This window comes from Pogoniulus pusillus, chromosome 2, assembly GCF_015220805.1.
Source record: "Pogoniulus pusillus isolate bPogPus1 chromosome 2, bPogPus1.pri, whole genome shotgun sequence".
NCBI lineage: Eukaryota > Metazoa > Chordata > Aves > Piciformes > Lybiidae > Pogoniulus > Pogoniulus pusillus.
The window spans coordinates 19,872,087-19,933,034 of NC_087265.1; the positions used below are offsets into that span (position 1 = coordinate 19,872,087).

The 60,948-nt window shown below is 46.8% G+C and overlaps 1 protein-coding gene across 3 annotated transcripts; it reads right to left on the reverse strand.

Moving 5' to 3' along the window:
• Positions 1-29,674: 29,674 nt before the first annotated feature.
• NAB1 (NGFI-A binding protein 1) lies at positions 29,675-59,799 on the reverse strand. 3 transcript variants are annotated; one of them, XM_064157720.1, is made up of 8 exons: positions 59,720-59,799; positions 53,671-54,504; positions 47,547-47,680; positions 46,743-46,794; positions 40,303-40,413; positions 36,400-36,541; positions 34,038-34,187; positions 29,675-32,431 (listed from the first exon to the last, which is right to left on the reverse strand). In XM_064157720.1, exons 2-8 carry the CDS (start codon positions 54,487-54,489, stop codon positions 32,337-32,339), a joined length of 1,503 nt encoding a protein of 500 aa, XP_064013790.1. In that variant the 5' UTR covers positions 54,490-54,504; positions 59,720-59,799; the 3' UTR covers positions 29,675-32,336. The 3 variants fall into 3 exon arrangements, with proteins under 3 accessions (XP_064013790.1, XP_064013784.1, XP_064013799.1); XM_064157714.1 differs by lacking the exon at positions 59,720-59,799 and adding an exon at positions 59,082-59,236; XM_064157729.1 differs by lacking the exons at positions 46,743-46,794; positions 47,547-47,680; positions 59,720-59,799 and adding an exon at positions 59,082-59,236.
• Positions 59,800-60,948: the final 1,149 nt, after the last annotated feature.

Sequence of the window (60,948 nt, forward strand, 5' to 3'; positions counted from 1 at the left end):
TGAAGACTGAAGCAAAGAAGGCACTCAGCAACTCTGCCTTCTCTGCACCCTCAGTTCTCAGGGCTGCCTCCTCGTTCAGCAGTGGCCCCACACCTTCCCTGTGCTGCCTTTTCCTACTGATAGATTTGAAGATTCGAAGATTTGAAGATTCTTGCTCTGTTTTACTTCCTTTGCCAGCTTCGGTTCCATGTGGGCTTTAGCCTTCCTTGTTGCCTTCTTACAAGCCCTGACAACTTCTCTATATTTCTCCCAAGTGGCAAATCCCTTCTTCCATGAACCGTAAGTTTCTTTCTTCCCTGAGTTCTCCTTCAAGATGAGATGCAGTCCACAGATGCAGGGTTGTAGGTTATGGTTTTCCCTCCACCACCAACTCTTAAATCAGTTCAGATCTATGGTTGAATATTTAGTTATGCTGAGAACTGTGAATTCTAATTTGAGTGTGATCCTAGTCAGTACAATCCTAATGTGGATCAATCTCTTTTCTAAACAAAGGAAGGCAGCTAGGAAGGCTTTGTGCCAACAACAGTAAACCTCATTAAACACTCCTACATTAAACACCTCCCTTGGTCTGCCCAGAGCCAGCCCTTCAGATTAAAGCCTGGTGGTAGCATAGACCTTATTGGGTGTTAGCCCACCTCATTAATATCTTAATTCTTGTTTATCTTACATTCATGGAGTTATTTAGATTGGAAAAGACCCTTGAGTCCTAATGCCTCCAGCTCCACTACTAAACCATGTCCCTCTGTGCCACATACTTTACAATCAGAGCACCACAGAACTGTTTAGGTTGGAAAAGACTTTTAAGACCAAGTGTGACTGTTAACCACTGCCAGGTAACTACTAAACCATATCCTCAGCACCACATCTACAAGTTTTTAAATCTCTCCAGGAATGATGATTCAACCACTTCTCTGGGCAGCCTCTTCCAGGACAACACTTTCAGGGTCTAATATCCAACCTAAACCTGGTACAAGTTGAGTCTTCTTTCTCTTTTCCTGTCTTATGTTGGAGAAGAAACAGACTCCCACCTTCCTCCCTCATTTCAATGAGTTGCAGACCCCTCAGCCTTCTTTTCTCCAGGCTGAACAATGCCAGTTCCCACATCCACTCCTCACCAGACCTGTTCTCCAGACATCAGCTTTGTTTCCTTTTTTCTGGACACAGTCTGGCACTTTAATGTTTTTCCTTGCAGTGAGAAGCCTGAAACTGAACCCAGCATTCAAAGTGCAGCCTCAGCAGCATCAAGTACAAGGGACCAATCTTACTTGCCATCTAGTTACAACAGTGAGGAAAGCCATAACATCTCCAATAGCTGTGATCCATGATCAGATGTACCCACAATAAATTATGTGACTTTTTAGTTTGGCCAGCAGAATGACTGCCCCTTACTGGGTACCCACGTCCACAAACAGAGACAGAACTGCTGATGCTCTGCTGCCACAAAGATCAATCTCATATAGGACAAGCTGACAGTGCTGCTCACGTGAGCAGCAAAACAAAAGCCAGTCTCACCCACCTTTACCTTCTGAAGACTTGCAGTGATCACAAGGAAGACTTTAATCTGACCTTGGCAGAATCCATCCTCTCGAATCCTCGTGTCTCCATCTTTCCCAAGAAAAATCTTCAACATAGCAGAGAAGAAAACAGGTCAAAATGTAGTGATGGCTTAAATATGCTTTTTGTCTCCTGTTTTGTAAGAGAAATTGTAGCTAAGACCCTGAAGTTGGAGCTCAAGGACAGACAACTACTTCTCACTCTACCCAGAGGAAATGTAATTGTCGTGGAGGGCCTGTGGGCCCGAGGACAGGCTTGCTCGTGACTTGCCTTGCCTTGCCTGGACATGTTTTTCTGCCAGGACCCCTGGTTGTAAACAAGTTGTGTGAGCCCCTACACACCCAGCTCATGTCTCCCTGGGGTAAGCCCATGTGATCCCCATATTTGGGAAAGTCCAGGCAAGAGTCTTCTGCCTGTTATGGTGAGGTTTGGCTGACTGCTGTGGTGAAGGGTTGCACTGGCCTCAAAATGACTGCGTTGGCCTGTTGCTAAGCCCTCATTTGAACAGAATTGTGGCTCAAAGACCATCAATCGAGGAGTCAAAACATTGCTCCCATCTGCCTGCATGACTACAGCCGCTGTCCCAATCACTGTTCCTAGCTGTGGGGTGGGATCACAGGTTGTTTTTTATAAGTAATAACCTATCTGTGCCTTACACATAACTTTAAGACAATCAGCATTGTCCACTTGTGTCAGCGTCAGTCTGGCTAGATATATCTCTTCTGGACACTATAAAAGACACTACATTACCTTAATAAAGTACTTGCTTGCTTGCACTGCTCTCTCGCTCGCACGCACTCACACACACGCACCGACCGTACTGCAGCATCGAAGCTACAGCTGACTCGTCAGCGCTCCGATCTGCGCCAGCCTCCAGCAACCAGCTTGACCGGACCCGCAGAGGCTCAGACAGCGCGCCTCAATAACCTCGAATATCCACAATATCTGGGACTTTCAGAACTGACTCCAGCCAGTGAGTAACTGAGAAACTTGATCTAAGCCAGAATAATATCTCAGTAAGCCTACCAGCGGCACTTTCAAGCCACAGACTCTCTTCCTAAATTCTTCCAAACTGTTGCTAAATTCCTAATTTGTTGTACATAGACATTCTGTAATTTATTTCGCAACCGCATATAAAGAACTTACTTGGGGTAGTTGTAAATAAGTTTGGGGAAGGGGATTCCTAGTGTATATAATATTAAATATTTTAAACTCTTTAAAATTCGGCCTCGTATTTCATTCCCCCAAAACCCAGACAAACTCCTCCGCGACAACTGCCAACCTAATTGGTCACTCTAGTGGCCAAAGAGGCCATTAATATCAGCCCACATTCAATAAATAGGCATACACAGGTAAACAAATTGCTCAGCTCAGACACAGCTCTCACCCTCACTTGCATTGCTCAGCTCAGACCCTCAGGCACAGACCCTGCATAGCTCAGCCACTCAGATGCTCAGAGGCCCAGGCCTCATGCTCTGACTCATTCGCACCTTACCTGTCTGCGTACCTTAGATGCAGAGCTCATTTAAGCCTGCCTATAATATATATATATGAGTAGCATAGGCTCCTCCAGCCAGTTGTGCACATCTGCACACCATTGCATCATCAGGACCAGATCCTGTATTGCCTTTACCTACAGAGCTCAGACTCCCAGCAGCCGCGCACACTTTGCATGCCCACTGCCTATCATTGCCTGGTAAGCGTCATTGCTGCTGAGATAACCAGGAAGCAGATTCTGAATTGTCTGCACACACACATGGCCTGCTAGCCGTGAACAACCATGCCAGAGACAGCACAATATTCTCCTTCTGCTGTACATGAGATCCTACCAGCTCAGAATCCCTGGACATCGCATCCAGAAGAAGCCAGCAGCACCAAAGGCAGAGATCGCCTCTTCACCAGGAGAAAAAGTTCAGGAACCTATTTCCCCAGAAGCTGGGAAGATTCATCCTTTCCCCTCAAGCCAGGAGGATTACAGCCTCAAAGTCCACGAGCAGAGATCCCCTGAAGTTTGGACATTAGACACAGGCTGTGACGCAGCCCCAAAGGGTGATTAATAATTAATAAGAGTTGTGAGTAAAAGCTTCAATATCTCTGTAAATGTCTGTTGCCTCTGCCGTAGAGCAGAAGGAGCTTCAGCCTGCTCTGCTGGGCAAATAGCATAAGGCCCCAAGCGGCATTGAGCCGTGGGGGAAACTCCTCTCTCTGTTTATAGTTTGAATGTTTGCTAGTTGATTAACAAATTCCTGTACATATTTTATCCTAAATTGTTTTCATAACCATGTGTCGAATTTTAATATTAATATACAGTGGTTGGGGGTGGCGAGAGTTCAGAATATTGAGATTAATCAATATATATTTTTATACAAAATGATATCGCCCTGTGGTGGAGGGTTGCAAAGCCCTCTTGCACAGCTCTCATTTGGACAGAATTGTGGCTCACAGGACCATCAATCGCGGGGTTGAAACCTTGCTCTCCCCCCCCCCCCCGATCACCCATCTGCCTGGGAACTGACTAAACTGCTGTTCCTAGCTGTGGGAAGATTTCTCTCCCAAAGGGGCATAAGCTGTAAACATGAGCTGTTGTTTTGGGAAAAAAACCTTGGGTCGGAGACACTGTGAGCACCCTATGCACACCTGCTGGGGGATGACCCTTGACAGTCCCTGGGGTGGTACCACAGGTTGTCTTGGTAAAAAATGACCTGTCTGTGCCTTACACATAACTTTGAACCAATCGGTATTGTCCACTTGTACTAGCATCAGTTTGGCTGGATACACCTCCTTTGAATGTTATAAAAGAGGCTGCATTATCCTAATAAAATAGCTTGCTCTCTGCACTGATCACACACACACACATGCACGCACTTGCATTGTACTGATCACATGGCACAGCACAGCTCAGCACAGCACAGCTACAGAGATAACTCGTCAGCACTCCAATCTGCACCTCACCAGGCTCCGGACCGCCAACGCTCAGTTTGGCTCGTTCCCACGGAAGCTCGGACCCCTGAACTGTTCCAATCCATGGTATTTAGGACCTTTCAAATTGACTTCGGACAGTGAGTAACTGAGAAACTCTAATAATCTCTCAAATAAGCCTACCTGTGGCACTTTCAGGCCACAAACTCTCTTCCTGAATCATTTCAAAGACTTTGCTAAATTCCTGATTTATTAGACATAGTGTCCTGGAGTCCTGTACTCCTAAATTCCTCTCCTGCCTGGACTTCGGGGGGAAAGGGGAAAAGCCGCCTGGTTTCCCTCCCCCCTCGCCTGCCCTGCAGCCATGAAGGGGGGGAGGACTGCCCCGTGAGTTCCCGCACTGGATCCAGGCTGGGATTGGCCGTGCACTTTCGCGCCTAAGGTGTGGTAACTCTGCCCTTTGTCTAGCAAAGGTTATAAATATTGGGGGTCTTCCTGCCTTTGGGGTTCCCGCTTTGGAGTTTGCCTGTGCCTGGACATATGTGTCTGCCTGAGCTCACACACTCCCCTCTCCTGGACTGCAGAGAGACCTGCAAAGGATTCGCTTTCCTATTGACACCTTTGTGTGCCTAACGACCCTTAACGACCTCTTAACGATTCACCTGCAGCCGCTGAAAGGAAGAGGAAGACAGACCGCACGAGTCAGCCTAAGTGAGTTATTTGGCTTAGCTTAATTTAGTAAGAAACCGCTATTAATTAATAGCTGAGGCCTTTTCCACCTTCTGACTTCCAAAATAGTCAGATTATTGATAGTATCCCTGTAGTTTAATTCTCATGCAACTGAATCTGCTTATTAAACTAAATTAATCTTTGTATATATAGTTGTGGGGGCGGGTTTTGGAAAAATAAAAATAACTATTTTTGATAAATTCCCGACTCGGCCACATATTAATTCCTGCTCTCCGCAACACATAGACATTCTGTAATAATAATCTCTCAACCGCAAACAAAGAACTTGTGTAGGGTAGTTATAAATAAGTTTGGGGAGGGGAAATTCCTAGTATATAATATTAAATCTTTTTAAACTCTTTCGAAATTGGCCTCATATTTCATTCCCCCAAAACCCAGACAAACTACTCCGTGACACGCCCCAATTAATTTCTCTCCTCCGCCATTTAGGTGTAGGTACTGAGAATCCCCCTCTGCAACAGTAATCAGATGAGCCCCTGGAGAATGGAGATCATCTCCTGTCCCTATCCCAGCTGGGCACCACTTTGATTTCAGCTGGGCAGTGAAATGAGTGTATTTAGTTCCATTCACAAAAGGGTGGTGAGAATGCAGCCAGTGGGAATCCAAAGTGATCTGCAAAGCAAAAAAAGGTCTTTCTTCTTTCAAATACTTATAAAGAATAGTTTTAAAGGATGATTTGTGTGCAACCAGCAGGATGAGAGAGGTTCTCCTCCTCCTCTGCCCTAGTGAAACCACATCTTGAGGTCTGTGTCCAGTTTTGGGTTCTTCAGTTCACCAGGTAACTACTGCAGAGAGTCCAATGGAGGGCCAACAGAGTGCTGAAGAGCCTGGAGCATCTCTGTGAGGAGATGCTGAGAGACCTGGGACTGTTTAGCCTGGAAAAGAGCAGTCTGAGATGGGATCTTCTCAATGCAAATCAATAGATAAAGGCCAGGTGTTGGGGTCCGGAGGCTGGCGAGAGGTGAGATCGGGGTACTGACGAGTCGACTCTGTAGCTGCTATGCATCAGTGCACTTTATTAAGGCAATACAGCGGTTTATATAGCCCTCAGAGGAGGTGTGCACAACCAGCCTGGAGCTAGTACAAGTGGACAGTACTGATTGGCCCCAAGCCACATGCAGGGTGCAGATAGGTTACCCTTATCAAAACAGCCCGTGGTCCCACCTCAGGGGGCTGGTAGCATCAGCCCCCTGGAGCTGTGTACGCCCCAGGGGCTGGCAGATTCCATCCCCTATCAGGTGTGCGTGGGTTGCTCAGCCTAACAGCCTAGCTTCCTTGGGGCCGGCTGGGCTCCAAGGACATCTCCCATCACAAGTTCTCATGTTTACAGCTTGTGCCCCGCTGTGGGAGAAATTCTCCCACAGCCAGGGGTCAAGAGGATGGGACCAGGCTCTTTCCAGTGGTGCCCAGTGACAGGTGCCTGGGGGGCAATGGGCACAAACTGGAACACCAGAAGCTCCACCTGAACATGAGGAAAAACTTTGCTGTGAGGGTGCCAAAGCTCTGGCGCAGGCTGACCGGAGAGGTTGTGGAGTCTCCTTCTCTGGAGAGATTCCAAACCTGGCCATTGTGATCCTGGGTAATCTACTGTGGGTGACCCTGTTTTAGCAGGCAGGTTGGGCTGGATAATGCCCAGAGATGCCTTCCCGCCCTCACCATGCTGGGATTCTGTGACTGTTTTTCTAGTTAACAATTGAAAGAAAATCACAAACCTTCAGCCACAATGACTGCACATTTATTTTGGGAGGAAGCAAAATGGCATCTCAGAGCCTAACACATTCAAGACTCCAAGCAGTCCCAAAATAAACCTGAGTATCACAAGGCAGGCAACTCTGGGAGCAGGCTCTGTACAAGGACTGCCTGCCCCTGTCAGAGCAGCTTTCATGAGGCATTACAGCAAAGTCATCTGGTGAGGACCTCATTGCCTGGTCCACAAAGCCTACCTGATGTTATAAGAAACCTTGGATGTGCTCAGTATTCACATTGACAGGTTGGGCTCCAAATAGCATTGGGAGCCCTCTCTAAAGAGCTGAGGTGAGTAACTGGGGAAGAGAGGAGGAAAAAAAAGGGAATAAAACACAGGATGACACTTACATAGCTGTAACAGCTGACAAATGGCTTGTTACCTGAAGCAACATGCTCTTGAAAAATACTGGGTCATTGGTCTCCCACTTTTGAAGGATCTACTGGATGCTGCCTTCTTATAGAGGGAAAATACATCCCCTATGGTGGAAAATTGGTGAGTTTTTTCTTCCAACAACAGAAATGGATCAGTCTTGAAACTTCAAGTCAGTATGATGCTGCATGAGGCTATAAAGTACATGTTGGAGTTCCTGAGCAAATCAGTGTTTACACAAAGTGAGCAGAGGGGGGAAGCTCTCTAAACAACACCAAGGGATCGGCTAATTGGAAAAACTCCATTTTCACAAAGTTAATTCACCATTATTGAGTCAGTCTTGATCAAAGCATCACAGAATGGTAGCAGTTAGAAGCAACCTCAGGAGATCATCTAGTCCACTAAAACAGGCTCACCCACAGCAGGTTCCAGAGGGTCACAATGTCCAGGCAGGTTTGGAATCTCTCCAGAGAAGGAGATTCCACAGTCTCTCTGTGCAGTCTGCTCCAGAGCTTTGGCACCCTCACAGCAAAGAAAATGTCTTCCTCATATTCAGATGGAACTTTCTGTGCTCCAGTTTCTGCCTGTTGCCCCTCGTCCTGTAACTGTGCACCACTGAAAGGAGTCTGAACCCAGCCTCTTGACTTCCACTGTTATATAGACTAATCAGCATTGATCAGATCCCCTTTCAGTCTGCTCTTCTCCAGGCTAAATAGCTCCAGATGGTCACACTCTTCTTAATGCACCCAAGGATCTCCAGCCTGTCCAGAACGGTAGCAGTGATTCTGCCACTCCTCCCAGTTTGGTACTGTCAAAAACCCCAAACCAACAATAAGTCTTGACATTCAGTGGCACGGCTCAGGGTGGGGGTGCATTATCCAGCATCTGCTGGCCCTGAGCACAGCCTCTGCTCCCAGTCCCTCTCTTTTGATGCTGCACACTCAATACTCACTGTCCTGAGCAGTGTGATGGATTGAGATGGGTTGGGCTGTGGGTGTGGGAGGGGAGGACAGCAGTGATCTAGCTTTTTGCATTGTCTGCATCTCCTCCCCACCATCTCTGGTGGAAACCAACATCCGTGACAAGCGGGGGTGCAACGTCACCCACTACCTGCTCCCACTCAGCTTCAGGAAAAAAACAATCTGCTCTTGGTTCCTCCTCACTTGTGTTGGATTCCAGCAGCATCCCAGACTTCTAGCCAGATAGGGAAGTCATGGAAGTCATGGTAGCCAAAAAGGGACACCTCCATAGTTGTGAAGAGGCCACAGATTAAACATCTCATTAATCCATTTCCAAGGGCAGGCATTGTAGGAGTGCTTGGAAGTCTTGCAAATTGCCATTGTTACAGCAGGAAGCTCACCTAGAAGGAGTAACCAGCTATGAGTAGAGAAGGCACATCAGAGATGCTACTTTGATATTTTTTTCCCTAGATTTCTACAATGCTAAGGTGGAGCCCATCCAAAACAAGCTGGGCTCAGCACACACATCCAAAGTTATCCACCCCAAGGTAACACCCAGCTGTGGGCTTCAAGAGAATAAACCAAGAGAAGACAATAAAATGGAGAAAACCAAGAAACAATCTCAGTGCCTGGTGTAACCCTTAGCCATCACACCCTTCTCTGGGTGGAGAAGAATCTGCTTATAACTCCCAGCTCCTCATATTTGTGGCCAGCAGGACCAGAGCAGTAATGAGAGAGAATGGCTTGAAGCTTGAGGAAGGCAGATTGAGAGTGGAGATTAGGAAGTAATTCTTTACAGTGAGGGTGGTAAGACACTGGAACAGGTTGCCCAAGGAGGTTGTGGATGAGGTCAAGTTGGATGAGGCCTTGGGCAACCTGGTCCAGCGGGAGGTGTCCCTGCCCATGGCTCCATCTGGTTAGAACTAAATGATCCTTAAGGCCCCTTCCAACCCAAATCATTCTATGATTGTCTCCCTGTGCTTGACACTGCTGAGGCCACACTTTGAATACTAGGCTCAGCTTTGAGCCCCTCACTACAAGGACACTGAGGTGCTGGAGCAGGTCCTGAGAAGGGCAACAAAGCTGGTGAAGGGCCTGGAGAACCAACAGGGCTGGTGGGGGCAGCTGAGTGAACTATGTTTTGTCTGGGGAACAGGAAGGGTGAAGGGAGACCTCATTGCTCTCTTCAGGTACCTGAAAGGAAGCTGAATTGAGGTATGGGTCAGACTCTCCTCCCAAGTAACAAGTGATAGAACAAGAGTAAATGGCCTCAAGTTGTACCAGGGGAGGTTTACGTTGGATACTAGGAACAATTTCTTCACTAAAAGAGTAGTCAGGCATTGGAACAGGCTGCCCAGGGAGGTGGAGGAGTCACCAATCCCAAGGGGATTGTTGCAGATGTGGTACTTTGGGACATGGTTTATTGGGCATGGTGATATTGGGTTGACAGTTGGACTTGATGATCTTAGAGGTCTTTTCCAACCTTAATGATACTATGATTCTACAATTCTGTGATTCTCTTCATCTATGACTGGCCATAGAGCCAGGTCTAGCAGCAGATCTCAAGCCCCAGCATTAGCTGATGGCACCATCAGGGCCTCGCTCTGCAGCTGGAGTTTGGCTAAGACTTCCTCAAATCCCTATGGATCAGAGAGATGCAGGTGGCAATGCCAAGAAAGAGGATTTCTAAATCCTGGTTTCTGAACAGCTGAACCAGGATGAAAGACAGGAAGTCAAGGGAGAGCTTTTTCTCCAGCCAGGAAAGGGAATGATGCCTCCTAATATAGCAAGGGGAGTAATTCAAAAAAGAGTTTTCCCTATCTCCTACCTCCCATCCCTCCTACTGACTGACTTATTTTTGTGCCTGGCTACACCCCAGCAAGCACAAAACCATCAGGTTTGCCAAAAGCCTGTTCCAGGAGACAATTTACATGCAAAAAAATAATGAAGGTTTTATTTACTGCTCCACTCCAGAGCACCCAAGGCTAAGGCTGGCCAGAAAGCCTACTGCCAGCTCCTGATGTCTCAGCTAATTTCAACGGCTCATTGGGAGCGCTCTATGAATTTTGGCTCCCTCCCCAAATTCCAAGAAGCTGTGAACATGCCGGCAGCTAAGCTGCAGAGACAGGGTCCTGTGGAGCACAAGGAAGGACCCTGTTGGGTCCCTGCCTGTCCTGGCAGCCTGCAAGGTGACAAGGAGGCACATTCAGTGGGTGTGGCTACATGATGGAGGGGCAACCTGAAACCTTTGAGTTTGGAGGGAAGAAAGTGAAGCCCTGGCTCCAGTGAGCAGAGGAAACCTCCCCTCCTTGACCAGCTTTCTGCAGCATGGAGAGACATTAGTCAAATCCACAAAGGAAGACAACAAACCCATAAACGAAGCCCACAAAGGCTGTTTGCACGCAGTTTGGGAAACAAACAAACAACAGAGCAAGTAAATCCCTCTTGTGAAGAAATCCTACTTTTTCCCCACTTTTTAATGCCCATCAAAATCCCCCTCCCAGTTCCAGCAAAGCTAAGCTACTCAGCTGTCCTCTGACTGTCACATCTGCAAGAGCATCTCTACATCCCAGCCTACTGCACATCAAGGACTCAAAAAAAACAAACTCCACAGCAACCCAAAACTCTTCTTAATTTATATCCAAACTGAGGGTTTTACATCCCCAAAGCACTTGCAACAGAATTCAGTTGTTGCTAAAATGTGCATTGATGAAAATTGCCACTTTGTAAATGAAGGATTCTCCACTGACAAAACCCCAACCCACTAGAATCTTATTCACACTGTTTTTTGCTGGGGTAGAGTTGATTTTCTTCATGGCAGCTGGTACAGGGCCATGTTGTGGATTTGTGCTGGAACCAGTGCTGATAATTGGGGTTTTAGAAATGTGAGGGTTGGAGAACCTCCCCTGTGGAGAAAGACTACAAGAGTTGGGGCAGTTCAGCCTGGAAAAGAGAAGGTTCCAAGCAGAGCTTAGGGCTTAGGGTTTGGGAGATCTTAGGTTGTGCAACAGCAAAAAGAAGGATGTTTTTGTTATTGCTGGGTGGAGCTTAGAGTCAAGGCCTTTTCTGCTCAAGAAGTTGGGAGTGGACACAGTTGGGACAGCTGATCCAAACTGACCAAAGTGACACTCCAGAGGCTGCGATGGCATGCTTAGCAATAAAAGCTGGGGAAGAAGGAGGAGAGGATGTTCAAAGGAATGCTGTTTTGTATTTCCCAGTCTCTGCCAGGTGTGATGGAGCCTGGCTCTCATGGAGATGGCTGGACACCTGCCTGCTGATGGAAATGGGGAGTAAATTCCCTGGTCTGCTTTTGTTTTTCCTCTTGAACTGTGTTTATCTAAGCCTATGAGTTTTCTCACTTTTAGCCTTCCCATTTTCTCCCCCCTCCCTGGTGGGGAGTGAGTGATTTGCTGTTGGGGCTGAGCTGCTGGCTGGGCTTAAACCACAACAGCTTCCTTCTACTATTTCTACCTATTAAGTTATGTGTCAGGAGTAGTTACTGTGTCATGTCATATTATGACAAGAATAATAGTTGAAATATTCCTATTTTACTTCTGATTACAATCACACAGAGCAGCTGTTAACTGGTACTGTTGGAGACATCCTCCTCCTCCATCTAAAGTGGCTCCTGTCTGTGCCCCAGTGAAGTTGTTTCATTACAACATGAATGAGAGCTGCTTTGATCTAGAAACAAAAGGAGGTAGTTTCATGAGCATCAAGCCCAAACCACTCCTAATTTATATATATACATATATATATATGTAAAGTCATTGAAGTTCTGATGCTATATTACCATGTGTCCATAGTTGTAAGGCAGGTAAAGTACTGCCTTCAAAAGTATGACATGAAGAGTTGGCAAGACAAAACATCCCTCATGCACTAAGCAAGCTTGCTTGGAGATATCCAAACAAATCATAGATTGATAGCATGGTTTGGGCTGGAAGGTACCTTAAAGATCATCTCGTTCCAATCCCCCTGCCATGGACAGGGACACCTTCCACTACACCAGGGTGCTCAAGGCTTCATCCAGAACACTTCCAGGGTTACACCAGCTCCCTGGGCAACCTGTTTCAGTGTCTCCCCATCCTAATCTCCAGTCTAAATCTCCCCTCTTCCATCTTCTAATCCATTCCTTCTCATCCTGTAACTACAAGCCCTAGTAAAAAGTCCCTCCCCAGCTTTCTTGTAGGCCCCCTTCAGATACTGGAAGGCTGCTCTAAGGTCTCCTGGTGCCTTCTCTTCTGCAAACTGAGCTCTTGCCACCTGTCCCCATAGGGGAGATGCTCCAGCCCACAAATTTCTAAAAAAAAACAAACCAAAAGTAGTTTTTTTCCAGAATTTGAGATTATGGAAACCTGGGGGGGAAAAAGTATTTTTATTGTCTAATTCATCTGCTATAGATTATATTCTTTGTGACATTTCATAAGAATCCTGAAGTCTGATGAACATTGCACCTCTATCACTGGTTTTCCATATCCTCATCTTCAATTGACTTCTGCTAAAGCCTGATCTGTTCAGCAATGTGTTGAACATTGCTGAACTCTTTCTAAACTATCAGATTGATGTGGGAAAAACAAACCAAAACACAGAAAAGAACCACAAGAATCACAGAATGTCAGGGGCTGGAAGGGACCTCAAAAGCTCACCCAGTTCAATCCCCCTACCAGGGCAGGATTACCCATACCAGATCACACAGGCAGGTCTCCAGAGAGAGAGAGACTCCACAACCCCTTTGGGCAGCCTATTTCCTCATGTTTACATGGAACTTCCTATGCCTCAATTTCTACCCACTGCCAAGAATCATAGAATGGTTTCTTTTGGAAAAGATCTAAGATCATTGAGTCCAAACATTCACCTGACACCAGCATGGTCATTAAACCATTAAACCAAAAGAAGATTCAGTGAAGCCAGAATATTTCCAGGGAATGCTTCAGTGTCATGAAGAAGATCCAAAGAGCCTAATATTTTCCCTTACATTTATGGATTAAAAGAGCAAAAAATTTTGATCAAAATATCAAAACAAAGTATTTTTTTATGAATTGCATAAAACAAAGTTTTAAGAGGGTCAAAAGGCATTTCAGAAGCCTTCATTTTGAGAGCATCAGACGACAAGTTTAGAGATGAAGTAACACTGCCTTTTTCTCATCAGCTTTCCTGTCTGTCTCTTTTGATGAATAGGGACAAGAAAAGCCTCATCAACCCCATTGCCCAGGGATGTGGTCAGGGCCCCATCCCTGCAGACATTATAGATCAGATTCAGTGTGGCTCTGAGCAGCCTGATCTACTTGGATATGTCCCTGCGGGGGAGTTGAGCAGGATGACCTTTGAGGGTCTTTTCCAACCCAATGCAATACGGGAATATCCAGTGTGCAGAAACATCCTTCTGGCCAGAGAGGTAGGAAGAAGACTACAACTTTGTGTGCTCCCCCTATACTGTAGAGCATCTTTCCCTTCCCACCCCTCAGAGCCTCAATTGTTGCTTTTCTTTATGCAAACATACATCTGCAAATTCTGAAGGACTGCTCCAACACTTGGGCAGATGCAAAGCACAACAGCTGGAAGTTAATGCAGCTTGGCACCACAGCAGTTTTGGGACTGTTTTAATTAATGCTCTACCATATTACAACAAGGAAATAATTTTTCTTCTTTTATTACCATCCTGACCCTGAGCCAAGCCTTAAACAAGATTTCATTTAATTAGTTCTGGTCTTCTCCTCTCTTGCAGGATTATTCCATAACACAAGGCTCTTCCCCAGCTCCCTTTTCTCACCGGCAGATAAAAATCCTGCTGATGGTGGTGGGAACACATCAGGCACCTAATTTGCATGCAAGATATGTTACAAGGTTATGAAAAGTAGAGATATTTTCAACCCGTCTTGAGGTTCACCTTTTGCTCTTCAAGCTGCTCTGCTCTACGTGCTCTTCCTTGGTATGTAGGGACCTTGCCTCATCAAACCCTGTGCTCAGCACTGCGGAGCTCATCCCACATTTGGGTTGATCCTGAAAAAAACCCTAAAATTTCAAGGTGTAGGTTCAAGGTTTCTACACTGGCATCTCCTCATTCTTCTGGCATCACTCCTCTCCCTCACTCCCAGCCTTTCTCTGCAGGGTAGGCAAGATGGTTTTCCTTATCTGTGTGTTTTGGAGGAAGGATCACCAGTCCTAGGAAATGCCTATGGTCTTCTCTTCAAGCACGTTCCTACTTGGATCTGGCCCTCTGGTGTTTTCAGCACTGCTGGGTATTTGCAGCCAGAAGACATTCTTCCAGCTTGCTCACAAAGACTGCCATGTAGGATCCCACCAAAAACCTTGCCAAAGATGAGGACTGCAGCATTTATTGTATCCCCACACTTTGCCACTGAAAGAAATATGCTCACTGAGTGGCTGTTGTGCCCCCACAGAGCTATGCTTAGTCTGCTGAGGGGAGGCTTCCACTGGGATTTGAAGATGTGGAGTTTCTGCCCAAGCTAGAAACTAACCAAGCAGGATGTTGGGCCATGGGGCTGTGAAACAGGGCACTCCTGCATGACCTACCTTAGGTGATCCTGCTCTTGCAGAGGGGTTGGATCTTCTGAAGTCCCTTCCAGCCTCTAACATTCCATGCCTCCAATGCAGCCTCGAATGGTTCTCTGGGTGACGAGAAGTAGCAGCAACTGCCAAGGACCTTGCTGAAGGCTTTGACACCACTGATGTTTTGTCACTGCTAATCATGGCTTGTCACTTTAATCTGTCCCCTGGCTGACCACAAGCAGCAGCACACACTGGGCAGCCTAGACTAGACCCAATTTTAGAAATCTTGTAGATATTTGATCTTTGGGGTGGGTGTCTCATCCATTTGAGCAGCAATTAATGACCTCAGCCTTGCGATTAGTCACATAAAATCCATTGAGGTTGACAGCCACAGTCTGGATGGAGCATGGGAAGCGAAGCCCTTGCTAGGAGCCCTGGGGAAGGGGAGGCGCAGTGTTGTACCGCGCAGTTCAGCTTTAGGGAGCCAGGAACCGTGCCCTCAGCTTCTCAGCTAGGCCCTGCCTCCTCCACCAAGTACACAGTTTCAGTCACAAATGGAGAGCATTGTCTTGAAGCAGCAAATGACAGCAAAACCCAGAGCCTCAGGACAAACAGTACCTGGCCCCAAAGACTTTGTTCAGTCCAAAGCAGAAGACTCATGAGCTAAGTCAGGCTGCTCTGTTGTGATTCACATCCACCAATATCACGACAGTCCTTCCAGCAGCCTTGATGAGCAAGGGCTAAATCCTGATCAGTGCTGGCTCTGGCCTCAGCAGATCTGGGCTCTGAGTTCAAGAAGGACAGGGAACTCCTGGAGAGAGTACAACAGAGGCTGCAAAGATGCTGAGGGGACCTGGAGCATCTCTGTGAGGAGAAGATGCTGAGAGACCTGGGGCTGTTTAAGCCTGAAGAGCAGCCTGATAGGGGATCTTCTCAGTCCTGCTCAATATCTAAAGGGTGGAAGTCATGAGGGTGGGTCTGGGCTCTTTCCAGTAGTGCCCAGTGACAGCACAAGGGGAGAAGGGCACAAACGTGAATGCAGGAGGTTTCACTTCAACTTAAGGAGAAATTTCTTTCCTGCAAGGTTGACAGAGCCCTCACTGGGAGCAGGCTACCCAATGAGGCAGAGGAATCTCCTCTGGAGATATTCCAAACTCACCTGGACATTGGCATGCTGGGCAACCTGCTTTAGCAGGGGTGTTGGGCTAGACGATCTCCAGAGATCCTTTCCAACACTTGCTATTCTATCACGCTGTGATCCCAACCACCTGTCCACCAAGTCTGTGGCAAAACCAATACCGATGCTCCAAAAGTAGAGCAAGGAAAAGTTCTGGCCATGAGTAGCACCTAGAGAAGACATCAAATGGCAGCAGCTCTGCAAGGGGAAGGGAGAGATTGATGCAAAGAGTGAGGAGGGGGGAGAAGCCTGAGCACGAGTGGGCGTCTGGTCCAGGTACCAGTGACAACGTGTCAGGAGGCTTCTGAGTCTGTGAAAAGTGCTCCATGAAAGAAAAAAAAAAAAAACAAAACACATTTGAGCATCAAGGTGAAAGGTCTGGAAAAAGCAGCGAGCAAGAGGGAAGAAGGAGGAGGAAACGTGGGCACAGGAGTAGGTGGTGCCACATAGCAAGTTTCTGATGTAGCTGGGAAAGGAATCCAGAGCTCCCGATTCCCAGTCCCACGCCTTCACTGGGAGACCATCTGTCCTCTCCCGGGGGAAAGGAGCCCCCAGGTCAGGCGAAAGCGCTTTCCTCATCCCGTGAAAAATAGCAGGCGGCGCCGAGCCTCAGGGTTCCTGCTCCAAGCTGGGGCTGTGCCTGCTGGTGCCCGCGCTACAGCAGAGCAGCCTCGCTCCTCTGGGACCAGCCATCCTTCCCTGCCTCCTAAACCCGTGGCTCAGCAGATGCTTTGAGAGCCTCAGATGATAGCTCTGATGCCAGCAGCACACACTCCCCTTCAGGCGGTGAGCAGCCATAGTTGATCTAATTCTTCCCTCTGGAACACTGTCACCAGGGGTTTGGGTTGGGCTTTTGTCTGGCAGCAGCCTGACCCTCAGGTCGGCATTCCCTAAATTCTGCTGAATGCAGACTGCAGAGAAGCCACAGAGCAGTTCAGTGCTGGGGCTCGTTTTGCCTTTTTTTTTTTTCGCCCTCCAGCCTTAATTCGAAAAGAATCTTCCACATCTCTGAAGAGCAATTATTTTTCCTGGTATCATTTGTGGTCGTGACAGCAGGAACAGCATTCCCCCCGGTGCCCTAAGTGCGCGGGCACCACTGGACGAGGACTCACCAGCAGCGGGGGGGATGCCTCCAGGCTCGTCTGTGCTGCTCAGGTGCAGCAAGGGCATGTCCCCGTTGTGCTGACTTCATCCCCCGGAGCTGCCAACACCTCATGGATCACTTACCCTCACCCTGCCCCTGCTTGACGTGGCATGTAGCGGTGTGCTGAGCCACAAGGGTGACCCACAGCATCTGGGAGGACACAGTACAGACAGGTCCTTCAAGAGCGTGTCAACCTACTGGCACAATTAAGGCGAAGCATGCTGGTGGCCCTGGCATCTGCCATCATGCCAACCGGGTTGTCCAGCATGAGCCAGGAGACTTCTCGTCTTGAACAAAGCAACGAGCTCTAGGGGATGCCTACACACAGAGGCCCAGCATAGCAGGGCTTGGAAGAGACCTCTGGAGGTCATCTAATCTAGCTTCCTTGACAAAGCAGGATCACCTAGGGCATCCCACACAGGATCCCAATATGCAGAAATGAGACTGCATAACCTCTGTCGGCAGCCTGCTCCAGGGCTCCAGTGCCCTCACATCAAAGAAGATTTTCTTTATGTTCAGGCAGAACTTCCAGTGCTCCATTTTCTGCCCATTTCCCCTTGGCCTGTCACTGGGCACTACTGAAAAGCATCCAGCCCCATCTCAGGTGCTGGGATGAGCTACCCAGGGAAGTGTTTGAGTCACCAATCCTGGATATATTTAAGGGTCATTTGGATGTGGTGCTTAGGGATATGTTTTAAGGTGAATCTTCTAGAGTTATAGGTTGGACTTGGTGATCCTGAGGGTACTTTCCAACCTGGATGTTTCTCTGATTCTGTGATATTCGTGACCTCCACCCTTTAGTTTATTGATCAGCATGGAGACGATCCCCTCTCAGTCTTCTTCAGGCTAAACAGCCCCAGTTCTCTCAGCCTCTCCTCATTAGAGAGATCCTTCAGGCCCCTCAGCATCTTTGTAGGTTTCCATTGGACTCTCCAGCAGTTCCTGGTCTCTTTTAAACTGAGCAGCCCAGAACTGGACACACTACTCCAGGTACACATGGGTATTAGAAGACTGTATGAATGCACTGTTGCACCCATGTGCACACAGTTTCTCTTCACTATCTCCCTCTAGGTACATGAGGTTAAGTGTCCTGATCTTGGGATTAGGAGACTGCCATATTGCTCAGCAGTCCTGAAAATCAAGGTGTAACTCTTCTACAGAGACATCTCTGGCAGGTAGCCCAGCAGCATCTCATGGGGTTGGGAGCAGGGTAAGGAGCAGCAGGTGACACATCCTGCCTCTACCCCAGCATGGCTACTGAAATGCCCAGAAGCCATAGCTAACAGAGTGCTTTGCAAACGTTGCAGCCTGCGAGGAGCAAAATGCCTCACACTACTTCAACAAGCAGGGCATTCAGCACCCGTGGGTGGGTGGCCATGCCCAGCCTCACTGCCAGTCAGAGCATCTGGTGGCCTCAGACCCTGATGTCCCCTCACACCACCGCAGCAAGGAGCAAACCAAATCCTTCTCTTTGCACCCCATGGGAATGCGAACTTTTGACTTCTGCATGTATCTGCTTCCTCCCCATGAGGAGCAGGTGCCAGTTCTGTTGTGCCACGAGCAATGTGCTTTCCATGCCATGTATGCACCATGCCTGGTTTGCCCCATAGAGAGCTTCCCTTCATGTCTCACCCTTGCAGAACAAAGCTGGGGCTGTTTCACCACAGGATTTAACTACCTGTTGTAATGCCTTGCTGATCTAAATTTTTTTTTTTTTTTTTTTTTGCTGCTGTTTTAATTAAAAGCCTTTCCCTTTGGTTTGCAGGGCTTTTTTTTTATTCCTGTGCCAAACACAGGCTTGCCACCTGCTTCACCAGCTCCCTCTTGGCTGTGGAGTTCACAGCACACCTCTTCGATTGCCCCCAAATGCGTGTTTAGCCTGGAGAAAAGAAGGCTAGGGGAAGATCTTCTCACTCTCCACAGCTCCTTGAAAGGAGATTTGAGCCGGGTGGGTGTTGGTCTTTTCTCCCTAGGAACAAGCAATAGGATGAGAGGAAATGGCCTCAAGTTGCTGCAGTGGAGGGTTTAGGTTGGACATTAGAAGAACCTTCTTTCCTGAAAAGGTCCTTAAGAACTGGAAGAGGCTCCCCAGGGTGGTGGTTGAATCCCCATTCCTGGAGACACAGAGGTGTGGTGCTGAGGGACCTGGTTTAGCACCAGATTTGGTAGAGTTAGATAACAATTGGTCTGGATGATCTTAAAGGTCTTTTCCAACCAAAATGATTCAATCAAACAGCTAGAAAAAGCCACCCCAACAAGTGTCCAACCTGACACACAGCACCATCCAGCTACTGCTTGTACAGCAATGGGTGGAATTAAACGGCTTCAGGTAAGAGAGGAGCCAACAAGGCCATTTCCACAGTGTCTGCTGCTCCTCAAGCCTACTGACTTCTGCATAGGGGAATCACAGAATCATCGAGGCTGGGAAAGACCTCTGAAATGAAGTCCAGCCTATGACCTGACACCATGAAATCAGCTAAACCATGCCACCAAGTGCTACATCCACTCTTAAAGACCTCCAGGGATGGTGACTCCACCACCAACTTGGGCAGTTGATTCCAGTGCCTAATCACCCTTGCTGTGAGGAAGTACTTCTTAACATCCAACCTAAACCTCCCCTGGCACAGTTTCAGACCGTGCCCTCTTGTCCTGTCACTGTCTGCCTATGAGAAGAGCCTGACCCCTACCTGATTGCAACTTCCTTTCAGGTAGTTGTAGAGAGTGATAAGATGCCCTCCAAGCCGCCTCTTCTCCAGGCTGAACACTCCCAGCTCCCTCAGCTTCTCCTCACCAGGCTTTCCCTCCAACCCCCTCCCCAGTCTCGTCGCTCTCCTCTGGATCTACTCCAGCACCTCAATATCCTTCTTGCAGCGAGGGGCCCAGAGCTGAATGCAGTGCTCGAGGTGAGGCCTCACCAGTGCTGAGTACAGGGGCACAATCACATCCCTGTTCCATTTCCTTTGGGAAATGAGGTGGAACCCTGCTCAGTGGGGGTTGTTTCAGACACTAAGAGAAAGTAGTTCATGTGATGATGAGAGCTAAATTCGGTTTCAAGTCCTAGCATGAATTCTCCTCCATCTCATAATTAAAACATCTACAGCTACCTCAGAGACCTGCTGCAGTGGATGCAGACTTCAAAATGGGCACTTTGAATGTCATCCCAACCTTCTTCCTCTACGAATTTAAATGCAACCCAGGCTCCACCAACCAGCAGAATGAATTTTTAGCCTTCTGAGGGGATCACTCCAGAAGAGGAAAGCCACCAAACAGAAAAATGAGACCATGCAAAGGAAGAGGAAAATGCAGCTGTGGGGATGTGGAAGCCAGGAAATGGCACTGCCTTGCCCAGAGCCTCATACCAGCAAAGAGGATCCACTCTTCCCTGCGTTTGCAGTTTGTTCTTCCTCTGAAGGGTTAAAAGCTGTTCTCACCTTCCTGAGTAGTGTAGTGGTGGTCCTTTAAAGTGGCCACACGCTCAGCACACTAAAATAACTTGTAAACTCTGTCTGCCACTGTTTCTGCCATTTCACCTCTCAATGCTGGCAATACAGCAGGCCCCAAACCAGCCCTGTCATTGCCAACCAACATGGCTTCCACCCACTCTCGTGGCAAAGAAAAGCCAAAATGTCATCTAAAAAGACTGCAGCAAGGTTTGGGACATGTTGAAGATCTGTGGTTGTCCATGTCTTTCTGCCTGCTTTGGCAAGAGGCAGGGAAGAGAAGGCTCCAGGGAGACCTCAGAGTGGCCTTCCAGTACCTGAAGGGGCCTACAAGAAAGGCAGGAAGGGACTTTTAACAGGGCCTTGTAGCAGTAAGGTCAGGGGTGATGGCTTTCAGCTGGAGAAGGGGAGGGTTAGAGTGGAAATTAGGAAGAAATTATTTCCAGTGAGGGTGATAAGACACTGGAACAGGTTGCCCAGGGAAGCTGTAGAGTGCTCCTCCCTGGAGATGTCCAATGCCAGACTGGAGCACAGCCCTAGGAGGAGAGGCTGAGGGAGCTGGGGTTGTTCAGCCTGGAGAAGAGGAGCCTCAGGGCAGACCTCATCGTTCTCTACAACTACCCGAAGGGAGTTTGTAGCCAGGTGGGAGTTGGTCTCTTCTTCCAGTCAGTGACAGAACAAGAGGACACAGGCTCAAGCTGTGCCAGGGCAGGTTCAGGCTGGATGTTAGGAAGAAGCTCTTCACAGCAAGAGTGATTTGCATTGGAATGGGCTGCCTGGGGAGGTGGTGGAGCCACCACCCCTGAAGGTGTTTAAAAAGAGGTTGGATGTGGCACCTGGTGCCATGGTTTAGTTAATTAGAAGGTGTCAGGTGATAGGTTGGACTCGATGATCTCAGAGGTCTTTTCCAACCTGATTAATTCTATGATTCTGTGGATGAAGCCTGGAGCAGCCTGCTCTAGTGGAAGGTGTTCCCAGAATGAGATGATCTTTCAGATCCCTTCCAACCCAAACTATTCTATGATACTAAAAGCCAAGATGAGTTCAGTGCAATCATCCCCCAATGCTCTTCTCCACCCACCTGAACACTGCAATCTTGGGCAGCTGCTCAGGGTGACCCTGCCTTAGCAGGGTGGCTGGGCCAGACAATCTCCCTGCCGGGATTGCTTGGAGGTGAGCTGCTGCCTAGAGCTTCCACAGAATCCCAGAAAGTCAGGGGCTGGAAGGTACCTCAAAAGCTCATCCAGTCCAACCCCCCCTGCCAGGGCAGGATAACCCAGAGCAGGTCACAGAGGAAGGCATCCAGGCAGGTTTTGAATATCTCCAAAGAGGGAGACACCACCCCTGGGCAGCCTGTTCCAGCCTTCTGTCACCCTCACAGGGAAATAATTCCTCCTCGTGTTTACATGGAACTTCCTATCCCTCAGCTTCCATCCGCTGCTCCTTGTCTTATCATTGGGCATCACCCAGCAGAGCCTGGCTCCATCCTCCTGGCACTTACCCTTTACATATTTATAAACACTGATGAGGACACCTCTCAGTCTCCTCTTCTCCAAGCAGCAGAGCCCCAGCTCCCTCAGGCTCAGTCTGTCCATCCAGCGAGGCAGCCAGGGCACAGATGAGACAGCTGCTAGGTGCTGTCAGGATATGTCACAACATGTGGTGTGTCGTGCCTCACTGCTTTGTCGAGCAGCATCAAAAGGAAGGGGGGAAAAAAAAAAAAGGAGAGAAAAAAAAGATTGGGATCTAATCTGTGAGTGGGCTGGGATGTGCAAAAGAGATGAAGATGGAGTAAAACACGCTGGATGCTCCGGTAATAAGCAGGCACACGCAGGAGGGGCTGGAAGGGAGCCAGAGAGGGAAGATACGAGAGGGCTGCTGCTGAGATCATTGTGTGCGTGTGTGGTGGAGAAGCTGGAGCTCTTGAATGAGTGTGAGGTGGATCCCGAGGTTGCCGTGTGGGTGGGAGGCTGACACCGCTCCGACGAAAGTCCTTGGCCACGTCATCAGCAGGGACGAGGCTGTGTCCCCTCCTGGGCTCAGCCAGGGGCTCATCAGGGGCCTGGTGAGTCTCACTGTGTGTGGGGAAAAGATGGATTTTGCCTCTCACAGGTAAGGTGGTTCTGACACATGGTCCAGTAAAATGTGCTGCCAACAGAGTGATGAGTGATGTCATCAGGTCCTCGGGGAACACATGAATGTGTCATCCAGTATTTCTGCATTAAGGGGGTCACCATCCAGAATCACAGAAGGGCATGGCTTGGAAGGGACCTCTTCAATCCCCCTGTTAAAAAGCAGGGTCACCCACAGCAGGTTACCCAGAATTGCAATGTGCAGGTGGGTTTGGAAGCTCTCCAAGAGAAGGATACTCCACAGCCTCTCTGGGCAGCCTGCTCCAGGGCTCCAGCACCCTCTCAGCAAAGTTCTTCCTCATATGTAGGCGGAACATCATCTGTTCCAGTTTGTGTCCATTGCTTCTTGGCACCACTGAAAAGAGCCCAGCATATATATATATGCAGATATATATTAATCAGCACTGAGAAGATCCCCTACCAGGCTGCTCTTCTCCAGGCTAAACAGTCTCTTGGTGTCTCCTCCTCACAGAGATGCTCCAAGCCCCCTCAGCATCTTTGTAGTCTCTGCTGGACTCTACCCAGCAGTTCCTTGTCTCCCTTGAACTGGAGAGCCCAGAACTGAATCCAGTTTTCCAGCTGTGGCCTCACTGGGACAGAGTAAAGGTGGAGGAGAACCTCCTTGACCTGCTGGCTACACTCTTCTTCATGCACAACAGGAGACCACTGGCGGTTTTGGCCGCAACAACACATTGCTGGCTCACAGTGAACTTCTTGTCCACCAGCACCCCCAGGTCCTTCCCTGCAGAGCTGCTTTCCAGCAGGTCAGCCTCTAACCTGTACTGGTGCAGGATATTATTCCTGCCCAGGTAACCTTATTGAACTTCGTGAGGCTCCCCTCTGCCCATCCCTCCAACCTGCCCAGGCCTGGCTGAATGGCCACGTGGCCTAACAGTGGTGCATCAACCACCCCTCCCAGTTTGGTATTAGAGCAAACTTGCTGAGGCTACACTCTCTAACTTCATCCAGGTCATTGATGAAGATGTGGAACAAGACTGGACCCAGCACTAACCCTGGAGGAGTACCACTGGCCACAACCTTCCAGCTAGACTCTGTGCCACTGGTCACAAATCTCTGTGGTCTGTCCTTCACCCAGTGACAGGCTCACATTTCTTTTTATGCCCCAGCAATGACAAACCTAAGGGCCCCTTGGGTAGTGACTTTGTATTTGTGCATATCTTCTTTCAGGGACAAGCAGGAGGAAGGCTGAGGTCATGGCACCCTCAGTGCCTGCACCTCCATGCCCTGCCCAGGAGCTCTTCCCGGGATCCCAGGTGTGTTCTAAACTGCCCCTTTCCAGCAGCCAAACATATTTATGAAGCACAAACCTTCCATGGCCTATGGATCCCTGGAAACATTCAAAAAACATACAGAGATGGCACTTTGGGATGTGGTTTAGTGGGCATGTTGGGTTTATGGTTGGCCTCAATGATCTTAGAGGTCTTTTCCAACCTTATGACTCTGTGAGTCATTACAGGGTTTCCAAATGCATAAATATGACCACATCCCAGCTCAGTGTGTCACCCACGAACTACTCAGCATCTGTGGGGTTACTCAGCTCTGCAGAAACCTCAGGAATTCTTGACCAGCTTTAGAATCGCAGAACTGTTAAAAAAGACCTCTAAGATCATCAAGTCCAACCTTCTACCCAGCACCTCCATGACCACTAGACCATGTCCCAGAGTGCCACATCTACTTGGTTTTTGAATACCTCCAGGGATAGTGACTTCACCACCTCCCTGGGCATCGTGTTCCAGTGCCTGACCACTTTTCAGTGCTGAAGTTATTCCTAATATCCAATCTAAATCTTCCCTGGAGAAGAGGCCAACACTTACCTCACTACAACCTCCTTTCAGATAGCTGTAGAGAGGAAAAGGTTTCCCCTCAGCCTCCTTTTCTTCAGGCTAAACAATCCCAGCCCCCTCAGCCTCTCCTCACAAAACCTACTCTCCAAACCCCTCACCAGCAGCATTGTCCTTGTGACAAAATAATCTATTTGTGCAGCTGCATGCAAAGAGTTAATGATTGTACTGATCTGTTAATTTGGGCACCCTGTGGCTGTGCTGCCATTCAGCCAGACCGGGACAGGCTGGAGAGTTGGGCAGGGAGAAATTGAATAAAATCCAACAAGGGCAGGAGTAGAGTCCTGCATCTGGGAAAGAACAACCCCATGGACCAGTATAATTTGGGAACTGACCTGTTGGAGAGGAGTGTAGGAGGAAGGGACCTGGGAGTCCTGGTGGACAGAAGGATGCCCATGAGCCAGCAATGTGTTCTTGTGGCCAAGAAGGAAAATGGCATCCTGGGGTGGATTAGCAGGGCTGTGGTTAGTAAGCTGAGAGAGGTTCTCCTCCCTCTCTATACTGCCCTGGTGAGGTCACATCTAGAATATTGTGTCCGCTTCTGGGCCCCTCAGTTCAAGAAGGACCTCAGGGAACTGCTTGAAAGAGTCTAGAACAGAGCCACAAAGAAGCTGAAGGCAGTGGAACATCTTCCTTGTGAGGAGAGGCTGAGGGAGCTGGGGCTCTTTAACCTGGAGCAGAGGAGATTGAGAGGTGACCTCATCCATGTTTATAAAGATGTGAAGTGCAGTGTCAGGAGGACAGAGCCAGGCTCTGCTCAGTGATGTGCCATGGTAGGACAAGGGGCAATGGGTCAAGCTGGAGCAAAGGAGGTTCCACATGAACATAAGGAAAAACTTTTCCACCATGAGTGTAACAGAGCCCTGGAACAGGCTACCCAGAATGGTTGTGGAGTCTCCTTCTCTGGAGACATTCCTGTGTGACCTACACTAGGCAATGCTGCTCTGGCAGGGAGGGGGTTGGATTCAGTGACCTTTCAGGGTCACTTCCAACCCCTAACATTCTGTGATTTCAATGGAGGCTGCCATAGAATCATAGAATCAACCGGGTTGGAAGAGACCTCCAAGATCATCCAGTCCAATGCCATGCAGCCTTACAGCCCAGCCCTGCCCTGGTTTGCACCACCAGTTTACAGCTGAGTTGTAAGCAAGCACAAGACTTTTTTTTTTTTTTGGCTACACAGGATTTTCCAGGGTGATTAAATAATTTTCTAACTAGCTGAGAGAATGAAGCTGTCACAAATCCCCAGGGTAATAGGAAATTAAGTGCAGACACACATGCTCCACAGATACAGGAGGATTTCAAATTCACTGAGAAGCAAGATAAAATATTTAAGAAAGCAAACAAAGTGGAATGAAAGCCCATGCAGTGTAAATTAAATCCACCCAAACCAGAAGCAGCCGCCTTTGCCTTGCTGGGGCACTCCACACGTGCACCAAGCTCAGCAGAGTCCCTGCACCACTGCAGCCTGGTGCCTGTCTCAGATGAACACAATTTGAAGACCTTCAAATATTTTGTTCCAAGGGTAGAAGCATTCCTTGGCCCTTTCAACACCCCCAACAGCAGCGCCGTTCCCCACAGAGCAGTAGTCCTTGTGGAATTCCCCAAAGAACAGAAGGTCAGGGATGCCATAGATTGGGCTGGGGGCAATGGACTGGGGGCGAGCAGTGGTCTGGGGCACCACCTCATGACCTAAGGCCTTGACAGTAACCTACCTTAGGGCTTTCCAAGATTTTCCATAGTGGAAGCCATATCCATCAGCCCTTGGGCTGCTACTTGTTGGAGCTGTGAGCTTACAGAAGGAAGGACGGCCAGCACTGGTCCATCTCCTTCAGAAGGATTTGTAGCCCCAACTCATGTGAGAAGGAATCTCAGCCTTCCTGAAGGCTGCAGGTGCAAGCAATGGGGCAGGGCAAGCAGCCCTGCCTGGGGTTCTTTCCTGACCAGGGGCAGACCTTCATGCTGGTGAAGCTGGGCAGGGAGAGTGCAGAGCCACTGGAGGAAGGGCTCTGGAAAGCCATCACTCCCAAGCAGCTCGAGGAAATTCATATTTCATGTTCTGCTCCTTCCCTGCCCACGGAGTTCTTTCTCGTGGTGGTGTGTAGGTGTATGTGAGGGATTTATCCTTTCCCCACTGAATCACTGCAGCACAACATCTTTTCAACCCTTCTGTACAGCAGAAAAGAGCCTCATGGCATTTCTCCTCATTCTGCCGCTTAAGAAGACCGACAGCAATCTCCACAGCAAAGCAGTGCAACCCCTCCTGGCCCCACCAGAGCCATGCCTGCAGGAGCAGACAAGTCCCGCAACCAGCTGGCACCCCAAAACCACAGCACAGCCCACCTGCAGCCAGCAGGAAGGTGATATGGATACCACTGCTGCTTTTTCAGCTGGGAAATTGGTCCCTGCTCAAGGGAAGGAGCAGAATGGGGTACCCCGGGCACACTGTACTCTATGCACCGCCCCAGGAGCCCATCTGCAAGTCAAAGTGGTACCAAATCCCAGTTGTTGCAGTAACAGAATCCTGGCATGGTAGAGGTCGGAAGGCATCTCTGGGGATCACCCAGTCCAAGCCCTCTGCTAAAGCAGGGTCAACCATAGCAGGTTATCCAGGATCACAATGTCCAGGAGGGTTTGGAATCTACCCACAAAAGGAGACTCCACAACTTCTACATGCAACTTGTTCCAGGGCTCCAGCACCCTTACAAAGAAAAAAGTTTTAGTTTAGTTTGAAAAAGAGAAGGCTTAGGGGAGACCTCATTGCTGTCTACAGCTACCTGAAGGGACATTGTGGAGAGACTGCTCATGGTCTCTTCTCACAAGTAATTGGAGACAGAACAAAGCAGAATGGCCTCAAGCAGAGACTGGGGAGGTTTACACTGGACATTAGGAAAAAGTTTTTCAAAGAGAATGGTCAGGCAATGGAGTGACCTGCCCAGGGAGGTGGTCGAGTCACCAACCCTGGATGCATTTAAGGGTCATCTGGATGTGGTGCTTGGGGATATGGTTTAAGGCAAATCTTGTAGAGTAGGGTTATAGGTTGGACTTGGTGCTCCTGAGGGTCTTCTCCAACCTGGATGTTACTGTGAGTCTGTGTTTTCTTCATGTTTTGGTGGAACTTCATGCTCTCGATTTTGTGCTCACTGCTCCTTGTCTTGTCACTGGGCACCACTGAAAAAGAGCCTAGCCTCATCCTCTTGCACCCTGCCCTTGAGCTATGGATCAGCCTTGAGATGATCTCGTCTCAATCTGCTCTTCCCCATGCTGATCAGCCCTATGTCATTTGGACTCTCCTCCTCACAGCGATGCTCTGGCATCAGTGCTTCAAAGAGGGGGCTGTCAGAAGACATTTCATCACCGTATCCAAGCCTGGTGTTTGAGCTTTCTGTATTTCCAAAAGGAAAAGCAGAGGGAATGAGTTGTGCAGCTGCTGGCAAGGTCACAGCCGTGAGCAGGTGCTTTCCCTGCTGACCCTGACATAAATTGCTTAGAGAACGACGCAGGAGCTTTAGGCAGGTAGTCAGCAATAAAAAGGTAACCAGTGGATTTTTTTGGCTGCAGGAGCACCAGGCAGCTCCTGAAATGTCAGGTTAACATTAATGACCTTTCTCTAATAGTTATTTAACCCAAGAGCACTTTAAAAGCATGGCCCTCCCAATGCTGAGCTTCACAGCACTGTGATGAGACACTGAACCTGATGAGTCTGACACACGCCTCTGGGCCCTAGCAGGACCATGTCTGTTCAGCATCTCTGTGCTTTATTGAACTTCACAGAATCATAGACTAGTTTGGGTTGGAAGGCACCTCCAAAGGTCATCTAGTCCAACCCTCTGCAGTCAGCAGAAACATCCTCAACTAAATCAGGTTGCTCAGTCTTGAGCCTGAGTATCGGCAGGAATGGGGCCCCAATCACCTCCCTGGGCAATCTGTTCCAGTGTTCCATCACCCTTATGGTAAAGAACTTGTTTCTCACATTCAATCTAGATCTGCTCTTCTCTCATTTCAAACAACTGCCTCTCATCCTATCGCTGCAGGCCTTCATAAACAGTCCCTCTGAAGCCTTCTTGTAGGCCCCCTTCAGCTACTGAAGGCTGCTATTAGGTCTCCTTGGAGCCTTTTCGAAGCTGAACAACCCCAGCTTTCTCAGCCTATCCTCATAGGAGGGGTGTTCCACCCCCAAGTCATCTTTGTGGCCCTTCTCGGGACCTGGTCCATCAGGCCCATGTCCTTCTTGGCTCAGATTAAGCGTGAAAAAAAATTGTCTATACATATACACATACATGAAGTTTTTTCCAATTGCATGCGGTCTGGAAAGTCAGCAAACTACTTCTGGTATATTCTGTCCCAACCCTGCCCTTCCAGACACCAGTGCCTCGCCCCTTGCTTCTATTTCCTCTCCCAGAAGAGGGCAAGATCACACTGGAAGTGCAAACAAAGCCCAGGAAGCATTAAGGCATTCGTTCCAGTTTCCCATAGTTAACGTTCTCTAGGATGGGGCAAGACATGGGGATTGTACCTTGCTTCACTGGGGTGAGTGAATTGTCCTATTCCAAATCACACCTGACTTCTACACCCTCTCAGCAACCTGGAAGTTTTTGAGTTTTGGTGGGGCTCTGCTCTTTTTGCTCCCTAGTCTATTTCTCTTCCCTTTTTACAACTCCCCATCTCCCACTGAGTTTCTAACCTCCAAGGATAGTTGACTGGTGATGTGGGCCACCGTTTACCAGGTGTTGAAACATGGTGGACCACCAAAAGAACTGTTGAGGGCACCCACAGGGCAGGGCAGTGATGCTGTGCCTCCCGAAGACCTACAGCCCACTTCTAAGTGCCTGGAGCACCATCTAGCTTTGCCTTCTCATGCAAAGTCCAGGCAAAAGCAGGAGTGCAGGGGCTGGCGACCCTGAGCTTTAGCCTTGGCCCACTAAAACCCCACAGGCTGTCAAACATAAAGCAAGGACACCCTATAAATAAGGATTCAACCATAAGAGCAGGAAAAGGCTTCCTCAAGTGAAAGCTTCAGTTCAAACTCCTCCCCTATCCCCAGCAAATTAACATCTCCTTGTAGAAAACACAATTAAACTTAAAAGCAGGAAAACCCCGGGGAAACTGGAGAGTTCTCACGGTGAATTTTATTTGGTAAGCAACAATATAAACATGTGAATAAGAACAGGCATTGTTTGCAGGGCTGCTGTTTGATCCAGAGTACCCTGAATCCAGCAACCCTTTGAGAGCAGGTGAGGGCAAGCCTCCACCTGCGACTCGAGGCTGGCCGAGTTGCAGTCCACCAAGACCTTTGTCATGGAAAGACCAACGCTTGAGTATTTGCTATTACCTGATGTATGTGCAATCTTGGAATGTACCTCCCACCCCCACCCCCTCCAGACCTTCCCAGATTAAAAAATAAATCATACAGCTGCAGACCAGTAAAAACAAAATAGAGGAACTGCTTCCAGCTTATTGAGACTGAAATGGCCTGTTGGACTATGAACTGAAATATCATCCTAGAGACAATCCACACAAAGTACTCTATTTACAACTCAAAAATAAGAACTGCTATATAACTTTTAATTTATAGCAAATCTCATACATTAGTGTTTACAAAATAAATTCTGGGCTCAACTGACATGGTGTGCTGCTCAGCAAGGTCTTTTTTTCCTTCCTCTCACTGTAACTGCCTTCAGACTGGAAAGCTGAAGAGCTTCTTCCGTGATCCACGCATGACTTCTGATCATGCTGGACGTTGGGGGGATTAAAAAAACAACAACCAAACAACCCAACCAAAACCAAACTCAGAATGTTTCCTGCATTTCTGAAAGTATTGTTGCTTGGTACCTTCTACCATTTAAGCTGCACAGTTCAAACCATAAGCTGTCCTTTAACAGGTTCCTTACGCATCTCATGAAAGCTACTCAGCTACTGCACTGGGGCACTGGCTAAGGTTACAAACCAGAGGAACATCTCATCTGTATTACCAGCTGACACAACAGGAAAGAGGAAATAGAACTACACAGCCAATCTCTTATTTCTAACAGCAAAGATGCCCACTCTGTTGCTTAGATACTTCAGTAAGTGAAACAGTACCATACAGTTCAACAAACAGTGTGTTTTTTCATATAAAACCAAACATTTTAATAGTATAAAAAGTTGTTTACTGGTGTTTCTACTATAAAGCGTCTTGTTCCACAAATCCAAAGTGATAAAATCATTAGGTACAGTGATAAGAGACTGCAGTGTAGACATTTCAGCTCACGTTTTGCTGACACGGACTGCGACCGGATCCTTAACACACATCTAGGACACAGACTGAAATGTGAACATGTAGCACACACCCGAATGTGAAGGTGGTTTACCCACTGACGTGGTGACTTGCTCTCTTCAGCCCTCCCTTCTCCCTCCAGAACAAGAAAAACCCCTCTGCTCAAAAAACAAGGCATGTAACAGTTTGGACTGCAGGAAAGCAGATCTTCTTGAGGGAGCCTGCCTGCACACACACCCACACCAGGGTAAATTCCAGACTTATATGCTGACCATTTCTCCTTGGGTAAGAAAATGACACCTGCAAAAAGGAACACGTACAAAAACAACCCAACTGTCAAATAAATAAAGAGCACAGCTGTTACTTCAGCACACACAAAGAAAGGTATTGGCATCCTGTATGCAGCATACGGGATATTCATAGAATCATCAGGGCTGGACAGCACTTCATGAGGAGCGGCACGTGAAGAACCTAACGCCTTGTCTCTCTCTCCTCCAACAGATCTGATGGGTTCCGGATGTCAAGTGCAACCTTTTACACAGATGTATCTGAGTTCACCTCTGCCACACTTAGAATGCATTTGATTTGATTTTTAATTTTTTTTTTTCTCAAGATGCACAGAAAGTCCTCATGGTCTGAATCACAATTTTGGCAGCCCTGCTCACGCTACTTGGGTCTCTTGGGTTTCCTACCAAATGAGGTCGTTAGGAATGGTGCAGTATATCCCAACACAACTTTTCTCAACCACGTGGAGTCTTCCATACCCTGGCATTTTCTCCACCCCTGAACTGTAGGTAGGTATTATGCTGTTAAGTGTGTTACACAAAGGCTGCTGAAACCATTCCAAGTGATGTAACTGTAGTTAGGTGTCTGCTATAATACAGAGGCAGGGTCTAGGTCTATCGAATGCTATATCCACATAACATTTTAAAACATGACATATTGAATGTGTTTTCCATTTGCTTTTTCTTCTTTTTTTTTTTTTTTACTTGTCTTTTTTTTTCCTCCTCTACAAATATTGTTACAAACTTGTTGTTAATTGTGCCACGAGGTTTACATTTCTAATTCTCCCAGGATTTGTAAGTCAAAATATTTTAACAACCGTATCTATGCTAGGTACACTTAGAAGTAGACATTGAAATTTCAAGTAAAATGAACTGTAGCCACATCTACTGGACTCAATACACGTCCTGACATCTAGATTTACTTTGATAAGTTATACAAATACATAATACATTCTTAAATAATATGAAGACCCACAATATTAATTTGTGAGCCTTCCCACGTTATAAAACCACTTTTACAGGAATGTTTATCCACCTGTACGCCTGTTTGGAGTTTGCAGTGTCTCTTGCTTCCCTGTTTCCGCAGATTGCTGGACCAGTTCTTAGGCTTTGGCTATTGAAATCTCTTATTTGAATGAGGCAACACTGGTTATTAAGGCTGGTTTTTGTTTGTTTTTCTCTCTTGTGAAGTTTCCATTCTTTGTTGTGACGCCGTTTTCCAGAGCAGAATGACTATCTTGTGTCTTCTGGTTCTGTTTTTATGACCTTCCTTTCTATGTTGTTGTTGAAAGCAGAATGAGGAAAATCCTTTAAAATACCAAGGCCTTCTGCATCAAGAAGAGAAAGAAAAGGAAAAAAAAGGTGTTAAAAACAATGCTTGGAAGCAAAGATATTCTGTTCTTAGCTCAAGAAAAAGGCCCATGAATCATATGGATCCTAACAGTTGAAGCCATAAATTCTGCCTCCCCCTCTCAGGCTTTAACCCAGCTGGGTTAGAACCACTTCAGTTACACTGCAGTGATGACAGAGTAATCATTGCAGATTTACTTCAGCTCTCTCAGGGCTCAGTGGAGATGCACTCTTTGCTTGCATTCTGAAAGGGAACCAGCAGAAAAAAACCCCACCAGATAGATGCTTCACTGAGTGAATTATTACTGGGATTGGACAAACTGTAAAAGAGGTGAGCTAATATTGCAAGTTACCGAAGGTAAGAGTCCTAAGATGGTTTATAGGTTGGAAGGAACCTTGGAAGATCATCTAGTTCCAAATCCCCTGTAATGGGCAGAGACACCTTCCACTAGAGCAGATTGCTCAAGGCAAGATGCAAAACCCTGCTCAGTTTTCAAAGTAACTACTTTTACAGCTGGGCGTTCAAATAACCTTTCCCAATGCATCTTCCAGACTCAAGTGGGATTTTATTACCCCTAGAGTTCCCAAAGTCTCAAGAATCACAGAATGGTTTGGGTTGGAAAGGACATCAAAGATGATGTAATTCCAAACCCCCTGCCATGAGTAGGGACACCTCCTCCTAGAACACCTTGCTCAAGGCCCCATCCAACATGGCTTTCAACAATTCCAAGGCTTGGGGCCTCCACCACTTCTCAGAGTGGTTCCAGAGTCTCACCATCCTCATCACAGGGATACATTTTTTCTTAATGTCTGATCTATGTTGAGCTTCTTCCAGTTTGAAGCCATTACAACCTTGCCCTGCCACTCCATGCCTTTGTGATAAACTGCCCTCCAGCTCTCCTTTAGCCCTCTTCAAATACTGGAAGGCAGCTCTAAGGTCTGCCTGAAGCCTCCTCTTCTTGAGGCTGAAGAGACCCAACTCCTTCCTTATGTCTCTGAAGGAATTCCTGGCTTTATCTCAGTGCACCATGGATTAAAATGACATCACCCATATGGACCTCAGAAAGGATTCTTGCTGTCTCAGAATCAGTTTTTCCCAGTGCCAGAAGTAAATGACAAGATTGCCCATGAGCACAAGTCAGTGAATGGGAAACCCAGTTCAAAAGGCCTACTGCACGATTTGGTTCACCCTGCCAGGTCCTTCTAAACCAGAGTAAGAGTCTTTTCCTAAGTGTCTGATTGCCTTATACATAGTGAATCCAATTGCATTAAAATGACAGCAGTCTAAGGATTTAACAGCAGTAGTTTGGATCAATAGGGCTCTCTGAGGACAGACACAAGCCAGAACTTGCTTACTTAAACCTACATCCCCTATGCCTTTCCCAAATAATACTCCATCTGATCCCAGATTAGCAAATAACATTCCTCTCCAAGTTTGGTTCAAAGCCTTAATTAAGAAGGTTACACACTAAGCATGCTAGGCTAAGCCACCATCTCCTTCCCTCAGAGACACCATGCATTCCTAGGTTCACCCCAGGCTTTGTAAGAAGTGGTGGGTAAGGAAGTGCAGGGGACAGCACTAACCTGAGGACTGGGACTTTGCCTCCCCGCTGGGGTAAAGCCGGATCAAGTCACTGCACAGAGGTTTGCCAATGTGCTGCTCTCCGTTGAGTGCAATGTGCTGCAGCTGCCTGCTTGGCAGGCTGGGCATCCGCAGGTTCAGCGGTCTCTCACCTGTGCCAGTGAAACATCCATGCATTAAAAGCAAAGTAGGACTAAACATGACCCAAGGACATGCTAATTCCATCGGCAAAAGAGTATCCTAAATTCCAGCTGCTCGGAGAAAGAGTTCTTAGCAGAGCAAGGCTTATGTGAACATGCTGCTACACCAAAGACACTGACAGCCAAAATAAACCCCCAAACCAGTGAAAACCTCTTCTTCTGCTCAAAAACCCCTTGGAGATCCTAAAATTTTCCACCCCCACTGCACAATCCCTTTGAGATCCTAACCATTCCATCTCCCACTGCCCTATGAACCACAGAATATTAGAGGTTGGAAGGGACCTCCAGAGATCATCAAATCCAATTCCCCTGCCAAGGCAGGATCACCTAGGGTAGTTTGCACAGGAATGCATCCAGGTGGGTTTTGAAAGTCTCCAGAGAAAGGAGACTCCACAACCTCTCTGGGCAGCCTGTCCCAGGGCTCTGTCAACCCTCTCTAAAGAAGTTTCTCCTCATGCTAACGTGGAACCTTCTATGTTCAAGAAGCTTGTGCCATCCACACACTTAATTCTCCCTACCTATTTGTGTACCACATCACTTGACCAATGAAAAGCTGTTTTAAGACTTTCTTTCATCAGTTCTCTTACTTTCCTCTCTCTACTGCTTCTCTCCCTCCTCAACAAGATTTAAACAAACAAAAAAAAAACCAGACACAAAAACCAAAGAGAAGCTGTTTGAAAGCTTTCTTTCATCAGTTCCCTTACCTTCCTCCCTCTATTGCTTCTCTTCCTCCTCCTTAACAAGCCTTAAACAAACAAAAAACCAGACACAAGAACTTGTGGTTGCATTTCTTGTGTTTTATAACATTTTGCTTCATTTCACAACAGTAAAACAAACAAACAAACAAACAACTCAATCAGAAAGCTCTCAAACAAAACAAACACTCCTAAAATTCATTTAAGCTAAGGAGAAACCAGTTGGTAAATCAAAGGAATAATCACTAAACTGTAAGCTTTTTGAGGAATAAGCAAGCTACTAAGGACATCATTAGAATCTTAGTTACAAAGAAATCTACACAGCAAACTTCTCAAGTTTTGTTCCTTGACTGCACAAACAAGGTAAACAAAACAACTGTCTTACTTGTTTTACTTTCAGCTTCAACAAATCAAGAAAACCACTGAAATGCAACATTCTGCCCTGTTTTCAAATCTTAAGCTAAAGCCAGAATCAAGTTCAACTCTCAGGAATCACAGAAACATTCTGGTTGGAAAAGACCTCCAGGATCACGAAGTTCAACCAGTACCTTTACTCTACAAGGCTCACCCTAAACCATATCCCCAAGCACCACAGCCAAACGACTTTTTAAACACGTCCAGGGTTGGTGACTCCACCACCTTCCTGGGCAGCCCATTACAATGCCTCACCACTTTTGCTGGGAAAAAATGTTTCCTAATGTCCAACTTAAACCTACCCAGTGGCAGCCTGAGGCCATTCCCTCTTGTTCTATCACTAACTACCTGTGAGAAGAAACCAGCAGCTGAGGTCTCCCCACAGCCTCCTCTTTTTCACACTAACAGGCACCAGCTCCCTCAGTCACTCCTCATAAGATTTATTCTCCAGGCCCTTCCCCAGCTTCATTGCCCTCCTCTGCACTTGCTCCAGCACCTCCATATCCTTCTTGTAATGAGGTGGCCAAAACTGAATACAATACTCAAGGTGTGGCCTCACCAGAGCTGAGTCCAAGGGGACAATCACCTCCCTATCCCTGCTGGACAATGCATTTCTAATCCCAGCCAGGATGCCACTGGCTTTCTTTGCCACCTGAGCACATTGCTCGCTCACATTGTTGTTTGTCTATTACCACTCTCAGGTCCCCTTCTGCCAGGTGGCAATCCAGCTGCACTGCCCCAAGCCTGTAGTGTTGCTTGGTGTTGTGACCCAAGTGGAGGACCAGGCATTTGGCCTTATTGAAGCTCATGCCAGAATAGCCGTGCACCCCACTTTCTGCCCTCCCCACGTCATCCCTTGGGCAAGATGCATCAGAGCAAGCGAGCAGAACCTGCCTGCACATCTGATGGCATTATTTAGACTGCAAGCACTTCAAGGCAGAGATTTTGTCTCGGCCACTCAGTGTTCCATGCTAGATAGATAACACCATTGACAAGGGTTGCATAACATCAGCTGTGTTTTCTGGCAGCAACATCACGCCTGGAAGCTACTGTACCTTGTCCATCAGCGTTATCTAGTGACATGCCATTGGGGCTGTGCTCCTCTGAGTTTTGTCTGTAACATCCTGTGGAAAGACGTCTCTCTAATACAGCCTGGTTGCAGAGAAACTCCATCTGTTTTGCCATCACCTTTTCTGACTGAAAATAAAGCAAAGGAAGAATTTCTCTCTATGTACATACATATAGCAAGTCAAAACACAGGGAAAAAAAGAGTATCACATGATAAGACTAGCAGCCTAGACATAGTTTTTTTGTTGACTCATATGTACAGATGTGTGCTTTACAGTTTCTTCAAAACCATGGAGCAAACAAAATATTTTTGCACCCATTAAGATTTTCATATTGTACATCTGAGTCATTCGAAGGCACTTCAAATGCAAGCTGCTGGAAGTTCATCCATGAAGAAAAGGCAACGTTTAAGAGTCTGTTCCTCATCAAAACAAAAAAAAAACACAAATAGAATCACTTTCTGCATTTTAGGACTACAGGTTATGTGAAGAGAATCTCAAGAAAAGCAAAGGATAATGTCTTAATTACCCAGTTAGTACTATTCAAATGTGTGCCTTCACAATGTAATGCAAAAAGTATTCCAAGAGCAACGGCAACATCTGCTCAAAACTTATGCCAAGATTTCAGCAGGCATCTTGGAATCTTTATTTTAGGCAACAGCACTACACAAGCTTAAAAATCTGCCATTCTGAAAGTGTAGGATGACAGTATGTTTGTGGGGGATAAAGGTGTGAAATGTCTGTCTAGAAGAAGAACAAGACCTATACACCTCTAGAGAGTGAAGCTAAACAATGCAGCACAATGTGGGAGGGAATGGCGTCTGAATGTTTGTCATTGACTTGAATGCCAAGAGAAATCTAACTTTCCATATCATCTTGTTCTTAAAAATGTAAATAAGCATCTTGCAATTAAAAAAAAAGAGGAGGAAAGGAAAAAAAGAAAAGAAGTCCCAGCAAAATCGCCAGTCAAGAAAGTTGATTGTGGAACCTAAGGTTGAACCTTTTCTGTTCTTAACATCTGCAACTGATAGGGAAAAAAAGCCGTCTCATTCAGGTAATGCCATCACTGTCACCATCCACAGAGAGGCCTACTAACTGCAGAGCACTGAACTCTCCTCTGGAGGTGATGAAAGCTCTGACTTCCCAAGAAAGTCTGCTTATTCAGCAGACCTCCACATTTGCAAAGAGAACCATAAGATAATTTGGATTGGAAGGGACCTTAAAGATCATCGACTTCCAACCTCCATGCCAGAGGCAGGGACACCTTCACCTAGACCACCTTACTCAAGGCCCCATCCAACCTGCCTTTCAATACTTCGAGGCCTGGAGCCTCCATCACTTCTCTGGGCAGCCTGTTCCAGTGTCTCACCATCCTCATTACAGGGATGAATTTCTTCCTAATGTCTGATGTAAAAGCGGCTTCTTCAAGCCATTCCCCCTCATTCTGTCACTCCATGCCTCCGTAAGAAGTCCTTTTCCAGCTCTCCTGTAGCCCACTTCATATACTGCAAGGCTGCTCTAAGGTCTCCCTGCAGCTTTCTCTTCTCCAAGTTGAATATATAATGACAGCATAAGAGACCAGCAAAACCTAAGCATTTTCAGCACAGTAACAACTCTGACAGCAGGCCAATGACATCATCCATACTTTGGCTTAGAGCTCATCAGGTTCTGCAGAACACCACCAATAGCTCAAGCTTGGTCTTGAGAGGTTGGTTAAGAAAGGAAACTATTGTCATAGATCCACAGAATGATTTAGATTAGAAGAGACATTAGAGATTACCTAGTTCCAACCTCCCTGCCATGGGCAGGGACATCTTCCAGTAGAACTGGATGCTCAATGTCTCTTCCAGCCTGGCTCTGAACACCGCTATGGATGTGGCATCCATGACCTCCCTGAGCAACCTGTTCCCACGTCTCACCACACACACCGTAAAGAATTTCTTCCTAATCCCCAGTCTAAATCTCCCCTCCTCAAGCTTCAATCCATTCCCCCTTGTCCTGTCAAAACAGGCCCTTGTAAACAGTCCCTTTCCATTTTTTTGGTAAGCCCCCTTTAGGTACTGGAAGGCTGCTCTAAGGAGCCTTCTTTTCTCCAGGCTGAACAACCCCAACTCCCTTGGCCTGTCCCCATAGGGAAGGTTCTCCAGCCCTCTGAAGATCTTTTTGGCTCTCTTCTGGCCCTGTTCCAGCAGTTCCATGTCCCTCATATGCTGGGGGTCCCAGAAGGCCTGGGTGTCTCAGAAGAGCAGAGTAGAGGGAGAGAATCACCTCCCTCATGCTGTTGGTCGCAGTGCTTTGGATGCAGCCCAGGATACTATTTTCAAGCAGTTCACTTCCAAGTGTGCTTTAATTTTGCTATTCTGTAACTCTTGTTAAAAGTCTTCAATTGTAAAGTATTTTTTAAAAAGAGTAAGTTATTCCTCATCCACCATCTCTGTTGTTTAATTGGGATGAAACCATTAATTTCAAACTGCAGTGATGCTTCTGATCCTCACAGAAAACCTGTAGAGTTGCTTAAAACTCTACAAGCTCTATTTAAGCTTAAAACAAATCTCTAACCACTGCTACATAGCAGTAAACAATGAAAACTTCTAAGGCATGTAAAAGATGAAATAAGCTTACAAAAATCAAGTCAATTTAATCACAGTGTCAAATCAGAACACGCAGCATAACTGCTTTTTGATGCCTCCTCAGAAGCAGCTTTCTATGATTGAACAGCACTTTGTAACAGGAGAGGGTAAAGGACAGTAACACATCTCATAAAAGGGGAATAGAGCTCCTATATGTCACCTTACATGAAAACTTGGTGATTATACTTGCTCAAACCAGCCACACAAAATGAACTGGCTGGAACTTAGCACAAAATCCCTCCTTGGCAACAACTAGTAGATGATGTGCATTTTGCCTCAAGGCCGGGATACACTACAGGAAAGACAAAAGAAGAATCAGAAACCTCTCTTCATTCACAAAAAGCTTTTTGGATACTCAAAACCTCTACACTTCCAACACTGTTAGTTAGAAAGGAAACATCCCCTTGAGTAAGGATCCCCCTGCATAAGAGAGACACTGAACTGCTGGAGCAGTGCCAGAGCAGAGCCACAAAGATAATCAGAGGGATGGAGAATCTCCCCTATGGGGACAAACTGAGAGAGCTGGGGATGTTCAGCCTGGAGAAGAGAAGGCTCTGGGGCGAATGCAGAGTGGACTTCCAGTATCTGAAGGGGCCTACAAGAAAGCTGGGGAGGAGCTTTTGACAAGCACTTGTAGTGATAGGATGAGAGGGAATTGAATGAAGCTTGAGGAGGGCAGATTCAGATTGGAGGTTAGGAAGAAATTCTTTACAGCTGGGATGGGGAGATAACAGAACAGGTTGCCCAGGGAGGTGATGGATGCCCCCAGCCTTGCGCAACCTGGTCTAGTGGCTCACAGCCGGGGAGTTGGAGCTAGATGATTTTTAAGGTCCCTTCCACGAATCTATGAATCCAGAGGTTCTCTATTTCCAACACTTATTTGTATTTCTTCTCACAAGAAACGTCAGAGCTGAGGACTCCAAGATCGCCTACTCTATTCCTCTAGACTCGGCAGCTTGAACTTTCCATTTATAGCTAATAACACAAGCCACACAGCTTGTGCTGTACCAGTAGTATCCTGCTTGCTCCCAACAGGCAGGCACGTCACAGATTTTCAAGCCTACTATGCTAGATCTTACCTCCTTGGAACTAACAAGGGTAGAGCTGCAGCAGTGTGTCAGAACAGTTTCAGAAGGCAAACCCACATTAAGAGTGATGCAATCACAGCTAAGCAAGGTAGCCTTTGAGAAAATTATGGTAATTAGTCATCAAAAGCAATGCAGGAAGACATGACCTGGATTATTCAGTGTAGTGGGTTTACCTGAGAATTGAGAGCTGTTGAGTCCTCACTCTTTCCTTTAGCCAAAGCAAGTGGCATTTTGTCCTGCTGATAGAGGGTCTGGGCCGTGTCCTGGAAATCAGGGTAACCATCCTGTAAGAAGAAACCAAACATCAAGGGGAATAGATTATTGATTTTTCTTCACCCTTTCTGTACACTCAAAAGAAAAAAAAACAACAAACCCAAACTCCATAGTCCTGAACAACTGTGGAAATTCTGGGCTGCCATTCAAGTTAGCCATTCAAGTATGTGCACAGAACACACAGGGCCCCTCTACAACTGCTATGTATCTAAAATGGCAGGCACGATCATAACTCATCCTTCACAGCTTCAGGTGAATTCAGACTACTGTTGTCACTGACATGAAAATAGCTAATCTTCAGCCTTACAAGGCAGACTTAGTCCCATGGTTTCTGCCACTTGTTACGTAATGCAGTCCTGGAGACTCTTAGGAAATCAAGTTTAAATATGTAGTTGAGAAGCAGCTAGGCCAGGAGCTGCCTGTTCTTGCCCATAGCTCACCAAAAATAAGCATCAGTCCTGGTTAGGTTATTCAGAGCGTTTTTATTGTATACCCTCTCAGCTGATGCATTCAGACTGCAGGTTAGGAAAAAATCCTTTATAGTGTGGGTGGTGAGACACTGGGACAGGCTGCCCAGAGAGGCTATGGATGCCCCCTCCTTGGAGGTGTACAAGGCCAGGCTGGACAGGTCTAGCAGGAGATGTCCCTGCCCATAGCAGGAGGGTTGGAACTAGATGATCTTTAAGATCCCTTCCATCCCAAACCATTCTATGAACCTATGAAAGCATAGCAGCTGGATATGCTAACCTTGAAAAACTGAGCAATGCCTCCTGAAACTCAACGTATTTCACACAGAGACTATCCTAGCATCGCGCACTGAAATATCGCCATCTTAAAAGTAGAGTAGCAAAGACTTCATATCCTATGAGAATTCATGATTCAAGAATTCCTTCAGTCTCAAGAGCTTATGACATGCAAATCTCTTTTGCAGCTTGCGTATGCACCAATAAAGCAACTGAAGTTCCTGTGAAAGCCTGCCAGACTCCATTAAAATAAATTAATCATCGAAGCAAAGGTTCAAGATGAAAAATTTATCCTGCTCGGATAAAAAAGCTCATTTAAAACAGAGGAACATCCAGAAATATCTACAAAAGCACCGTACAGGTGACTCCTAGAACATGAGAGGAAGCTAGAGATCACAGATCCAAGCCCCAGAGTGGTGACATCTGTCACTGAGGCTCTGCAGACCCAAGTACCAACAGGACACAAAAGCAGGTCTGCTGCCCTGACTCTAGAGGCTTATGTGTGTAAACAGTGACATTTTTGGCCATAGCTGCACCAAAGTGTTACAGCCCCAGAAGAAGAGCAGCCATCTTTCAGGCTAACAACACAGGGAATCACAGCATGGCTCAGGTTGGAAGGGACCTCACAGATCATCTACTCCAACCTCCTGCCGTGGGTAGGGATGCCACTTAACTAGACTTGGTTGCCTAAAGCCTCATCCAATCTACCTGGAATGCCTCCAGGCAGGAGGCATCCACAACCACTCAGGACAACCTATTCCAGAGTCTCGCCACCCTCATACTGAAGAAACCAGTCTAAACCTACTCTCAGCTTCAAACCATTCCCCCTGGTCCTGTCACTAGACACCCTTATGGAAAAGTCCCTCTGCACCTTTCTGTAGGCTCCCTTTAGGTAAGGTTGCCCTGGAGTCTTCCTTTCTCCAGGCTGAACAACCCCACTTCTCTCAGCCTATCCCAATAGCAGAGGTGCTCCACTCCTTGGATCACCTTTGTGCCCTTCCTCTGAACTTGCTCCAACAGTTTCACGTCCGCCTTATGATGAGGACACCAGAAATGGATGCAGTATTTGAAGTGGAGGTCCCACAAGAGCAGAGTAAAGGGGCAGAATCACCTCACTTGATATGCTGGCTACACTCCTTTTGATCCAGCCCAGGCTACAAAGAAAAGGTCCATGTCCATGCCAGGCTGCCCACTGACTCTGCAAGAGCGGTGGTCAGATCCTCAGGGCAACATAACGCAAATAAAGCTACTCTTTATGCTCAGAAAAAGAACAAATAGATCTTGTCTGAGCACTGCATCTAACTTTTATCCACCCAATACACTCCTCAGGGTAAAAATAAACATCACATAGGTATGCAAAACTTCCCAACCTGCCACAAAACCTCATCCTCTAGGAACAAAAGGCTTGGGAGCACACTTCCCTCAGCACTGACCATTTTTATCCTTAGACTTGAATTTGTCTGCGAGAGGAGGATGATCGTGTGTAGGAAGATGACAAACTGCATCACAAACCCCTATCACTCAGGATCCTATTTTTGCAAGAGAACAGGTAAGGTGGCTCTTTAGAACCTATTTGTGATCACTTGCCAACACAGAACCAAAGGCTGCTTTCCCAAAGCAGGGTTGGCTGCCCGATGCCATCACTGCCACCCATCAGTCTGGCACACCACTCACAGACAACGATGACTGGATTACCTTTCTCCGAGCCCTCCCCCACGACTGCCTCCACGTTTTTCTCCATGCTGCCCTGTCAGCAAGGACCAGGGACATTCTGCTCAGCACTCAGCCTGCCTGGAGGTTCCTCCTTGCTGCGTGGTTCACTGCATGCAGCGCAGCATTTTTTGGTTTGCTGTGCTGTTTCTCAGTTGTTTTTCAAGCAGCTTCGTGCAGCAGATGTTCTCAGTCCCACAAGCACTTTCTCGCTCCCTCTAATGACATTTTTCCTATGCAAACAGGAGCTTCTACTGCTTTTACTGAATATGTGGAAGAAAGAAATCACAAAATACAAATCACACACTTGACTGGTTTTCTTTTCAACTTTCTTTTGTGGCAGAGGTAGGACTTTCCTCTACTCTCCACCTCTACTGGCATGGAAGGAAGACACTTCCTCACAGCCTCAGCTCAGGTCCTCCTGTCTGTGCTCTCAACTCCCACCAAGCTCCCTGAAATCAGCTTTCTCAGCTCTCCCCACCCCTCTTGTTCAGCTGAACGCAGACAATGACACACAGAACAATCCCTTTCTACCACAGAAGACTATTCTAAAGCCCCCTTTCTTTGTTCTCTTGGCTGTTGGCAGTGGCTCTGAAGGAGAACTTCACTAACCTTAATGCAAAGCAGCAGCAGTAAGGAATAGCCTTTCCCTCTGTGAGACACCCAAGCCTTGTTTTTCTTTCTGAGCCACAACAGCTCATTGCTTTGAGCAGAGCTGGGACTGAGTCACAAACGATGACAAAATAAGGGGTGCCCCCGACCCGCAACATCCATGCAGACATGATCCTTGCTCTGCACCTGTTTCCATCCCCTAGTCACCCGTCCAGAGCAGACTTAGAAGCTACAGCCTCCTTTTTAATAACGTGCTTCCAAATTCCAATTCAATCCCTTCCCTTTTTCACTCCCTCTGCACCTTTAGTCTGTCGTTTGCCTGGAGTTTTTTTTCCTTCTCTCTACACTTCACTCCCACAGCTCACCCACCCACTCACCGACTAAGAGGGGGAGAGCTTGCAGGGGAAGAGAAAGGCTTTTTACAGGTAATTTGATGTAATTCATGGCACACTGTTTCTCTGTAATGCTTGTGTGAGTTTCGTATTTGCAAAGAGGATAAATTCACAATGGTAACCTGGCCATGTTGCAGCTCACACACACAGCTCTGCTCAAAGATGACCTTCAGAGTCTCTCTGGAGGATTTTTAAGTGCTATCATACTTCAGGAAATTAACTCCTCTTTTTTTTTTCCTCCCCCCCATTTATTTTTTAAGTAAACTTCTACAGTACGCAAACAGGGTGTGGTGCCTTTCCAAATGCAAGTGATAGTATTTCAGACGGTGTTTCGTAGCGAGGTTAGTGACTAATAGGTAAAAGAATGGTGAAACAAAATACAGGCCTCAGCTTTACAACGAAAAAGCAAAACAACCTTTACACACACACACAAAAAAAAGAATAAAAAGGAAAATCACAGAGTTACAACAACAACAAAAAAAGGCCCCTGTTCAGACGCTCTGCATGATGCTCATCATGATAAGGAGTTCACAGAGCCACGACAAAGCACTGGAACTTCAGAAACAGGGTAAGAAATTCTTGCCCAGGACAGAAGAAAAAAATCTTCAACATTTGCTACTATTTTTGCATCTAACTTTTTAAAAATAAGCAAAAACCTCCCACAAAATAGAATTATAGAATGATTTGGGTTGGAAGGGACCTAAAAAAGACATCTAGTCCAAATCCTCTGCAGTCAGCAAGGATGTCCTCCACTGGATCAGGCTGCACAGGGACTAAGCCTGACCTTGAGTACCTCCAGGGATGGGGGACTCAATCACATTCCTCTGCAACCTGTTGCAGTGTTCTACCACTCTCATGGTAAAGAACCTGTTCCTAACACCTAATCTACATCTGTTGTCTCTAGTTTGAAACTATTGCCACTCTTCCTATCACTGCAGATCTTTGGAAACAGTCCCTCTGCAACCTTCTCATAAGCTTTCAGATGCTGGAAGGCTGCTATTAGGTCTGGCCAGAGCCTTCTCTTCTCCAGGATGAGCAACTTCAGCTCCCTCAGCCTGTCCTTGTAGGAGAGGTGCTCCAATTCCCATTTTCAATTTCTTATTTTGGAAAAGTCCTATTTCTGAAACAGTTGTTTGTACAGTTAGGACATGAGATTTTCACTCATAATTTTAAATAAAAAAGAAACCCAAGTAAATATCCTTTCTCAATTACTCAGCCAGAAAGCATCAAGAGAAAGCAAGTCTTTGGATTGTGAAGATTTCACCACACAGAAAACAGGAGACTGCATATCCCCTGAGGCTGCCCAAATCTCCTGCTCTCAAAAAAACTCTGAACGTTTCAGTAAAATTAACATCCTGAAAAATACAGGCTGTTTCTTTCAATGAAGATCGTGTAGAAAAGGGGGGAAAAAGCACCTCCCTTGCAGTGTGTCACTTTAGATACTTGCTCATTGTCAATTATTACTGAATGAAGGAAAAACTTCTTAATGGTGAAATCTAATCAGCAGTGAAATATTATTTCAAACAGAGGAGCAGCAGCTCCCCACCAGCTCTTACACAGCAGGGTACACTGGACAGGAGAGGAGAGACTCAAGCAACCTTCCTGCTAGGACATGGTGAAGGTGGATGAAATCACCACAGCTACCAGTAAATCCTCAATGCCTGTCTATTGGTATGATAAAAACTCCTACTGCACACAGACTGATGGAACTTAATAAATACAGTGAGAAGATGAACTCCTTTCTACCTATTCAGAATTGCCTTTTAAAACTCACTGCTCTCATCAGGGTTTGCCTCTCAGTAAAAGCCTTTGTACAGGCAACAAAGCATCACACTACTGGAAAAAAAATGAAAGCCTCATATATCATTTATCACAGAGTGAGTTACGTAGGAGAAATGCACTCCACAACATGCTGCCACTTTCCTCTGCATTTTGTGCCACACACAAACTCAGCTCAGTTCCAGTTCGCATTCTGATGTGCATTTAACCTTTAACCTAATGTGCATAACACCTTTTGGAGCAGATAGTTACGGTATAAACCCCACAGCACCAAAGATTAATTTAGATACTCACAGAGCAATGAAACACTGATTAGTTTAAGAAAGATCTTCTATTCTTATGAGGCATCTTTTAATAAAAGTAACTTTTAAAAAAATGCCTCAAATTTACTTTCCAGCAGTGGTACATGAAGAAAAAGGTAAATTCTATATATGTTGCTCTTGTCCCCCTAACAAGAGACTCCCAGCAGCTTCCTAAGCAACATCTTGTGCAAGTGTTTACATTAGCCACATATTATGTGATTGTCACACAGAACTACTTGCCAAAAAACAAAGGTAAATGAATATCTGCAAGCGTAACCATTTGCATTGACATATTATAGCTTTTAGTTAGCTTTTGACTTCTCAGTACATTCAGTTTGTTCATTTACAGCATTGTCAGAGAAGGCTATTATTTGTTCTTGCTATCCATCCTTATGCAGAACTAGGAACTCAGGATATGATCAAAAGCTGACTCAAGCAAGTTAAGCAAACCCCACCTCACACTGACTTGAAAGCAGGAGATTGATGGGAAGACAATTCATGGAGATTATTCCACCACAGGAAGTCAGTCAGTCCCACTATTCCTCTTCCTACTCACTCAGAGCACCAAATACAGAGTAACTTCACCATTAAGCAAATCCTACTCTTTCCCCCCATGTTCCTAAAGGTTTCTCCATCAAGCATTTATATTTGCAGAGATGGTGGTGATGTTCTCCTCCCTCTTCTCTCACATTCGTCAATTGTCAAATGTTTTTCTGACAAATTTCCTGAAGGCAGATCCCTTCAAAACAGAAGCAATTTTTTAGCATGCAGAGGTCAAAAACCAGAAATCACAATACTGTACCTCTATCTTGATTCTCTTTGGTGACAGTTCATCCCTTTCTCCACATTTAGATCTAGAACAGGAGACACACACACCATCAGTAAACAGAACTGCTGGAAATAATGATGAAGAACAGAATAAAGGAGACAGAAAAACAGAATACAGCAGGCAAGAACAAGTGAGATGCACACAAAAAGCCATCAATTCACTTGGACATGGCAGTAAACATCACTCAAGTGTAATAGGACACAAACATCTTGTGTTATTTGCAGTCATGCATTCCTCTTGCACACAACAGAAGAGTATTTAAAAATGATCACATTTAAAAGCTGTTAAGCTTTTGTTGCTCTTTCATAACAGCAGTTCACTCAGTAGAACAGTAACAACTGAATTTAGGACTCAGCTTCAGTTCCTTTAAAGTAAGCTTGTAACTTATCTTTTTTCTTTCCTAGGCACTATCAAAATAGATCTTAAGTGGAAAAAATAATTTGGGGAAAAAAAAGATATATTAAGCACCTTTGGCTACTCTGTCTATACACATTAACCTTGAAATGCACAAGTGTTCGTAATACTTGAAGCACCAGCCTCTGGGTTGCCTCTCAAGAGTCACTACTCTCACAAAATTTGAAAAACTAGGGAGCAAATGAAAAGGCAATTCAAGACAGCTAAACCTTAGCAGTGTGAAAGCTTCTGGGCTTAAACAGCATTCCCCTATAGCCTCCTCAGAAGAGCACTCTGCAAGCAAAGAAAGCATCTCAGAAGAAATGCTATCAGACTGATTAGTTCCTTGAAAGTAAAGGTCCTTTGAGTTAATGAAAACCTTACTTGGTGGTCCTGTATGTATACTTGTACGTAACTTCTCGAGAGATCTGCCGAGCTAGCGCGAAGAGTTCGTCTCTCCTGGTCAGCAAGGCATTGTCTTTCACGCACAGCTGAGCGGCTGCTTCGTTAACTGTTAGCTGGAAATGAAACACAGAAACAGGGCTTGGGGATTTTGCCTGCTTGTACAACTACCTGCTCTTCTGAAGAAACAGATTTCGACTGCCAGTAAAATTACCTATAATTGTATATTAAACCCCGGAGAGCTTCTTCGGCTTATTTCTACCCTTCCTAAGCCGGGTAACGTGCTGGGAAGAGAGAAGACATAAATGTAGTCGGTGTGTTTTATGTCCTTTAAAGTAAAAAGCTATTGTAAGATTCTCTCAGTGCGCACTGCTTGTGCCTCCTCCCAGCAGTAATTAAATCTCAGTATAAAACAGTACTCTGAACATTCACAGTGCTTGGCTCCCAAAGCCTGGTTAACAGGGAATACTATTTTTATAAATGCAATATGCCCAGGACTTGGGGAGGAGGGGTGGGGAGAAACACCAACCCAACACCCTGACAGTGTGGGTACAGATGGCTTTCCCTGGTGAATACAGCACAAATTCTGTGGAAGGTGATGGTTTAAGAAACGATTAAACTTTTTTTAGCTGTGTTTCTCACCTCAGTGTTTGTGAAGACTATCTTCAGGCATGAATCAAATGGAACTTGTTTCAAGGATGTTTTCCTGAGCCTGCTGGGACACACTTCTAGTGTCTGTGCTACTGGCAATAGTTTCATAAAAGAGAAGGGGGGTGGGGGGGGGGGAAGGCTGAAAATGGTTTTGCAATGCTCTTTAGAAGCAGATAGGAAGGGGTGATACCATTGTCAATTTCATTGGCTTAATATTGCTGACAAGCCTGTGGGCAGCAGCATGGACAAACAACGAAGCTACAAATGCCACAAGAGATGAAAACTGAAGGGCTCTTCACAACAAGAGGGGATCCACTGAGTCTTGAGGAGGGCATATTTAGACTGGAGATTAGGAAGAAATTCTTGATGGTGAGGGTGGTGAGACACTGGAACAGGTTGCCCATGGAGGTCACAAATGACTCCTCCCCTTGAGACGCTCAAGGCCAGGCTGGATGAGGCCTTGAGCAAGATGGTCTAGTGGAAGGTGTCCCTGCCCATTCCAGAGGGATTGGAACTAGATGGTCTTTAAGTCTCCTTCCTGCCCAAACCATTCTAATAATCTGGGCTGGAGAGGAGATTCTCTGCTTCTTCCATGGTGAGCAGGCACTGAAGAGACATTTTCACAGCCAGCACTTGTAATGAGGCGCAAGAGCAAGAAACCAACAGGTGTTCCTTCCACAGTGCCCACAGCAATTCTACTCTTTATTTCTAGAAAAGAAGCTGGCCTGAGCAGGCTTGGCTTCTTCCAAACAAGCACAACTGCTCTGCTGCTGCTACTGTCAGCAGCGTGCTCTGGATCTGTCTGAGCCTAGTGCACACGAGGGAGCAGCTAGTTTTTCATGGCACATTTATGCTAAGTTGAGAGATGCCACCCCCAACCCTTGGCCTGGTATGGCAAAAAACAGTCACCACTAAGCACACGGGGCTGTGGGGTTGAGGATGAGCAGGACATCATATGGGAGCTCCAGCACCAAAAGCACTGCTTCTACAAGAAGTGCTTTCCATGGAAGCAGACAGAAGGTGAAGCTTGGAACAACAGCTCTGCAGTCAAAGGCTGTCTGCTGGGAGCACGCTAGGAAACTCACTCCCTGATCCTGCTGCTGATCATGCTGTGGAATGTTACTTGGGAATTAAATCAGAGCGGGAGGCCAGCAACTCAGCCCAAACACCACACTCCATCCCTGAAGGATGGAAGCTGTCTGAAGACATGAGCAGCACACAACCACACTGTCCTTGATGTCATCCACATTAGAAAATAAAACAATTGTATTTTGCCTAACATGACATGTGTGCTCCGGAGAGGATGAAAAAACAAAGAAAGATCAGGAAAGCTGAGGTCCTCTCAGCAGCCTGTGCCCACTGAGCCATTTCTAGTGAAGCCTCACATGGAACTGCTGCTCCTGGCATTTCCTAAGCCTTTTTTCCTGTGTTAGATTAATCAGAGAGAGGCATTTCCTGCAGTATCTGACTGCAAATGGGAGCACAAACATCTTTTAACAGGCAAACCAGATATGCCACCTGACCTTTTAGTCTCTACACAGGCAAAATAATCCCCGAGGTCAGATGTACAAGGGTGGGAAATTTAGGTTTAATCTCTGGTACACCTCTGTGTTACTATGTTCCTACAATACATAGAGGTGTTGTCCTTGCTCACCTGCAGGAGGGTTGGACAAGATGACCTTTGAGGGTCCCTTCCAACCCTGTCCAATCTGTGATTATGCTAAAAAAAAACACCCCCAACTATTACTCCTTGGACAGGAACAGGTGTTCTACAATGCCTTTTCAGAAGAAAAAAACAAACAAGCAAACAAAAAGGAGAAAAAAGATACTAAAAAAAGATGACTACACTTCTGAAAAGAAGCAGGCATTAATGTCTGTAACACTGATAGCTATTACTTTTCTAAGGATGAATAATATGGCTAATGCTTACAAAATAATTCAAAAAGTTTCATTATCCCTCAATAAAGTGTTTGAAGGGTTGCAAAGAGCTGAAATGAGTGAAAACACTTTGGGTAGTTGTAGACAAATGCTGTTTATCCCAACATAGGAGAAAAGCCAAATGTTTGTTTGGTTGTTTTTTCTCTGTTTTCCTCTTTCAGGTCACATCCAGACTCAGCGAATCGAAGCAGATCATGGCTTCCTGCCCTTTCAAGAACCTTAATAATGCAGACCCAAAGTTCTGCATGCCAAAATATAAGGAATCTGTCTGCTGGAAGCCTTAATGATATGGAGCAGCACATAACCATACAGACTTTACAGAGAGGAATGGGTATATTCCCACCTAATGGGGTTCATATATTCCCCCACTAAAAAAAAAAAAACATGATTAAATACCAAGCTCTACTGTTTTGGTGAGTCAGCAAAAGCAAGAGACCAAGCTAGACAAGATTTATTATTTGCATTTCTTTTTCCTCCTTCCCACACTATTAAACAGGAATTTCAGAGGTTTTATAGGTAGCTAAACAAGCACCAAAATATTAACAACTTAACAGGGAGGTACTTGAGGCCTTGTTCCTGGAGATATTCAAGGTGAGGTTCAACAGGGCTCTGGGCAATGCGGTCTAGTTGAGGATGTCTCTGCTGACTGTGGGGAGATGTTGGACTAGATGACCTTTGGAGGTCCCTTCCAGCCCACCCCATTCTGTGATTGCATGAAATTACAAATCTGACTCAAACACACACGGGTCGCCAACTTCAAGGGCACACCTCATACCCATCCCTCTTGCAGTCCAACCTTAAACACCAGGTTCTCTCTGTGCTTGAAAAGCTGTGTAATGCTGAGACAATCGGATGGATTAAGGACATTGCTTTTATTAATTTTGGAACATCTCTGAAAGATTCTGCAGAAGATTTTATGCTAGATCAGTGCTTCATTCAGATAATACTCCCAACAGCACACTTCCAAACCAGCTCCTAGTGCTCACAGCTTTCACTGGCCTCTAATGGCTGCTCAAGCCCTCTGAGACACTGCAGCATTCATACTGAAACAGAGAATATTCTCATTAACTCACCACTAATAACTCCATCAAGTCTGATTTTAATTTGCATGCAACTCTGATCTGTGGCTTGAGAAGCCACAGAAAACACAATCTTTACGTTAAGAAGTTGACCACTATTTAAGCTTTTTAAATTCATAGTGAAGTTTATTCAGCTGTTCCTTGCCAGCTGCAAGAAGAAACCTTGAACTGCAAGGCAGAATGACAGCCTTGGAATGTATTAATACATGCAGAGAACAGTCTGTGGACAAGCAGAAACTTACCTCCCTGGTTGCTTATGGTACTTCCTTTTGAGCAGCAAATTGTCTACACCATCAAAAAACAGAAAGTCACTGAAGTCGAGTTTACAAAAGGCAAACTCGGGTTGGACAGATTTTAAAACAAAATAGGTCTCATTTTTTACTATTTGTGTATTTGCTGCTTTAAAATGGAAGTGGAGAGAACACTGCTTGAGACACAATTTGGTGAAATCTGGCCTCTTTAAGCAAACAGTAAACCAATTATAAGCAAATTCTTCTTGCTTCCATGTGTGCAGTTCCCATCAAGTTCGGCGAGGCCCCACATGCGTAAGTGAGGCGTAAGTCAACCACATACTCCTTTGATCTTCAGCCGTAATCATAACAGCGACAGAAATATTTCCTACAGCCAAACCATGCTCTCATTCCATTTTTAAACAGTTTTGCAACGACACAGTAAAGGTCTGTAGTGCAGCACTGAAAAAAATGAATAAATAAGAAGGCAGAGCAGTTCCAGTTTATTGCTACTCTGCTCCTTCAAACTAGCACCCCACCATTCACTCCTCCAGCTCTGCAGAGCCACCCCTGAGCCTGACACACTCACTGCTGGATGCTAAGAGAAATCTGTCCAGATTTCTGAGGATTTTCTATGACTGCTGTCCCAGGGACTGCAATAAGTATGTAGTATATCTTCACTGCCTCCACCTTCAGGTGGGGAGCCCCCTTCTCCAAATGCTAAGTCTGCAGTAACATGCAGAGCATCTAAACAACAAATCCTTTCAAATCCTGCCTCCACTTCATACACAACCCGTTTTGTTACAAGAGAGACTTCTGCCATGTCAGAGGAGCAAGATCAGCCTCTGTTCTTGCACACTGGATGAATTCACAGACTGAAAGCGTTTAGCAGAGCACCTAAGTGAAAGCTGCCCAGCTAAAGCTGTGTGGTAGAAATGTGGCTGACTGCTGACAAGTTCCCCTGTAAGCATCCCCTCTGCTTAAACTCACCTCTGGTGATGTGCAGTTGCCTTGTAAATGCAAATACACAAACAGAAATGTAAAGAAATAGGCCTTGTTTCCTTCTGCCCTTCCAGTCAGAAGTATAAAGTGAACCTAGTCTTATACTATGGATCACACACCTACAAAACTTCCTGCAGCAGAAAAAAAAAAAAGGCTAAAGCCAGTACAGTTCTTCTGGCACTCCTGTAACATAAACATTGCCCTTCCTTTTGGGAGCTAAGCCTTCCATGCCAAATTTTAAATCCAACTGCAATTTTGCAATCACTGTTAACCATGAAAATGCTGATGCAGCATTCATATCAACAGCATTTTGGCGCTGCTTGGAATGAACGTTTATTCTCCTCTTGTACTGTATTTTGGCACCAAGGAACTACTCCTACTAGGCACACCTACTGCGTTACAAGCCATGCAGCAGGAGTCTAAACAATGCCAGAGGAGAAGCAAAGGAGCCTTTAAGGATGATAGGAAACAGAGGCTACACAGGCACTAAAGGATAAACTTTCAAGTTACAGCCACTTATCAATGCTAGAGATGGTCCTTTCCCCTCTTCTTTACAGTCCCAGACTTGAGTGGCTTAAGACTACCGTGGCCCAAAAAAAAAACACCCTAACAACCTCACAGGTTGTATAATTAAGCCTCATCCCAATTCAAACACAAACAGTCTCACCCTACAAGGTTTAGGGACCTCATCAGCAGAATCCTTTTCACCTCAAGGGCACAAGCTAGAGAGCAGGATCTTGAGGTGAGGAAAGAGAGCAGAGAATAGTAACCAAGCCAGGTGATCCTGTGACCAGAGACAAGCAATTTTAGTTACTAATCTTCCAAAAAAAAAAAAATCAGCCTGCTCTCAAAGCTGCGAGGGACTATCAAGACAGAGCCGCTCTAAAAATGTGCCAAACACTTTGAATCCTGAGGTCTGTGCTCAGTGCAGCACTGGTCTGCTGCTTGATTACCAAACTGGCCACACCAGTGACCAAGCAGTCTGCAGAAACCAAGCACAAGTGATTACTGCACAAGAGATGACCCAAACACAAGAGGACTTCTGCTACACCCAAGATTTCTACCCTGAGGCAAGACTGCCTACGGCTCCCGTAAGACACACAACTCTCATCACCCAGCAACCATACAAAACCTGTGAGCATCATCTCATGAAAGGTGTAGGAAGAGGGCAGGAAGAAACCCGCTGTGGCTCAAGGCAAATTTTACCTCATGGAGGGTGAGATGTTTGCCATCTTTTCTTTTCGAGTCAAATCTGCCATATATTGCACTGTACTTCCTGATCTCCTCCTCTTTGTGAGGGTCTTCATCACTCATCTCAAAGATGTGACCAATCATCTTTGCCAGTTTCTTATTGGTTTTCAGTAACTCCTTGACTTCATTTGAGTCACTTTTGGGCAGGGAGGGGACCATACGTTCCACACATTCAGCAACTGACAAGGCAGCCGCAGCATCCAGGGTCTCACTGTTTTCCTTTGGTGAAGCTGGGGAGCCAAGGTCAGCTGGGGAAAGGCTGTGCTCACTCTCCGCCGTGTGGTGGCCTTGCCAGAGTCTGGGTTCGCTGCCACTTTGCAGTGATAAGTTCCCCACCACATCGGACTTGCTCGCACCCACGCTCTGCACGCACGTTGTGGCAGCACACTTGGGAATCTTCAGGTGAGGCTCTCTGGTGCTGCTATTCCTTTCGTAACTGCTGCAGGATATACCCAGCCATGCAGGAGAACCCTCTGGCAGCTTGTATATTGGAATGCTGCTGACTGGTAGCGAGGTGAGAGGCTGGTTAAAAAGACCAGGGTTTGTGACCCAGTCCCTCAAAGCTTTCTGCAGCCTTCGGACATGAAGTGGCTTGCTAGCCATGCCTACAAGGGCCATTATCTCCAAAAACTCTTCTTCACCTGCTTCACAGAGCTGCTGGACATCATCACCACCCTGCTGAATGAAGGCATCAAAGTAGAACAAGAGATTTGCTTTTTGTAGTATTCGATACAGCTGCAATTCTCCAAGGGTTCTGGGTAGAGCTGATGCCATCACGGATGACAGGACCTGTAAAGGGTAAAAAGATTAAGATGAGCACCAGAGTACCTATGTCTAGATACATTCCCCTCAACACCTATCCTTCCATAAGGCTATCTACTTAGAGGACAGGTTTTCTTTCTTTTCTTCATTATAGTAACATGTACGGAAATGAAAAAAAGGAGCAAAATATTTGGTCTGTGATCAGGTAACTTGATGGAGACGGTTGTGAAAAAAAAAACAAAACAAAACAAATAGGCAGAGAGCTGTGATGCACCTACAAAAAGAGATGATTCAAACATGAAGCTAGCTTGTTTTCAGCCATCCCACTTCATATTTGTTCCCAAGAACAGTGTATTGCTCACTGCTTATATCTTCAGATCAAAATGATCACAGAACACTCTGAAGAATTACTGAACACTTGATCCCCTGTAGAAAAGAAGTTTCAATTCTAAATTCTCAAATCACTTCTCCCCACAGCAGTGTGGAGGACTGTAAAAGGAAAGCAAAGAAGAAAAGTGCCTCACAGAACCCCAGAGTATTAATAAAGCTTGATTACAAAAAGGGTATTTCAGAACCAAATATTTCTACAGTTTCCCCCATTTCACATAAAAAGGATCTGATGTCTCTGCTGATCTTAATGATGGCAGCAACATCTGCAGACAAAGCAGAAACACTGACTGATTTCAATACAGAGAGCTTTAAAACACTGTTTTGAATTCACCTGCCCCTTCCACTCACTAACAGGCCTGCAAGTCACAGATCCTCAGGACACAGAACACCACTCAGCTGTACAGCCACTGTGCTCCAAGGGCTCCCCACAGGCAAACTGCAGCAGTTTGCTACTCTCACGGCTGCGGAAAACAAAAAACCCAGTTGCATGAGCGTCAACTTCATAAACTCCCATTTATCCTCCGTTCTCTTACCAATAATAAACTCTTCAGAGAATTCTAAGATCTCTCTCACACCCCTCTTCACTCAAGGATGGATTTCACATCTATGAGCAGGTAATTTCCAGTTTTACTGTATTACGCCACGCTACCAGTCGATAAGGCATAAAGACTATGATTTATAGTTGCTTGGGAAAGAAACACAACTGAAACGTGGAGCTGCTCTGCCATCATTGCTCTGTGGGCTCTACTATCAGACTGCACTTTAAACACCACGCAGTAGTAACCTGAAGGATCAATGCTGACAGAAATATTTGCATGGGCTGGGGGAAAAATCTATTTTAATCACGTGCAACCCTCTCCCCCCAAAAACTCTGATGCAAGAATATCTGTGCATGCTTAAGGGCACTGAGAGGCTGGGAAGCAAAAGTAAAACCAGAGTAGAAACTATTTTTACAGTAAGCACTTTTTCTTCAGCATCTCAAATATACAAACAGAACTCAGCTTCTGTTCAGAAAGCATCTTGCTGCAAAAACTGGAATAAACTCTACCAGAGGAAAGTTAAATTAGGAGGCAAACAGAAACTTGACAAAGAAGTGAGTGGCAGTACAGGTTATCTGCAAGCAATACTTTCACAAAGTGAGAAGAAGCCCTGGTTAAAAAAAAACAAACCCCAGAAAAATATGCAAACACAAACTACGAGCTGCACATATTCTTTGTAGGCTGGTATTTGGAAACCAGAATGGCCAGCAAGAACCATTCAGATATGAGCAGCCACCTCAAGATGCTGCTGGTGAGCTCAAGAGCTCATGAACTGCACATGTTGAAACTGGAAATGTTTTTAGAGCTGCATATTTTGAAATAGTTTAGCTTTTAAAAATAAAGCTAACTGCAGAAAAACAATGAAGTACTGCCTGCACTCAAAGATGTGACAGGCAACAAGGAGACGCACTTCAGGTAATCCGTTAAAGCTACATAATTCAATCTTTAAATCATTGCTGTGACTTCAGTTTCTTAGGAAAATCCTCCCATTCCATACAAACTAACAGCTTAGGGTTTAGTGCCAATTCCACTCAACAGTTCCTACCCTCTCATTTTAAATGATGCTGCCTTTCCACCATCAATACCACAAATTAACTTAGAGAACCATTAAAAGAATAGCCATTTGCTCTGCAAGGCATTCATCTTAGCTCAGAATCTACATAAATCTACACAAACGGACTCTGGGCAGAAAGCTAAATGGAATCCTGGGAGGGCGGTGGCAGGGAAATTAACACACAGCCCAAGAGCTCCAGGCAAGGCATGGAGCTCATTTTTCCAGCCCATAGGCTGGAAGAGTCCACAAGCAGCCTTTACCTGGAGGCTTCTAATCAGATAATACTGGATTAATATGTACTACAGAGGCGTCAGTTCACGGTTCAGACTGTACTGAGATTTGCATTTAGAGCAAGACTGAAATCCCTTTGTTCTGCAATTTAAAGACCAATTCTGTTTTCCCAATTTAGCACAGTAACTCCTGCGAGGGCCACATGAATTTTCCCTTTACAACTGCTGCTGGGTTCTGCAGGGAAGGCATTTTCAAAAGGACCTCCTCTTGACCTCTTTCCTCCTCCCATTAAACGGAGTTCCTCCCGCACTCACCTCAACAACATCTCAGGTATTTCTAAACTTTTACAAGTGGAAGGCTCCCTCTCACTTCCGAAACAGCTTCACCTCACCACCAGCTATGCTGCCTTCTCCAGACACGACCAGTCTGAGGCACTGGTTCGGCTGACAGACTGGAGAGCCAGGAAAACAGGTATCCTGGTCAACACAGAGGACTAAGACAAGGCTTGGGAAGAGGACAAGCAACAATGTTTGCTGAGAAAGCAGCACCGCACTTCCTGAGTCAGAAGAGACCGTTAAACCAAAGGACCCTTGACACCGATATTGCTGCCCGGCTCTGCTCACCTGCTCGGCTATGACAAAGCCTTAGCACACCCACTCAAGTCTCAACACGACACTTCTTTTGGGTGACCTTTAAGCTGCGTCTGAGAGAACTGAAGCACTGCTTTCCACCACCACTGCTCTCATTTCTCAGTGCAGCAGGGGCTGTGCTTTTGGGGCATAGGCTCAGCGAGAGAAGAGGTTACACAACAGAAAAGACACAGGACACTTCTGCAGGCTCCTCACAGGCAAGACCCCAGAGTACAATGTGTGTTGCCACTCTTCTCGAAGCAAGGGAACCTCCAGATAAGCCTTATGCTTTCTAATCCAGGATCCCCAAATGAACTGGTTCAGAAGCAACAGCCTGGCAACAGCCTCTAGCAAACCCTAAGAAGCCAACCAGAACTATGTCTTGCCTTAGAAGCAAGCGAGTAGAGCTTTTCTAAGGTACAGCCAACTGCAGACCCTTTCATAGCAAACAATGGGAACACAAAGGTAGCACGAGAAGGTCTGCAAGAATAAATCAACCTAGCGATGACAGTTAAGCTGCTACCTCTTCTTTTCTCATTGTCCATATCGGTAAGGACAACACAGGAAGAGCAGCTGCATTTTACACATACAGAAGAGAACAAAGAAAGAAGCTAGGAAATTCCACATTAGCAGACAAAGATGTTTAAAATATATGCAAGGTTGCATGTTACAGCTACAGGAGAACCAGGAAATCACAAGTTAGGTTTTCACTCAGCCTTTGCAACCCACAACCCTGCGTTCTGACTTTCCACATGACCTCATTCACATCCACCACCTATCGCCTCACAGGCCGTGCCCTCCCCTGCAAACGCTGGATGCTACCTTAATTCTGAGCACAAAACTCCCTGGAAAAAGGGAAGCAAAACCCACAGAGCACTACTAAATATTTGTAAACAACCAGCACAGGAATCACAACCCTGTTCCAGCAACCAGCTCTCTCTACCCAGACAATCCACAGTGGCAGGGGCTCAGCTCATCATCTTTTTCACCACAGGAAAACACTCATTTCTCCCCCTTCGGACTGGTTTTGAGTTCCAGACTGTACATTTCGCTGCAGTAGCAGGAAGACATGCGGCTGCACAAAGCAGGTGGTGGTTGTGGGTGAAGTATTGCGAGAAGGAAAGCTCTGGAGCTGTGGGACGAAAGCATGGGATAAGCACTTCACCAGTAGTTTCCCTGCTTTTTAACGGCTGCATTAGGAGTGAAAGAGATTGAGCAGCCTTAACCGATCTGTAGAGATTTCTTTCATTTCAGGTGAATTCTATTTGAGCTGTCACAAATTAAGTTAGGAATACGCACAAGGAGAAAAATGTGAAACATCACCTTCCCCTATTTTAAGCAAAATTGATTATTCCGTTAATATCTCTTGATCACTTTGGGCGTTTTGAAAAGTCTCTGAAGACAAACCGGATTTGGAGCTGAGTGCTGGCTTCTTTGCATATTCATTACATTTTTGCAGCGTTTCCAAAGGACTCTTAGCAAAAGAAAATTACATGTAGCTGCAGAAGCGAGACTTCACAAATTAAGTCAGTCTTGTCTAGCTCCGAGATGTGCCAAAATACACCCTATTAAGCGAGTTTCACGATCGAATACAGATGTGTATCTTCCCGCAACTAATAAACTTCAAACGTGCAAAAACCACCAAAATTCCCATGGCGTTGGGAAACTAAAAAAAAAAAGGAAAAAAAAGCCAAAAGAACCTGAAGATTTCACGTTTCGCACCCACTAGGTAACCACGTCCCGCCCGGCCCGGGGAGTTACCTCATGCCAGCCGCGGCGGAGGAAACGAACACGGAGGGCACTGAGGGGGTCCACGGTCCCGACACCAACTTCGCGGTCTCTGACAGGCACCCCCCGAGCCGAGGACACGGAAGGAGGCGACGGCGACCGCCTGTGGGCAACCTCCTCTGGGGCTGCTTCTGCCGCACCGAGGGGGTCGAATGCCCGAGCGACGGGCAGTAAGAGTCGGCTCGGCTCGGCCCGCGCCGGGCCAGGCTAGGCCTGAAGCCACCGGGACAACCCGTCACGTCCCACGAACGGCCGCGGGGCGGGAGGAGCCGGTGAACACCCAGGAGGAGGAAGGCAAGAGGGGGCGGCCGGTACCACAACGCAGCACTGCCCCCCCTGCTACCCCCGCGCAGGCCGGTAGCCCGCCGCCGAGGCGCCTCCCCCTCCTGTCCTGTTCCGTCTTGTCCCGCTCCGCCACCCCCGCCTCAACAGGCACGGCGGGGATGGTTCTGTACTTTCCGCCCACTTCCCCGTCGTCGTCCTCCTCCCGCACCGGATTTCTCCGGGAATCACCCACGCACGACCCGCCTACACCTTCCGCCTGTCCACCGGCTGGGGGCCGGGGCCGGGCTACCCCAGCTCCCCTTGCCCCACGCCCGTGCCGCACGTACTCTGCAGTAGGTTGCTGCAGCCGCCGCCGGCAGCCCGGGGCTTCCCTCGCCGCCGTCCCGGGGCCGCACACTCAGCCCCGCCGAAGTTCCTGCCAGCGCCCCCCCCGCCTGCGCGCCGCCGCCAGCCCAGGCTCCTCCTTTCCCATCGACGGGGCGGGGGGGCGAGCCGGTCCCGGTCCCCGCCACCGCCTCGCTGCTGCTCCTACTGCCGCCGGGAAAGGGGCGGGGGGGGGTGGGGGTGGAGTGGGGTGTGCAGCCGCCCCACCGCCCCGCGTAGCTCGCCTTGTCACGGCCGCGCCTTGCCGTGCGCGAAGGCCGAGCGGGCGGGGAGGCGGGCGGGAGGGTGCGGCCTAACGGCGCCCCCGCCCTTGCCGGGCCGGGCCCCGCCGCCGCCGGCCCCCGCCCCACACACAGACACATACACACACACACACCGCCCCCTCCCGCGTAGTCACATGGGGAGATCGTGACGCGGCGCTTCGACTCGGCGTGGGTGGTACCGGCACCCGGCAGCGCGCCCTGCTGCGGCCTGGCAGCGCCGCACTGGGGCCCCGCGTCCGTCACTGCTCGGAGAGGTGCCACTGGAAAAGGCGGGTTCGAATTTGCCGCTTGCATGGATAGGAACTGCTGCCTGTGCCACTCGCCTTTCGGGGCTAGTTACGGCCGAACCTCGCTCGCTGCTTTTGCACCGGCTGGGCTCGGGATAGGCCAGGAGAAGACACCAGCCTAAGTAGCCCTTTGCTCAGGTTGCAGGAGACTGTACATCACCTCACAGGGTTGAACAACACTTTCTTCTTCATGGAAGGCTTTAACTTGGAAGACACCTTTAAGGGTCATCTAGTCCAACCCTTCCACAGTGGGCAGGGATATCTCAACTAGAGCAGGTTGCTCAGACACCCAAACAGCCTGACCTGGAGTGGCTCCAGGGATGGGGCACCTACCACCTCTCTGGGCTACCTGGGCCAGTGCTTCACCACCCTCAGTTTAAAAAATTGTCCTATCTCGTTTCTATCTAGTCTGAATCTCCCTCTTCTAGTTTCAAATCATTAACCCTCATCCTGTCACAACAGGCCCTCCTAAAAAGTCTGACCCCAGCTTTCTGACTAGGCTTAGGCCTCTTTAATGAAAGGCCACAAGAAGGTCTACCTGGAGCCTTCCCTTCTCCAGGCTGAACAACCCCAACTGTCAGTCTCTTCTCACAGCAAAGGTGCTTTAACCCTCGGATCATT

Bases quoted from the DNA above. Each gene is read 5' to 3' on its own strand.
- NAB1 (XM_064157720.1), bottom strand. From the start codon at position 54,489: ATGGCATCAGCTCTACCCAGAACCCTTGGAGAATTGCAGCTGTATCGA. The intron at 46,795-47,546 runs GTAAGGTTTTCA...CTCCTGTTCTAG, and splicing joins TATACATACAGGACCACCAA to ATCTAAATGTGGAGAAAGGG. The intron at 40,414-46,742 runs GTACAGTATTGT...TTCTTCTTACAG, and splicing joins CAAAGAGAATCAAGATAGAG to GATGGTTACCCTGATTTCCA.